Below are 51,777 nucleotides of genomic sequence, written 5' to 3'. Positions count from 1 at the left end.
ACATGAGATCTACAGCCACCTATCGAGATAAACTGTTGCCTACAGGTGAGATAGGATCGAAGCCATGCTATTGCCATATCAGTTATACCAGTCAAGGTCTCCAACCTATGCAGCAGAGTGTCATGACAGACTGTGTCGAATGCTGCAGTAAGATCGAGGATAATGAGGATGTTGACTAGAGTTGACTGCCAGAAGTAAGTTGTTCAAGACCCTCGTCAGTGCTGTTTCCGTACTATGGTTCGCCCTAAAGCCTGACTAAAATAGCTTGAAAAAGTTTTTGGAGGTAAGGTGTTCTTAGAGTTGAGAAGAGACTATTGGTTAAGGACTGGAGTTATAGCGGCCAGTTTTAGGCTAGGAGGCACAACACCAAAGCTGAGATAGTTGAAATGGTTTTATGGTTTATGACAGAGGTCACTAACAGGCGGACCGCGGTCCGGGTCCGGACCCAGAAGCTGTCCCATACGGACCCGGACCTACAGCCAAAACAGAAAGTTATGATTTGAAACCTGACGGAGCGCTTCTATTTTAACCGGCGCCGCTTTTGTAGTCTTTACGGTAGCGGTTTAGCGGATGAGAAAAACGCACAGACCAATCACGTGACACCACTCAGCCAATCAAGTCTGTGCATTCCAGCCGGTAAACACTGCGACTCTACAGTGCAGACAGATAAGAGAGTTAGAGGCGAGTTACATGTGAAAAGATGGTGGAAAGAAAAAGAAAGATAGCGAACGTAGAAAAAACGAAGGGAGAGATACAGACGACTGTGCAGCAGAAAGTTGAGAAAAAGACGAGTGAGACAGGAGACAAATGTCGCTCTCCAAAAAAGAAACGTGTACAGCAAAAATACAGCATTTAATCCGTGATGGAGAGACTCATTTCTGTTCTTACTTCCCACTGAAGCACAATTTATTTTTATTTTCTCTTAATTTGATAAGAGAAAAGTTTGATAAGGTGGGGCGGTCCGGGTCCTCTCTGTGTGGAGTTTGCATGTTCTCCCCGTGTCGCCATGGGTTTCCTTCGGTGCTCCGGTTTCCTCCCACAGTCCAAAGGCGTGCAAGTGAGGTGAATTGGAGACACTGAATTGTCCATGATTGTTTTCGATATAAACTTGTGACCTGATAAGTCTTGTGTAGTGAGTAACTAACGTTTCTGTCATATATGTAACCAAAGTGTAAAACATGACGTTAAAATCCTAATAAATAAACAGACATGTGATTTGACAGTCAGTTATTGATTACATGCAGATGTTGATACAGCTACTTATATATATTATAACATATATATTATATATAGCAGTGACAGCTCAGTGGTTAAGGTACTGGACTAGTAAACAGAAGGTTGCCGGTTCAAGCCCCGCCACCACCAAGTTGCCACTGTTGGGTCCCTGAGCAAGGCCCTTAACCCTCAATTACTCATTGTGTTCAGCTCATTGTGTAAGTCGCTTTGGATAAAAGCATCTGCTAAATGCTATATATATATATATATATATATATATATATATATATAAGATAATCCTTTATTAGTCCCACAGTGGGGAAATTTCACAGCAGCGAAGGGATAGTAAAGCACTCAGTACAAAAAATAGACAATAAAAAGTACAATGTATAACAATAATAATAAAAAAGTCAGAAAAACTGAAAAAACTCTAAAAAAATATTTACAAATAATTTTATTATATATATAGTATATTTTATATATACTGTATATATATATATATATATATACAGTACAGGCCAAAAGTTTGGACACACCAGTCAAAAGTTTGGACACACCTTCTCTTCAATGTTTTTTCTTGATTATTTTTATTTTCTACATTGTAGATTAATACTGAAGACATCCAAACTATGAAGAATTATGTAGTGAACCAAAAAGTGTTAAACAAACCAGAATATGTTTTATATTTTACCAACTCTACCTCTGCACAACCCAACTGATGGTCTCAAACACATTAAAAAAGCAACAAATTCCAAAAATTCACTCTAGACAAGGCGCAAACATTCATTGAAAACCATTCCAGGTGGAAACCTAATAAAGCTGGTTGAGAAAATTTCAAAGAGTGTGCAAATCTGTCATTAAAGCAAAATATGGCTACTTTGAAGAATCTAAAATATAAAACATATTCTGGTTTGTTTAACACTTTTTTGTTTACTACATAATTCCATATGTGTTCCTTCATAGTTTGGACATCTTTAGTATTAATCTACAATGTAGAAAATTTAAAAAAAATTAAGAAAAACCACAGGAATGAGAAGGTGTGTCCAAACTTTTGGCCTGTACTGTATATATATATATATACTGTATATATATATATATATATATATATATATATATATTAGAGATGCATGAGTACCGATACTAGTATCGGGTATTAGCCCGATACCGCGCTCATTAACTCGTACTCGTACTCGCAAACGAGGCTCCGGTACTAAACATCCGATACCGTGTACCTAGTAAACGTTGCTGCGTTAACGCAGGGATTTTCAACCTGTGGGGCGGCAGTGCCTGACCGGGGGGGCGTGACATTACGAGATTTTTTTTTACTTCTAAAACTAAAGCAATTCATTTTTTACCCACGGGAGACATTGAATTATTCTCACTGACCAGGCTCACACGCACGTTTAATGTTATTTAGTTCTGTTTGACAAAAAAAAAACCTTCAAAATAGAGCTAACAGTGAAGATAAACCGGTTACAAAAGCAGCGACCGCTGTTATAGGACGTGTTTTTGTTCAATACTCTGTTCACAGTGTCGATACAAGTGATTCAGGAGTCGACTCATTTTAAGCGCAGCCTCAGTCATCTCTCCGTGTTACTGTTATAATGAATGTTGCGGTTGTAAATAAACACCAAATACTACAGAACATTCTGTGTGACTCGCTTACCTTATAAAGCTCAGGCTTAATTATACTGGTTATTACCACAGAGCGGGAGCCGACTCAGAGTCGTTTACGATTTACCGAGGTGAACCACGAATGTATGTGCTGATAGAATCGGCTCAGATGGGATCCGACTGTATTATCTTTTTAAAGTAAATATTTCAATCAGCAGAATCGCATCGCATGTATGATGTGCACAACGTTAATTATGTGCGTTTATTAATGAACGTTAACGTTAGCTTGTCAGAAGCTTTCTCAATTATGTCTGTGCGGTGTTTTTTTTTTTTTTTACAATTAGTGATGGCAACCCAAGCAACTGTTCCACTGCACTATTTTACACTAAAAACTACACTATTCCATAATGCTCCAGATTGCATCATTCTAAATAGGTATCGGTATCGGCGAGTACAAAAATACATGTACTTGTACTCGTACTCGGTTGGGAAAAAATGGTATCGATGCATCCCTAATATATATATATATATATATATATATATATATAATATATATATATATATATATATATATATACAGATATATACAGTATATATATATATTATATATATATATTCCGGACCTTTGCTTCAAGAAATTTTCTCTAACTGGACCTCTTTAAATTTTAGTTGAATACCCCTGGTTTATGAGATTGTTTTGAGATGGTTTTATGGTTTATGTTAAGTCAGAGTATCTATTAATGTATCTATGAATTATATGGATTATGTTTACCTGCTAGATATACTTTATTATTTTAGTCCATAATCTTATTCCAACATGCTAGATATACTCAGAAAATAGGGAAAAATAAACATGCATCTGAATCCAAGGTCATAAGTTTATCAAAAATACTTGTACCATGATCAACCCCCTCACAAATACAACTCTCTCTCTCTCTCTCTCTCTCTCTCTCTCTCTCTCTCTCTCTCTCTCTCACACACACACACACACACACACGTATTTTATACATTAAATGCCTCTTTTCAGTGTCTTTCCTGTTTTTACTTTAACTTGATGGTTCTATAGGTTCTGTAGGTTTGCTTAAGTATAGTTTATCTTAATAATCTTGTTCCAATACACTTGATAGTCAGTCTGTATTTATTTATTACTGTATTGTGCAGTATCCTTTAACAGCAGCAGCTGCAGCTACACCAGCGACTGCAGTAGTTATCCCAACACCAGTTGCAGCTTTCAGGTATGTGCTGCTTCGTTCTGCTTTTTCTCTCGCTTGCTTGGCGTCCAGTTGACTTTCCCTTTGAAGTCGTTCTTGTTCCTTTCTAATAATTTCCTCAGCTTCCTGCAGAAGATTGTTTGTGTAGTGTTGTCCACCATTACCAATAACCAGTTTATCTATCAGTTCAAACAACTCTCTAACTTGTGTTGGATCCTCATCATCGTTGTTGAATACGTGGTATCGTCCTTTGATGACCTGAATAATTTTCTTTAATTCAGAATTTTCACGCACACATTCATGAATGTTCTTCTTGCTTTTATTTAACCGATCTCCATGTGTAAATAGCACCATGGTATATTGTGAGGAAGCTTCACCAAATATCTGTTGAATGATCTTCACAGTATCCACCTCTTCTTGTGTAAATCTCCCAAGTTGCAGAACCACAAAAAACACATGAGGTCCTGGTGCACACAGAAATATGCATGACTTGATCTTTTCCACTATTTCACTATTACTTTCATTGGTGTTAAAAAAGCCTGGAGTATCAATAACAGCAACTCTTTTGCCATTAACAATCCCTCTGGCTTTATCACAGTCTGTGGTCACAGAGGCACATGAGATCTCAGAGTTAAATTCTTCTTTTCCCAGGATGGTGTTTCCTGTGGCACTTTTTCCAACTCCAGTCTGCCCCAACAGGACGATCCTCAATTCACTTGTACTCTCCTCATTCTGAACTGTCAAAGGAAAAGCAGTTAAACAAATTGCATTAAAGTAGCCTGTTTAAAGTTTCTCAGTTACAGTTTTCTTAAAAAAATAGTTTGCTTAATTACAAGAGTTTTACATCTATTATGACATGGATAAATGTGTACTGCTTAGCTGTCTCAATTGGATCAACTGTTAAATTGTCACTGACAAACCCAAAATTGCATAGTTGAAAAACTGGACGAAAAAATTCCACTTGCTGCTCCACTTCTGTCTACCATATTAGAACTTTTTTGTTATTTGGTCAGAATATACAGTAGATCAGCAGGCACCAAGGAGGTGCAGTGGGATATTCCGCTAGCACACCAGTGCTGTGATTCAGATCTGTCTATCTGTTCACTTGAATAGACATCTTATAATTCAATCTGCTTGGTATTAATTGCTGCATCAAATGTTTTACAAAAAAATTATTTGCTAAAATCTATTGTTATTGAAAATTATAATTTAGTTCCTGTGTGGTGGTAAACACATGCCCCACTGCATTGCTGCATTCATACTAAGTTACTTTAATAAATGTTAACAATTATTTAATATTTATATATAACCTCTAAATGTTTTGTTCAAAACATATATTTAAAGTGTTATATTTTAAAATTATTTAATGATTAAATGCTGAAGCTTGGCATTACTCACATTTCTCAGGTTCCAGTGCACTCATGTTTAGTGTGGAGAAGTTGTCTGGTGATCAGATCTCTGTGCTAAAGCCGGTGAAGTGTTCAGTACATGAAGCTGTAACTTGTGTTTTTACAGTCACTAGGACACACACAGCTTTTTTTATTAGCCGTGAACATTCCTGCCCCATTGTTCCATACTGAGCACATTCAACTTGTAAGAAGGGAGGCGGTGTATAATTTGCATTGTTACTTCTTGAGTTATTTAACCTCATTTTAGGAAGAATATTTTTTTCAGTTGTTAATACTCTGCCAATCACAGGCTGAGGTTAGCATTTGTTAGCTACAAATAAGGAGTGCCACATGTATGTTACTTGTCCTGTTAATCAACATTACATTTCTCATCTGTTTCTTGTGAGATGTTTTATCAGAGAACAAAAGCTTCTTTTAATCTGGAATTTTTTCTTCCCCTGGTGGTGGGATTTGAACCTTTCCATTACAAGTCAAGGACATTAGCCACTGTGCTACCATTGCCCTACCACTACCATTACTTTGCTTGGTTAACACTGCTGTAGGGTGGCTCTGTGGATAGCACTGTTGCCTAACAGTAAGAAGGTTCTAGGTTCAATTCTGAGGTGGAGTGATGCTAAATATTGAACCAACTGGAGCTTGTTTATTATCTACCACTGTATCCAGTGAGATGGTCATCCAGTTGGTCATTATACTTTGTAGAGCAACATTTTCGACCTTAACTGAGGTGGAGCAACAAAACTCCTACATCATGGCTACTTGTAGGGTACAAACTTCCTGAATACCATAAAGTTGCATGGTTCATCTTTAGAAGAAGAAGAAGATATACTTTATTTGTCATATATACATATACAGGTGTACAGTACAATGAAATTCTTTCTTCGCATATCCCAGCTGGTGTTGGAAGCTGGGGTCAGAGCGCAGCGTTAGCCATCATATGGCGCCCCTGGAGCAGACAGGGTTAAGGGCCTTGCTCAAGGACCCAACAGTGGCTGCATAGCAGAGCCTGGATTTGAACTGCCAATCTTCTGGTTGAAAGCCCAAAGTTTTACCCACTAGGCTACCACTGTCCCATTAATGATATTTTTATAATTAATAATGATAATAATAAATATTCCCATATGTGAAGAGTCTGATCACATGTTAATCATTCTTCACAATAATTATTAACAATATATGCATAGTAGGAAACACAGATATATTTAAACATGTAACATTATTTATTTATGTTAATCTCAATCAGTTTCAATATTTGAAAGTCAGAGTCATTACATCTCTGATATTTTTGTAAAAATTGTTCCTGAAAGTTTTGTATGAGTGAGCAGATTTGTAGCATTTTGATCAGTCACACCATTTTTTTTCCACAAATTATGACTTCTATAGCATTTTCAGGAAATCATTAAGTCACATCTTCAAATAATGTCCTGTTTGTACTTATCACTAACTTTGTAAGGTTTTAGAACAAATCATAAACTCGTCCCATGTTTGTACAAATCATCAGCTAATAATTTTTTTTTAAAGCTACGATTTAAATAGACGTTTCTGTGACACGTGCTGAAGCCACTCTCCACATTGTGCAGCTCTCTACCATCGCCAGTCGCTCCGCGAAAGAAACATACACTTTTCCTCTCAATCCTTGTGAAAATATTAAGGTTTTTTTTGCTTTTCTGACATGTTTTCATTATTATTTTTTGGGGTAAAACCCAAATCTCGCTCCACATGCATAGCTGCGCATGCGTACCTCGCTTGTCTCAGCGATATGCACATGATATAAAACTCTGCACCCAGACCAGATCAGCACTCATATGAACATACAACATTTTTATTCTTGAAATGTTATATGCACTATTGTTATTTTCAAATTTACATCAATGCAAGTGTTATCAGCAACGCAAATATAATTTTTAGACGGAGCTCTATGGTCACTAGTGCTGTTTAGAACATGTGGACGACTCACATGGTCCCTGCGGACGACCCCTGTCCTAGATGGTCTTGGTTTTGGCTGGATCCATAAACAAACTGAAAACAATTAAGCCCAAGAAGGCCACAAAGCTGGCATGAAACTAGGACTTCTCAAGAATGACGTAAAGAAGCATTTGCAAAATGTGTCGCAACAGGTGCCACACGCTCAACTAGATTCCTACCACGTATACAAATGTCATCAATGTAGATGAACATGTAATGCCACAGTGCCTCCTGAATTACTTCATTTATGAACTGGTATAAGTTGGCTGGGGCATTCATGAGCCCGAAGGACATCACCCTGTATTTGTATTGACCCGAAGAGAAGATGAATGCAGTCTACCATTCATCCCCTGTCGGTAATGGGGCAGTGATGAAGCGGGAACAAAGAAACTTCAAAATAATTTTGGACCCAGAACAGAATCAGAGCTGTTGTTAATGATCTCACACTAAAAGGTGTGACAAATAAAAATGATACACAATTAGATTAAATAATAAGATAATCTTGAGCTGATGCAATTCCTTTATTTGTACTAGTCAAGAGGCTTTAAGGCTCACAGGCCCAACAGTGGCTGATGGCAGAGCCGGAAATCGACCCACAACTATTCAGTTGGTAGAACACAGGGCAATGAGTAATTTGGGTGACAAGGAAAAAAAGGCTGTTTTTGATACAGCTCTATTAATTCATAATATTTAGCAATTAAAAAGATAGCATCACAATTATATTTAACGAAGAATTTTCTTTTTGAATAAGCATGCTTTTAATTTTATTTTGATATCATTATGACCACAAGAAATACACTTTTTAGTGTTTTGAGTATATAGAAATTAAAACTTACATTAATACATTTTCTATATAGTCACTGCAGTAAATGAATCCAAGAACAATTGATTAAAGAAGTGGAATTGTGACTATTTTCCATGAAGCCAGATTAGCTCTTTGTGATAACATTGGATACCCCTGAAATTAAGATAATATTACTCATTTTATTAGCACCAGATATATTAACTATCCCAGCACTGTAAAGCACAGTAGGTCGTGGCAGGATCCAGTTTTACAGGGAAACACTCATCGCCAGACACAAATACCCCTTCACACACACAACACACACACACAAACACACACACATACACACACACACACACACACACACATGTAAACATACACATTTTATTCATCAAATGTCTTTTTTCAGTGTCTTTCCTGTTTTAACTTTAACTTAAGATGGTTTTATAAGTTCTATAGGTTTGCCCAAGTCTTAAGTATAGTTCTTAATAATTATATTCCAATTTACTTGATGGTCAGTCTGTATTTATTTTTTACTGTATTGTGCAGTATCCTTTAACAGCAGCAGCTGCAGCTACACCAGCGACTGCAGTAGCTATCCCAACACCAGTTGCAGCTTTCATGTATGTGCTGCTTCGTTCTGCTTCCTCTCTTGCTTGCTTGGCGTCCAGTTGATTTTCCCTTTGAAGTCGTTCTTGTTCCTCTCTAATCATTTTCTCAGCTTCCTGCAGAAGATTGTTTGTGTAGTGTTGTCCACCATTACCAATAACCAGTTTATCTATCAGTTCAAACAACTCGATAACTTGTGTTGGATCCTCATTGTCGTTGTTGAATACGTGGTATCGTCCTCTGATGAGCTGAATAATTTTCATTAATTTAGGACTTTCTTGCACAAATTGATGAATGTTCTTCTTGCCTTTCTTTAACCTTTCTCCATGTGTAAATAGCACCATGGTGTGTTGTGAGGAATCTTCACCAAATATCTGTTGAATGATCTCCACAGTATCCACCTCTTCTTGTGTAAATCTGCCAAGTTGCAGAACCACTAAGAACACATGAGGTCCTGGTGCACACAGAAATATGCATGACTTGATCTCTTCCACTATTTTCTCTTTTGTTGAATTGGTGTCGAAAAGGCCTGGAGTATCAATAACAGCAACTCTTCGACCATTAACAATCCCTCTGTCTTTTTCACAGTAAGCGGTCACAGAGGCACATGACAGCTCAGAGTTAAATGCTTCTTTTCTCAGGATGGTGTTTCCTGTGGCACTTTTTCCAACTCCAGTCTTTCCCACCAGGACGATCCTCAGTTCACTTGTACACTCCTCACTCAAAGGAACTGTCAAAGAATAAGCAATTGATCAATTGCATGAAAGTCTGTTTATAGAACCTTGAATTGTTTTTATCCTTCCCAGTTTTATTTAGTAAATAAAGTTTGCTTCACATGGCAGTTTTACATCAGTTATGCCATAGTTGAATATGTACTGCTTAGCAATCAGTACAATTTAATTTATTTAGATAGTTAAATGTGTATTTATATACACTGCTCACACTGCTTTATCGTCACAGTATGACATTTAATTCGCACCACCAAGTGAATTAAATAGGGTTTCAATCTGTCCAGTTATAAAGCATAAGCAATTATGAGCAACTGTCAGTTTTACCTGCTTTGGTAAGACAAACCCCAAGACAACCCCCCAAAAAGGGAAATGGTTTCGCAGGTGGTGACCCCAGTTACTTTCTCCTTATCCTTCCTTGTAACTACTGATAGTATGAGCTGATACCTTCAGCCAATTTTAGTTGGACAGGGCCACCAGTGTCTGTTCCTTCGTGCGAGGAGAACAGAGCTCTACAAAATTACCCTTAGTGGGCTGCTGGTATGCTGGTTCTATCATCTAATGGGATATGTGCTCACAACCCAGAACTGTACAGCTTTAGATCACCAAGGAGTACTCATAAGGAGCATGCTCAGACGTTGTCAGGAGTGTATACAAGCAAAATGAGTTGCAATGATGAAATCCATACAAATTGGATCAGTGATTTCAGTTTTTACTATGATTTTTGGTAACAATTTATGTTAGTAAAGATTTTCAACTTGAATCTTTAAGGACAGTTGTAGCCTAATGGTTAGGGTACTAGATTAGTATTCGAAAGGTTGCTGGCTCAAGCTCCATCACAACCAGGTTTGCACTGTTAGGCCCTTAACCCTCAATTGCTTAGACTGTATACTGGCAAAGTACCGTAAGTCGCTTTGGATAAAAACGCACACTAAATGCCAAAAATGTAAATCTTTAGTTCATTAAGATCCGATGTGTGATTTAAATGTTCCCTTCGTTTCCTTGCTGTTATGTAGAAAACTGCAAGGGTGCCAATAATTGTGGCACGTGGTTTTGTTAAAACAATAATATCCGTAAACAGTATATAAGTGTACTTATATTATTGTTTAACAGTACTGCACTTAATACAAAATCTGACACTTAAAGAAGCTGAAGAGGCTAAAGCTGTGTGGACGTACACAATTAAATAATGCTACTGAATTTGTTGTCTCTTGTTTTGATAGGTATGAATAATCATGTAAATATAAAAATGTTTTTCACTGTAACAGACATCTTATAGTTTGCACTTTCTAGTTATTAATTGCTGCATCAAACCAAAAAATCATATCTTTGCTAAAATCCATTCATACTAAGTTACCTTGAATGAATGTAACCATTTAGTTTATTGTTTATATATAACCTATAAATGCTGTGTTTGAAACGTATATTTGAAGTGTTATATTTTAAGATTATTTAATGATTAAATGCTGAAGCTTGGCATAACTTACCTTTCTCAGGTTCCAGTGCGCTCATGTTTAGTGTGGAGAAGTTGTCTGGTGATCAGATCTCTGTGCTAAAGCCGATGAAGTGTTCGGGACATAAAGCTGTAACTTGTGTTTTTATAGTCACTAGGACACACCCTTTTTTTTTATCAGCGATGAACGTTCCTGCCCCATTGTTCCATACTGAGCACATTCAACTTGTGAGAATGGAGGTGGTTTATAATTTTAATTATTGAACTTTACTTGATAGGGTTGGGTTCTTGAGTTATTAAACCTTATTTTTAGGACAAATATTTTTTTTCAGTTGTTAATACTCTGCCAATCATAGAGTGAGGTTAGCATTTGTTAGCTACAAATAAGGTGTGACACATGTAATGTATGAATGTTACTTGTCCTGTTAATCAACATTACATTTCTCATCCGTTTCTTGCAAGACGTTTTAACAGAGAACAAAAGCTTGTTTTAATCTGGATTTATTCTTCTTTTTAAAGGTGTCTTGTTAGGCTACTGTGTTTGACCTAATGTGTTTTAAATCCATTTTTGGTTCCTGTGTTTCTGATCACTAGTTCACTAAGCACATAAAACTACAGCTGAGTTTCCAATGGATGAGAGGAGGGCAATGATTTAAAACAAAGCCAAGTATCCACACACTGTCCTATATAGTTTGGGAGTTACGTGAAAATAGTAAAATAATATTGAAGTGCTTAATTGTTTACATAAGCATTTATCCAAAAAAAAAAACCTTACAATTGTGACAGAATAAAATTTGAGCAATTGAGGTTTAAGGGTCCAACAATGGCAATAGTGGTGGGATTTGAACCTTTCCATTACAAGTCGAGGACCTTAGCCAATGTGCTACCATTGGCCTAATCACTTTGCATGGTTAACACTGTTTTAGGGTGGCTCTGTGGATAGCACTATTGCCTCACAGTAAGAAGGTCTTGGGTTCAATTTCGAGGTGGAGCGATGCTGAATATTGAACCAACTGGAGCTTGTTTATTATCTACCACTGTATCCAGTGAGATGGTCATCCAGTTGGTCATTATACTTTGTAGAGCAACATTTTCGTCTTTTATTAATTTAACTTAAACTGATGCTATTTTATCTAAACTTGTGTGGAATATAAATTCTAGGTGTTCAGAGTTGGTACATCCGGCAGGCTGTCAATGAACACAGCTGTATTTAATAGTATGTAAAGATATTATTTCATGAATTAATTTATACATTCATTATCTGTTTTACCACCACTTAATCCAACTCAGTGTAGCAGTGGGTACAATTCACTGGACAAAATGTAGGAAGCACCCTAGCCAGTTCCCCAGTCCATCACAGGGCAAACAGACACACCAAGGGCAATTTTACTATTTCCAGTTAAACTGACAGCATGTCTTGGACTAATGGGAGAAAACCCATGCAGACACAAGGAGAACATGCAAACTCCACACAGAAAGGGATGGACGCTCTACGGTGCAAGTTATGCAGCAGCTTGGACAGCTACCCAATTTCCTGCAGGTTAGGGCAGTTAGTGGTGCCACAATGGTACTAATGTTCTTTAAGAAGTTGGTGAAGCCCAGGAAGCACTAAGCCAGCCAAACTGAGATGAAGCAAGGGCACTCCTAGATGGAAACAACTAATCCTAGTAAGGCCACAGAGCTGGCAAAGAACTGGGACTAGATTCTTACCACATATACGAAGGCCATCAATGTAGATGAACATGTAATGCCACAGTGCTTCATGAATTACTTCATTGATGAACTGGTGTAAGTTAATGGGGGCATTTATGAGCCCAAAGGACATCATCCTGTATTCACAGTGACCCAACGAGGTAATGAGTGCAGTCTACCACTCATCCCCATGCCGCACTCTGGCTGGCAGGATAAGCAAGCTGCAGCAGGTTCAGAATCCACTGGAGCACCTGCTCATGCTCCACCAAAATGTTTACCTATGGGAACAGCACTGTTCAATTCTAAATACATGTTCATTTCTGTAAACTGCATTATATCAAGGTTAAGCTTTTGAACATTACCAATCAGGACTTATTTTATTCTACCTGATAAGTTATGAAAGCAAATTGCCGAAAGTGGTTAATGAAGATTTGGGTTCTTCACTCTGGAGAAAACAGTACAGCATCTTAAATCATCGACATGTTGTCTCGACATACTGCCATCTGAATTTTTTAAAACTATTTTTAACTCTGTAAAAACTGATTTGCAACAAATAGTTAATGGCTCACTAGAATCAGGCGTTTTCCCAAAGTCACTGAAAACAGCTGCCATTAAGCCACTCCTAAAAAAGAGAACTCTGGATGCGTCTGTGTTAAACAACTACAGGCCGGTCTCAAATCTTCCTTTCATAGCTAAGATCATTGAGAAAGTGGTTTACAATCAAGTCAGCAGTTTTTTGAATTCCAGTGGTTATTTTGACAAATTTCAGTCAGGTTTTCGAGCTCACCACAGCACTGAAACGGCTCTCATAAAAGTGTTAAATGATCTACGGCTGAATACTGACTGGGGTAAAATATCAGTTCTGGTTTTACTGGATCTTAGTGCTGCCTTTGACACTGTAGATCATAGAATATTGCTGGACAGGTTGGAAAACTGTGTTGGACTTTCCGAAACAGTCCTTAATTGGTTCAGGTCTTACTTAGAAGACCGGAGTTACTTCGTCACTATTGGCAGCTGTGAATCTGACAGGGTGGCTATGACATGTGGAATCCCCCAGGGATCAGTTCTCGGACCTCTTCTGTTCAATCTTTATATGCTGCCATTAGGCCAAATGCTACAGGCTAACAACATTGATTACCATAGTTACGCAGATGACACACAGATATATCTGGCTCTCTCACCAGATGATTACAGCCAAATAGATTCACTGTGTCAGTGTCTGGAGGACATCAATAACAAGATGAGCCAGAATTTTTTACAGTTAAATAAAGACAAAACAGAGATTGTCGTGTTTGGCAGCAAAGAGAAGAGGATTAGTGTCAGTGAACACCTCAGTTCCCGGGCTCTAAAAACCAAAGACCAAGTCCGAAATCTTGGCGTTCTAATAGACTCAGATCTCACATTCACCAGCCATATTAAAACCATCACCAAAACAGCCTTCTACCATCTTAGAAATATAGCCAAAATCAAGGGTCTAATGTGCCAACAAGACCTAGAGAAGCTGATCCATGCTTTTATCTCCAGTAGGGTGGACTATTGTAATGGTCTCTTAACTGGACTTCCCAAAAAGACCATTAAACAGTTACAGCTCATTCAGAACGCTGCTGCTAGAGTTTTAACTAAGACGAAGAGAACTGAGCACATCACTCCAGTTCTAAAATCTCTACACTGGCTTCCAGTTAGTTACAGAATAGAATTTAAAGTGCTTCTACTCGGCCCAGAATACATCTCAGAAATGTTTAGAGATTATAAACCCAGTAGATCTCTTAGATCCATGGACTCAGGTCAGCTAGTTGAGCCCAGAGTCCAAACTAAACATGGTGAAGCAGCATTTAGCTGTTGGGCTGCATATAACTGGAACAGACTGCCAGGAGATATTAGATGGTCCGCAAATGTAGAAATGTTTAAATCCAGGTTAAAAACTTTTCTTTTTTCTTGTGCCTATGATTGAGCTCGAGATTTTTGCTATTACCCTCATTTTACCATATTTCTTTTAGTTTTTCATGCTCTTAATAATTCTTTTTATAGAGTAGTGTACATTCTAAATTGTAGTGTATATTTTACTATATTTTCTTTTAGTTTTCATGTTTTAATTGCTTATCTCTCTTGTTTTAATTTTGTATTTCCCAAATTGTAGGGTATATTTTACAATATTTTCTTTTAATGTTTCATGTTCTTAATTTTTTATTTCTCTTGTTTGAATTTCATGCTCTCTCACGCCTTGCCTTGCCTTCTTCGGTCAATTTAGAGATTTGAATTCTGGATTTGAATTTTAAAAAATCTGATGTACTAACTAAATTGAAGTAAAGTCATGTTTATTAATAAAGTGCCTTCAAAGACATTGAGTGTCATCCAATGCACTGTACAATAAAATTGAGAGAATGATAAAACAAATCAATGACATAAAATATTAATAAAAGACATATGGCACATTCAATATATCAGGGTAAATAAAACAGTTACCACTGAAAAAAGCCATGCTAAAACCCAAACACCTGTGGAAAATAGATAGGTCTTGAACTAGAACTAATCTATCCAGGCTCTGACAAAGCAGTTTGTTTTGGTTGGATCCATAAACAAGCTGAAAACAATTAAGCCCAAGAAGGCCATAAAGCTGGCATGAAACTAGGACTTCTCAAGATTGACATAAAGAAGCATTTGCAAAATGTGTCGCAACAGGTGCCACATGCTCAACTAGATTCCTACCACATATGCGAATGTCATCAGTGTAGATGAACATGTAATGCCACAGTGCCTCCTGAATTACTTCATTTATGAACTGGTGTAAGTTGGCTGGGGCATTCATGAGCCCGAAGGACGTCACCCTGTATTTGTATTGACCCGAAGAGGTGATGAATGCAGTCTACCACTCATCCCCTGTCTGTAATGGGGCAGTGATGAGGCGGAACAAAGAAACTCCAAATTAATTTTGGACCCAAAAGAGAATCAGAGCTGTTGTTAATGCTCTCACACCAAAAGGTGTGACAAATAAAAATTCTACACAATTAGATGAAATAAGATAATCTTGAGCTGATTAAATTCCTTTATTTGTACTAGTCAAGAGGCTTTAAGGCTCACAGGCCCAACAGTGGCTGATGGCAGAGCCAGAAATCAACCTACAGCCTTTCAGTTGGTAGAACACAGGGCGATAAGCAATTTGGGTGACAAGGAAAAAAAGGCTGCTTTTGACACAGCTCTGTTGATTTAAAATATTTAGCAATTAAAAAGATCACAATTATATTTAAAAAAGAATTTTCTTTTTGTATAAGCATGCTTTTAATTTTATTTTGAGTTCATTATGACCACAAGAAATAAAAAATTTTTTGTGTGTTTTGAGAGACTGAGAAAAATATAGAAATTAAAAAATACATTTATACATTTTCTATATAGTCACTTTGCTGTAAATGAAACCAAGAACAATTGATTAAAGAAGTGAAATTGTGACTATTTTTTATGAAGCCAGATTAGCTCTTTGTGATAACATTGGATACCCCTGAACCTAAGATAATATTACTTATTTTATAAGCACCAGGTATATCGCCAGACACAAATACCCCTTCACAAATACAACACACACACACACACACACACATGTAAACATACATATTTTATTCATCAAATGTCTTTTTTCAGTGTCTTTCCTGTTTTTACTTTAACTTAAGATGGTTTTATAGGTTTTATAGGTTCGCTCAAGTCTTAAGTATAGTTTATCTTAATAAACTTATTCCAATCCACTTGATAGTCAGTTTGTATTTATTTTTTACTGTATTGTGCAGTATCCTTTAACAGCAGCAGCTGCAGCTACACCAGCGACTGCAGTAGCTATCCCAACACCAGTAGCAGCTTTCAGGTATGTGCTGCTTTGTTCTGCTTCTTCTCTTGCTTGCTTGGCATCCAGGTGACTTTCCCTTTGAAGTCGTTCTTGTTCCTTTCTAATAATTTCCTCAGCTTCCTGCAGAAGATTGTTTGTGTAGTGCTGTCCACCATTTCCATTAAACAGTTGCTCCATCATTTCAAGCAACCTGCTAACTTGCTTTGGATCCTTAACGTTGTTGTTGAATACGTGATATCGTCCTTTGGTGCGCTGAATAATTTCCATCAATTTTGAATTTCCACGCACAAATTGATGAATGGTCTTCTTCTTTAAACTATCTCCATGTGTAAATAGCACCATGGTGTATTGTGAGGAATGTTCACCAAATATCTGTTGAATGATCTTCACAGTATCCACCTCTTCTTGTGTAAATCTGCCAAGTTGCAGGACCACTAAGAACACATGAGGTCCTGGTGCACACAGAAATATGCATGACTTGATCTTTTTTGCTATTTCATCATTTGTTAAGTTGGTGTCAAAAAGGCCTGGAGTATCAATTATAGCAACTCTTCTGCCATTGACAAACCCTCTGGCTTTATTACAGTCTGTGGTCACAGAAGAGCATGACAGCTCAGAGTCAAATGCATCTCTTCCCAGGATGGTGTTTCCTGCGGCACTTTTTCCAACTCCAGTCTTTCCCACCAGGACAATCCTGAGTTCACTTGTACTCTCCTCACTCAAAGGAACTGTCAAAGGAAAGCAATTGAACAATTGCATGAAAGTCTGTTTAAAGAACCTAGAGTTGTTGGTATCCTTCCCTGTTTTATTTGGAAAATAGCAGGAGTTTTACATCAGTTATGCCACAATCTTTACAAATTAACTTGTAATGCAAAATTTATTGTGTTTAGATATTTAAATGTGTATTTATATGTACTGCTAACACTATGACATTTAATTCATACCACCAAGTGAATTAAATGTCAGGGATTCAATCTGTCTAGTTATGAAGCATAAGCAATTGTGAGCAATTGTCAGTTTTACCTGCTTTGGTCCAAATGCACCAAGACATTTCCCAAAAAAGGGAAATTGTTTTTCAGGTGGTGACCACACCACTCTCTCTCTCCTTATCCTTTCTTGTAACCACTGATGTTATGAGATGGTACCCACAAAGTCTAACAGGGCCCGACAGGGCCGTAGAAGTGCCGTAGAAGTGCATCAACCCAGCAGCAGGACCAGTGTCTCCTCCCTTGTGTAAGGAGGAACAAGAAAAATGGTCCTCTGGTATGCATGTTTCTGACCAAACTCTCAGAAACAGCCTCCATGAGGGTGGCATGAGGGCCGACATCCTCTAATGGGATCTGTGCCCACAACCCAGCATTGAGCAGCTTGAGATCCCCAAGGACTCCTTATACAGGCACAGGGGGGCCAGACACAACTTTAATTTTAAATTCGTCAATATCAGATGTGTGATTTAAGTGTTCCCTTTATTTCCTTGCTGTTACGTAGAAAACTGCAATGTGCCAATAATTGTGGCACATGTGGATTTGTTAAAAATACTTAATAATAATAAATAATATTAATAATAATAATAATAATAATAATAATATAATAATAAAATATTTATATATTTATAAATATACTTATATTATTGTTTGTTTTACAGTACTTCACTTCTTTTATTAATGCATTTTCTCCATATTTTCCTCCCAATTTAGTGCACTCAATTTGTCTTCTGCTGCTGAGGGGTACCCGCTTGCATCCAAGGAGAGCACGTCGCCGTACACGTCTCTTCCGACACGTGTACAGCCCTCCTCTTCTCGCCCCTGCATTCTGAATGTACACAGTGAAACAATGCTCCTGATTTTCTGACTTTGTTTTGCATAGTTATGTATGAATGTATGTTCACTGTAACAGACATCTTATAGCTTGCATTTTTTAGTTATTAATTGCTGCATCCAACCAAAAAAAATCCATTCATACTAAGTTTCCCTAAATGAACATAACCATTTAGTTTATTGTTAATATATAACTTATAAATGCTGTGTTTAAAACATATATTTGAAGTGTTATATTTTAAAAGTATTTAATGATTAAATGCTGAAGCTTGGCATAACTTACCTTTCTCAGGTTCCAGTGCACTCATGTTTAGTGTGGAGAAGTTGTCTGGTGATCAGATCTCTGTGCTAAAGCCGGTGAAGTGTTCAGTACATGAAGCTGTAACTTGTGTTTTTACAGTCACTAGGACACACACCCTTTTTTTATCAGCGATGAACGTTCCTGCCCCATTGTTCCATACTGAGCACATTCAACTTGTAAGAAGGGAGGTGGTTTATAATTTGCATTATTGAACTTTACTTGGTAGGGTTGAGTTCTTGAGTTATTAAACCTCATTTTTAGGAATGAAGAATAATCTTTTCAGTTGTTAATACTCTGCCAATCACAGGGTGAGGTTAGCATTTGTTAGCTACAAATAAGGTGTGCCACATGTAATGTATGAATGTTACTTGTCCTGTTAATCAACATGACATTTCTCATCCGTTTCTTGTGAGATGTTTTAATCTGGATTTTTTTCATCCGCTTAGTTTTTTTAAGGTGTCTTTTTATTAGTCTTGTTACGCGTCTGTGTCTGACCTGATGTTTTTTAAATTCATTTTTAAGTTTCTGCTGACTAGTTCAACAGTAATACCCACCGAGCCACCATGGCTATGTAGACATTTTCTGAGTGGTTCAGGCTTTAGAACTGAAGACTGTGAATCAAGAAAGAAAACGAACTAGTCTGACTAACACAAAAGAACAAAACATCCATATAAGAATGTCATCAATGCAGATGAACACGTAATGCCACAGTGCTTCCTGAATGACTTCATTTATTAACCAGTGGAAGTTGGCAGGGGCATTCATAAGCACGAAAGGCATCACCCTGTATTCACAGTGACCTGACAATGCGATGAATGCAGTTTACCACTAATTCCTCCGCCACACTCTGATGAGCTTTTACAACCTTCCAGTTGGTAACCCACAGCTCTACCCACTTGGCTACCAATAATGGTTTGCCACTGACACCCCACGATGAATTGATACGATTTTTTAACTTCTTGACTTACCTCACTGACCTGGCTTTTATTTTTTAGATTATCATCATTGAACACATGGTACTGTCCACTACACCACTACTCAGTCTCTGTAAGTTCTTGTCCTCTTTCACAAACTCGTTCACATACAAGTCCATGAATCCGTTCAGCTCATCTGTGACTTTTCTCTCCAGCTCGTTGAAGCATCCCAGCTGGATGATAATGAGGAAGATGTGGGGTCCTGGAGGGTCAGTGCTTTGTCCATCTCCTGCTTCATCTCAGTATCTGATAACACAGTGTTGAACAGCCCTGGAGTGTCAACCACCATCACACTTCTTAAACAAATCAGACCTTGCCTGTGTTCAGTCTTTTTTCCCCCAATTTTTCCCTCCCTTATCTAGTCGTGTCCAGTTACCCTGAATGCGTCCTCTATACTGATTCGACCCTTCACCACTGATTGAGGACGCCTCTCAACTGACATACGCCCCCTCCGGCACGTACAGTCAGTACAGACTGCAGTTTTCACCTGCACGAGTTGAGTTCATACACCGACGGGCACTGTGTATGGAGGGCCACACCCCTATCAGCATTATTCCTCATCCCTGTGCAGGCGCCATCAGTCAGCCAGCAGGGGCCGCAGTTGCACCAGTTATGAGGACCTATGATGTGACTTTCTTACCCTCTAACCCTAAACAACAGCCAATCGTTGTTCAAACTGTCGCCCAGTTGGACGGCAGAGCTGAGATTCGATACGATGTATTTGAAACATCAACACTGGAGCTGATTTCAGCTGATGGGATGATTCTTTTCTGCTGCAATATTCCTGATGTTCTGGAGGCCAACTAGTCTTGCCCCATGTTCAGCAAAAATATGTGGCAATTACTAATGGGAATTGAGCATTTAGCAAAGTGTTATGTGCTTTACCTTCACCACCATTAAATGGTCCGCTTCATTTTTCCTAGATATTAGTTCCTACTAAAGATGGACATTTGTGGTGTCAAACAGACAGCAGCAATCGCAAAACATAAACACAGTTTTCTTGTCATGTTGACTGCACTGACAGAGATGGACTACACAAGGATGAAATTTATATCAATTTATTCCCTCCTGGATTAGTTAAACCATGGCTACCAAATCACAAATAACCACAGGCGATGATGGTGCGTTCGGTGAAAAATTTATGTTTTTAATTTTATTTTGAGTTCATTATGACCACAAGAAATATACTTTTTAGTGTTTTGAGAATCCAAATAAAATATAGAAAATAAAACATACGTTTATAAATTTTTTATGTAGTCTTGGGAAGATGATACGTAATTACAAAGTAAATCACATAATAAAACATCGGTAGTGGTGATATTTAAGGCTATATCACATCACCAAATGTTTACAATAAATCAGTATTACTGCTGCATAGAATAAATGTCCAACTTTATCAACAAAGAGTCAAATCACAAGTTTTTACATGAATCAAATACAAATACTACACACACACATGTTTATTTCACAAATACTACACACACATGTAAACATACATATTTATAAACTGCTTCTTGTCAGTGTCTTTACTGTTTTTTTACTTCAACTTGTTTGAGAAAAACTAAGATGGTATATGCTTTAAACTAAGTTGGTATATGCTTTAAGTCAAGCATGTTTACCTGCTAAATATACTTCAGTATTTTAGTCCATAATCTTAAAATAAAAATGAACCCGAATCCAAGGTCATAAGTGAATTACCATGGACTAACCATGGCCAACCCCTTCACAAATACACACACACACACACACACACACAGACACACACAAACAAACACATGTAAAGGTACATATTTTATATATCAAACACCTCTTTTCAGTGTCTTTCCTATATTTACATAAAGATGGTTTGATGGTTTATCTTAAGTTAAAACATATTTAACCTCTACAACATAGAACCTCTACTAATATTTATTAAATGTACATGCTAGATATACTCCATTATTTAAGTTAATAATCATATTCCAATCCACTTGATAGTCAGTCTGTATTTATTTATTACAGTATTGTGCAGAAGCTTTTAAGAGCAGCAGCTGCAGCTACACCAGTGACTGCAGTAGCTATCCCAATGCCAGCTTTCCAGTATGTGTTACTTCGTTCTGCTTTTTCTCTCGCTTGCTTGGCGTTCAGGTGACTTTCCCTTTGAAGTCGTTCTTGTTCCTTTCTAATAATTTCCTCAGCTTCCTGCAGAAGACTGTTTGTGTAGTGTTGTCCACCATTTCCACTAACCAGTTCATCTATCCGTTCAAACAACTCGCTAACTTGTGTTGGATCCTTACCGCTGCTGAATACGTGGTATCGTCCTTTAGTGAGCCGAGTAATTTTCATTAAGTCATCATTTTCGCACACAAATTGATGAATGGTCTTCTTGCTTTCCTGTAACCTATCTCCATGTGTAAAAAGCACCATGGTATATTGTGAGGAATCTTCACCAAATATCTGTTGAATGATCTCGACAGTTTTTACCTCTTCTTGTGTGAATCTGCCAATTTGCAAGACCACTAAGAACACATGAGGTCCTGGTGCACACAGAAATATACATGACTTGATCCTTTGCACTATTTCGTCATTTCCTAAATTGGTGTCGAAAAGGCCTGGAGTATCAATTACAGCAACTCTTCTGCCATTAACAATCCCTCTGGCTTTATCACAGTATGCGGTCACAGAGGAGCTCGACAGCTCAGATATAAATTCTTCTTTTCTCAGGATGGTGTTTCCTACAGCACTTTTTCCAACTCCAGTCTTTCCCACCAGGACGATCCTCAGTTCGTGAACTATCAAAGAAAAAGTGATAAAAGCAGTCTGTTTCCCAGTTCCCCCTTTAAAAAAAATATAATTTGCTATAACATGGCAGGAGTTGACAATGATGACATGGTTAACTGTGTACTGCCTAGCAGTCTTTACAATTTAACTGAAATTTGGGTAAATAGGAGGAGATGGGCCAGTTGGCTCTAAAATAGCATCAACCCAGGAGCAGGAACAGTGTCTGCTCCTTTGTGTGAGGAGGAACAGGAAAAGCTATGCCAATTCCCTATGAAATTACATACAGCTTGGTATGCATGCTTGGTTTCTGACCAAACTCTCAAAAATTCCATGAGAGTGGCATGAGAGCCTGACATCCTCACAGCCCAACACTATGCCACATGACTGGCATTCTTCAGAGATCACCACTATTGGCAGGTCCACCATTGGCACCCCGTTAAGTGAGCTGCCTTGATGTCCACTTCCTACCTGGGCCTCTCTATAAGTAGAAAGGATTCTGACTGGCATCAACTTTAGAAGGAGGGATTATTAGGATGCTCTAGTTAGACAGTGACAAGGTTTCTTTGTGAGAGCACACATAATATAATGTAAAATGCTGTCTATGTAGAGCGATCGCTAGGTTTTCAGATAGACCCACAGATTCTGTAATGAGGAATAATCTTAAATTTCTTGCTCTGTATTCCTCAACCTTATAAAATGTTAAAGTAGAAGACTGCAAGGGTGGAGAATCCAGTGATTGTGGAGGGAACTTGAAACTGATTTTATATAAGGAATTTGTGAAATAATGCTACTGATTTTTCTGCCATATTTTATTGTTAAGTATGAATATTTATGTACATAAAACTTAAATTGTTTTCACTTTAATAAACATCTTATGTTTTTCACCTGCTAGTTATTAATTGCTGCATCAAACACACAAATTTTTTTTTGCTAAAATCTATTATTATTTAAGTTCTGTCTAGTGGTAAATACATTCCCCACAGCATCGCTGCATTCATACTAAATTACATTGAATTAATTTTTGAATTAATATTTGAAGAGTTATATTTTAAGAATATTTAATAATTAAATTGCTGAAGCTTTTAGTATTACTCACCTTTCTCAGGTTCCAGTGCGCTCATGTTTAGTGTGGAGAAGTTGTCTGGTGATCAGATCTCTGTGCTAAAGCCGATGAAGTGTTCGGGACATAAAGCTGTAACTTGTGTTTTTACAGTCACTAGGACACACCCTTTTTTTTATCAGCGATGAACGTTCCTGCCCCATTGTTCCATACTGAGCACATTCAACTTGTGAGAAGGGAGGTGGTTTATAATTTGCATTATTGAACTTTACTTGGTAGGGTTGGGTTCTTGAGTTATTAAACCTCATTTTTAGGAATGAAGAATAATCTTTTCAGTTGTTAATACTCTGCCAATCACAGGGTGAGGTTAGCATTTGTTAGCTACAAATAAGGTGTGCATCATATAATGTATAAATGTTACATGTCCTGTTAATCAACATGACATTTCTCATCCGTTTCTTGTGAGATGTTTTATCAGAGAACAAAAGGTTGTTTTAATCTGGATTTTTTCATCCGCTTCGTTTTTAAGGCAACGGCTAACAAACAAAGACAAATGCTAACAAACAAAAGATAATGGAAAGGCTAACGGCTGAAAAAGGCTAAATAAGCTAAAGCTAACAGAAAAAGACAAAAGGCAAAGTCCAAAAGACAAACCAGTCAGAGGCAATCCAAAGCAAACAAAGAGAGTCACGAGCAATAGTCTCCAATGTCTGTTTTTAAGGTGACTTTTCTTGTTACACTTCTGTGTTTGACTTTTGTTTGCCTTGTGTTTCTGAGAACTAGTTCACCAAACAGATAAAACTACAGCTGAGTTTTCAATGGAAAACAAAGTCGATTATCCGCACACTATCTTATAAAGTTTGAAAGTTACATAAGCATATTAAAATAATATTTTAAGTGCTTAATCATTTATCTTAACATTTAGGGCTTATAGTAGGCACTTTTATCAAAGTCACAAATTATGACTTTAATAAAATTCGAGCAATTGAGAGTTAAGGGCCCAACAGTGACATCTTGGTGGTGGTGGGGTTTGAAGCTCTTAACCACTGTGCTACCATTGGTTAACACTACTGTAACTTAGTTTGGGTACGTAGCTCTGAATAAGTTAAATGGTTTCACACTTGATGAGACAAAATAACAAAATAATTTTCCTTAATGATTTTTCCAATGTGACGAATACTACAATAAAAGTGTATTCATTTAAAACATACACCTATTACCGAGCACAGATTAGGGATGTTTGTGTTAAACATTTAGTTGTCTGGCAATTTCTCATAACAAAGAACCGGTTTGTTCTCTCACAACAACTTGATTTAGCATCAGAAACTCACATTCTGTGCATGACCTTTAGCCAAGCAATATACATTAACCTGAGGTAAACTTGTTTAATGTGCATTAATCTGAGGTAAACTAATGCAATGACCACCTTAGAAATGTGAATGTTGCTCGTCTTAATATGTAGGTATTTGAAAAGAAAATTCTTTCATTTAGACTGAAAATTTCCCAAGGAGCTTTTTTTTTTTTTTTGCTGTTTTCTATTTTTTATAGCGTAACGTATAGAGTGGGGTAATTTAATACTTGTAGTGTTTTACGATATCAATAAAGAGGCATAAATCAACTGTGTAAAACATTTAATATGTGCCAATGTCATACAAAGTTTTTAATGTGTCTTTAAAATCTTAATATACACCTCTGCATATTGTAACGGTTTATGGGCTAAGACAGACAAGACGGGTGGACACACGAAGAGATGTAATAAACTACAACCCCAATTCCAATGAAGTTGGGACGTTGTGTAAAACATGAATAAAAACAGAATACGTTGATTTGCAAATCCTTTTCAACCCATATTCAATTGAATACACTACAAAGACAAGATATTTAATGTTCAAACGGATAAACTTTATTGTTTTTTGCAAATATTCACTCATTTTGGATTTGATGCCTGCAACACGTTCCAAAGAAGTTGGGACAGGGGCATGTTTACCACTGTGTTACATCACCTTTCCTTTTAACAACACTCAATAAGCGTTTGGGAACTGAGGACACTAATTGTTGAAGCTTTGTAGGTGGAATTCTTTCCCATTCCTGCTTGATGTACAACTTCAGTTGCTCAACAGTCCGGGGTCTCCGTTGTCGTATTCATAATGCGCCACACATTTGCAATGGAAGACAGGTCTGGACTGCAGGCACGCCAGTCTAGTACCCGCACTCTTTTACTACGAAGCCACGCTGTTGTAACACGTGCAGAAGGTGGCTTGGCATTGTCTTGCTGAAATAAGCAGGGACGTCCCTGAAAAAGACGTTGCTTGGATGGCAGCATATGTTGCTCCAAAACCTGTATGTACCTTTCAGCATTAATGGTGCCTTCACAGATGTTTAAGTTACCCATGCCATGGTCACTAACACCCCCCCGTACCATCAGAGATGCTGGCTTTTGAACTTTGTGCTGATAACAATCTGGACAGTCCTTTTCCTCTTTGGCCCGGAGGACACGACGTCCATGATTTCCAAAAACAATTTGAAATGTGGACTCGTCAGACCACAGGACACTTTTCCACTTTGCGTCAGTCCATCTCAGATGAGCTCAGGCCCAGAGAAGCTGGTGGCGTTTCTGGGTGTTGTTGATATATGGCTTTCGCTTTGCATGGTAGAGTTTTAACTTGCACTTGTAGATGGAGCGACGTGCTGTGTTCACTGACGATGGTTTTCTGAAGTGTTCCTGAGCCCATGTGGTAATATCCGTTACAGAATGATGTCGGTTTTTAATGCAGTGCCGCCTGAGGGATCGAAGGTCACGGGCATTCAATGTTGGTTTTCGGCCTTGCCGCTTACTTGCAAAGATTTCTCCAGATTCTCTGAATCTTTTGATGATATTATGGACTGTAGATGATGAAATCCCTAAATTCCTTGCAATTGCACGTTGAGAAACGTTGTTCTTAAACTGTTGGACTATTTGCTCACGCAGTTGTTCACAAAGTGGTGAACCTCACCCCATCCTTGCTTGTGAACGACTGAGCCTTTTGGGGATGCTCCCTTTATACCCAGTCATGACACTCACCTGGTTCCAATTAACCTGTTCACCTGTGGAATGTTCCAAACAGGTGTTTTTTTAAGCATTCCTCAACTTTCCCAGTCTTTTGTTGCCCCTGTCCCAACTTTTTTGGAACGTGTTGCAGGCATCAAATTCAAAATGAGTGAATATTTGCAAAAAAAACAATAAAGTTTATCCGTTTGAACATTAAATATCTTGTCTTTGTAGTGTATTCAAGTATATTTAATGATAAAGACAAAACATAACACAAAACAAGACAAACAAATACAAGAGCTAAGCTAAATGCTAATGCTAATAAATACTAAACACACAAATAAGGAATAAATGTTAAACTAAATGCTTAATCTAAACATACATTAACCAAGCTAAACTATAAACATGAACTAAGCTAAACTAAACAAGAACTAGACAGGACTAAACAGGACTAAGGGCAACGGCTATGGCGTCACATCAATGTCAAAACTAGAGGGCGTAACTTTTAACATTTCGCGTGTGTAAATATCCCTCTCGCGAGTGCAAATGTGAAACTCGCGAGCACAAAAAGAGGAATTGCGTGCACACTGATCATAAAATCGCTCTCAAACTGTCTTTTTCACTCTCGAATGTTGTTTTTCTGCTCGATTTCATTGTTGTGCACGCGTGCGAAAGCAAATTACGCTCGGCTGCTCTTTCTGCGCGAGAGAAGATTTTGCGCTCGCGTTTTCAAAGGGGCGGTTTTGACAGTTTGGGGGCGGAGTCAGGGCCGTCTCTATCAGCGAATGCTATTGGCTCTATGCATGCAAGCTCTGTGACGTGTTTCCGTTTAGCCTTAGTCGGACAGTCTAGCTTCTGGTTTGTGAGAACCCCCAGCAAAGTTCTAAACACAACATGTCGTATAGCGGTGAATATGTAGAGTTTGCGTTTTCAAACACAAGATCGAGGTGGATCGGAACATTCTCAGGGTTCCTGTTGAACGTTGCATTCGACGGGTAAAAGAGCATAAGTTGTTCGACACGGTGATCGCTATGTCCATTTCTGTTTACTGTGTTTTGCCTGCATGTGAACTATCGGATTGGACCACTTGACAAGGCATGAAGCTAAACACTCGCCTTTATCTGCAATTTTCTTTTTAAATAACGTGTACATTTAAATATTGTACATATATATTATAGTTTATACTCTATTTCTGTGTTAAACAAAAGCATAAAAAACAACAAAAGCCTCTTTATTATGTAAACATTTTATATCTACACTCTGATTATTTTATCAGTTCTACAATTACAGACTGTAGTTCATCTGTTTCTCTCTATACTGTGTTAGCCTCATTTCTGTTCTTAATAATCAGGACCCCCACAGAGCAGGTATTATTTAGGTGGTGGATGATTCTCAGCACTGCAGTGACACTGACATGGTGGTGGTGTGTTAGTGTGTGTTGTGCTGGTATGAGTGGATCAGATACAGCAGCGCTGCTGGAGTTTTTTAATATCATGTCCACTTACTGTCCACTTTATTAGACACTTCTACCTAGTTGGTCCACCTTCGCTCATCTATTGCTGCTGTTTGAGTTGGTCATCTTCTAGACCTTCATCAGTGGTCACAGGACGCTGCCCACCTGGCGCTGTATTTATCGTCTTATTTACTCATACCAGCACAACACACACTAACACACCACCACCATGTCAGTGTCACTGCAGTGCTGAGAATGATCCACCACCTAAATAATACCTGCTCTGTGGTGGTCCTGATTATTAAGAACAGGGTGAAATGGGGGCTAACAATGCATGCAAAGAAACAGATTACAGGCAGTAATTGTAGAACTACAAAGTGCTTCTATATGGTAAGTGGAGCTGATAAAATGGACAGTGAGTGTAGAAACAAGGAGGTGGTTTTAATGTTATGGCTGATCAGTGATAGATGGATGGATGGATCGATATCAGAAGAAACAATAAATGAGCTGGTGTTTCAATACTTGTCCATATTGAGTGTGTAAAACAGTTTATCTCCACCTTTGCCGTTTCTCATGTTTTGTGAATCTGGCAGTTGTTTAGCATTCATTTCATGATGAATAGACCACTTGAATGGTGTTAAAGACTTGAAATAAAATCTTTTTACATTTAACTTTAAATGAAAGTCATTTTTTTTCTCTTTTGTAACATGATACAAGGTTTTGAATTGAACAGCATATATATTTGATACCCTATTGCTGCCAGCTTGACACTGATAAATTCTGTAATGATTATGTCTTGATAACCTGCCGTAAGAAACATAAAAAAAAAAAAAAATCTAAGTTTATCCTCACATTTACTACAAAAATGTTTTTTGGAGAAAGACATGTTAATACTGTAACATCAAATTAATTAAATGACATGAAAATTTAAAGGTCTGACATAACATTTGATAATAAATAAAAGATAACTCATTAATATATTGGCAAACAAAACTTTTTACACTTAATGAAAAGATTGTGGGTAAATTGGTAATATATTCAGTCAGATATGTTAAGTTTGTTTTATGTTTTAATAGGAATTTAAAGTCATGTTTTACACTTTGGTTACATTCATGACAGAAACGGTAGTTACTCATTACACAAGATCCATCAGTTCAATTCATCAATATCAATTAATTATCAATTAATTAATTAATATAAATTATATTAATATAATAAATAATTAATATCAAACAGTCATGGACAATTTAGTGTCTCCAATTCACCTCACTTACACACTTCTGGACTGTGGGAGGAAACACGGAGGAGCACCCCGAGGAAACCCACATGGATACAGGGAGAACATGAAAATTCCACACAGAAAGAACCCAGACCACTGCACCTGGGAATTGAACACACACATACATTATATATACATATACCTGACACTGTGCAAGGAGAAGATGCATCAAAATGAAATTGTAATGGTATGCTTCAAAGCTAACTAAAACATAAATCTCAATACTGGTCTGTCAAGCTAGATGTAGTGTTTGTCTAGTCTAGCAAAACAACCACTAACCAGTTTACAACTAGCCTACTTGCATGGTTATAAGGAAATGCTTGCAAACGTACTTACCTTCGTATTTGTCAATGTAGCTGGTGTTGTACATTTAAAATCGTTCACCGTCAGACGAGGTTAATCTTGAAGAAAACAAGTGTAAAAGAGAGAGCCACGATATCTGCTTGTTGACAACCGGCGTCTGAATACCGGAAGTTGATCTGTCCCGTACACGAGAACCCGTAAGTAAGGCGTGCATAGAGACGGCCCTGACCCCGCCCCCAAACTGTCAAAACCGCCCCTTTCAAAACTCGAGCGCAAAATCTTCTCTCGCGCAGAAAGAGCAGCCGAGCGCAATTTGCTTTCGCGCGCGCGCACAACAATGAAATCGAGCAGAAAAACAACATTCGAGAGTGAAAGACAGTTTGAGAGCGATTTTATGATCAGTGTGCACGCAATTCCTCTTTTTGTGCTCGCGAGTTTCACATTTGCACTCGCGAGAGGGATATTTACACACGCGAAATGTTCAAAGTTGCACCCTCTAGTTTTGACATTGATGTGACGCCATAAACGGCTAACAAACAAAAGATAATGGAAAGGCTAACAGGGCTGAACAAGGCTAAATAAGCTAAAGCTAACAGAAAAAGACAAAAGGAAAAGTCCAAAAGACAAAGGCAAAGTTCAAAAGCCAAACCAACAGAGTCAGAGCCAATCCAAAGCAAACAAACAGAGTCACGAGCAATAGTCTCCAATGTCTGTTTTGCAGGTAGAGCTGGCTCTGAAGAAGGAAGCCGTCAACACTATGGTTGCTTCCATCTGAGGAAGATCTGAGAAAACCTCATAGAGCCAAACTCCGGGAACTCCTGAACAAAAGACATTTCGCTGTGTCCAAATTAGGGGAGACTATTGTGTAACAGTTTATGGGCTAAGACGGACACGGCGGGTGGACACACACGCAGAGATGTAATAAACTAAGTATATTTAGTGATGAAGACAAAACATAACACAAAACAAGACAAACAAACACAAGACCTAAGCTAAGCTAAATGCTATTGCTAATGCTAATAAATACTAAACACACAAATAAGAAATAAATGTTAAACTAAATGCTTAATCTAAACATACATTAACCAAGCTAAACTATAAACATGAACTAAGCTAAACTAAACAAGAACTAGACAGGACTAAACAGGACTAAGGGCAACGGCTATCAAACAAAGACAAATGCTTACAAACAAAAGATAATGGAAAGGCTAACAGGGCTGAACAAGGCTAAATAAGCTAAAGCTAACAGAAAAAGACAAAAGGCAAAGTCCAAAAGACAAAGGCAAAGTTCAAAATCCAAACAAACAGAGTCACGAGCAATAGTCTCCAATGTTTGTTTTCCAGCTCTTAAATAGGGGGCAGCTGGAGCTAATTAGCCAAAGGGACCAATGAAAAAGGGGCCGTTGGCTCAGAGCTGGGAATGAGAGAAGGGCGTGGCACAAAAACAGTACACATGCTCTGTGAGCTCAGGAGTTCTAGGAGCACACAGAGGCTGGATATGTGACACATATATTTTGACTTGTTTAAACACTTATGAGTGAATTTAAGATGTAAATCTCTTTAGAGAAAGTAAGTTTTGTGTAGGATTTAGAACTGCAATGCATATAATAATCATTGTAATTGATTATCTGATAAAACAGTCCAAAAAAGGCATGTTTAAGAGTTCTGTTTAAGGAGGCATAAATAAACTGTAAAACATTTAATATGTGCCAATGTTAAGCAAAGTTTTTATTTAATTATAATTTTAGGAGTTTTTAATGTTTTAAATGATAAAGTTTTAATATATTCAGTGAATCAAAGAAAAAACAAAAATTCAGACCAATTCATGTTTTACACTGTATTGTTGTAGGTTTTATTAGATTTCAAACAGGTTTAATTGACATTTTTAGACACCAATCTACACATAATCATTTATAATGAAGTATAAATGCTGTTGTACATTATTAAATTCTATACATATCACCATACATGAGGGAAATCAAATATTACTGATTGCAGCTGTACACTTTTGAATTGTTTGGGAACTGAGGACACTGGAACTGAGAACTGCTGCAGTGCTGTGAGTGGAATTTTTGCTCATAGGACTTAGTCTTATGGCTCGTCGTTGCCTGATTGTCCTCTTCATGATGTGAGAAAGTAAACTTAAACAAGAAGCCTACCTTAACCAAGAGTAGAAGTGTATACAAATGAAAGACTACAGCACTGATAGCTAAGATGTCAACACAATCAATTTATACTAAGCTTAGTCCTGCCAACCAATTGACACCTTGGGATCAGAGACTAGTTGTAACAATAGACACCTGAAACCACTAATCAGCAAACCACACAAGTTACTACAGCAGGAGGTCTAACTTAAGTCTAGCTTTAGTTTCTTACAAGTTAAGTTCTAGCACAAGTCAAAACAAAGTTACAAGTTACAAAGATTCTTGCACAGGTTAAAACAGAAAGTATACTTAAACAAGAAGCCTACCTTAACCAAGAGTAGAACCAAGAGTAGAAGTGTATACAAATGGAAGACGTACTCGGTGTCTGTGAAACCATGCTGTTGTAGGGAATTACAAAGCTAGCAATGGAACCAGAACGACAATGGAAGTCGTCACCTTGGTTGCACCATATATGTCTTTAAAATTTCAATATACACTTCTGCATATGTCTTGACTTGTTTAAACACTTATGAGTGAATTTAAAATCTCTTTACAGAAAGTAGGTTTTGTGTAGGATTTAAAACTGCAATGTACTGTAGTTAATAATTATTTATGTAATTAATTATCTGATAAAACACAGTCCAAAAAATTTGTTAACATACAGTAATCTCAGTTAAAGAACATCCAGATACTAGCAAAGTATACATATTTGTTTGCATGTTTGTTTACATTGTCAAACGTCTTTGCAAACCGTCTAATTTCTTTGTGATAAAATTCTCAAGAAGGTTCCACAAAATCTGTGCGATCGTGTTGAGATACTGGTTATTTTTCTCCGCTTGCTCTCTTGCCTCTCGCTGTTGTCTTTCTAACAGCTCCTTGGTCGCTTCACACAGAGCTTCCTGTTTTAGAACCTCCAACTGCAGGCGTCTCTGCTCTTCATTTTGCTTTAGGATTCGCTCCATCTCCTCTTCAATCGCTTGCTCTGCCTCCAGCAGCATGTCATTGGTATAAAATCGTCCTCCGTTATCAAACACCAGCTTATCGATCTTTTCTAAAAGCCGGTTCACCTGTGTGGGCTCCTTCACCTCGTTGTCAAAAACGTGGTGTCGCTGATTGCTCTTCCTGAAGACTCGCTCGAGGTCTGAGTTCTGACTAACAAAATCTTGGATGTTTTTGTTGACCAGCTTGTCTCCATGGGTGAACAGGATCATGGTGTGTCTGCTGGCGTCTTCCCCGAACATCCGTAAAAAGATTTCCACGGTCGTGTTGTCTTCCTGAGTGAATCTTCCCGGCTGAACCACGATCAGGAAGACGTGTGGACCAGGAGCAGAACGCGGGATGCACATCTTGATTCTGGTTATCATCTCCTCTACTGTAAAACTTGGGTCAAACAGGCCTGGTGTGTCGATCACTGTAACTTTTCTCCCATTGACTTGTCTAAAATCCTTAAAGCAGAATGATGTCACTGAAGATGCTGCTAGATCACATTTGAAGACTTCTGCACCCAGAATGGTGTTTCCAGCAGAGCTCTTCCCGACCCCAGTCTTTCCCAAAAGAACTATTCTGAGCTCTTCATGGGAAGCAAGTTGGTCGTGCACTGTGTAAAAACACACACACAAAAAAACATATTACTGTTAAATGTTAAGTGTAAATGCAATCTCATTAAGAAATCCTAATACATTTCATTAGGGGTTCACCAAGGGTTCATTTATAACAATGTATTTGTTGTGATTTTATCAGCTCCACTTACCATATGGAAGCACTTTGTAGGTCTACAATTACTGACAGTAGTCAGTCCTTTCCTGCTGTTCTTCAATGGTCAGGACCCCCACAGAGCAGGTATTATTTAGGTGGTGGATCATTCTCAGCACTGCAGTGACACTGACATGGTGGTGGTGTGTTAGTGTGTGTTGTGCTGGTATGAGTGGATCAGACACAGCAGCACTGCTGGAGTTTGTAAACACCTCACTGTCACTGCTGGACTGAGAATAGTCCATCAACCTAAAACATCCAGCCAACATTGCCCCATGGGCAGCGTCCTGTGACCATTGATGAAGGTCTAGAAGATGACCGACTCTAACAGCAGCAATAGATGAGCGATCATCTCTGACTTTACATTTACAAGGTGGACCAACTAGGTAGGAGTGTCTAATAGAGTGGACAGTGAGTGGACACGGTATTTAACAACTCCAGCAGCGCTGCTGTGTCTGATCCACTCATACCAGCATAACACACACTAACACACCACCACCATGTCAGTGTCACTGCAGTGCTGAGAATGATCCACCACTTAAATAATACCTGCTCTGTGGGGGTCCTGACCATTGAAGAACAGCATGAAAGGGAGGTAACAAAGCATGCAGAGAAACAGATGGACTAGAGTCAGTAATTGTAGAACTACAAAGTGCTTCTATATGGTAAGTGGAGCTGATAAAATGGACAGTGAGTGTAGAAACAAGGAGGTGGTTTTAATGTTATGGCTGATCGTTGTATGTGATGGCTTAGAATGACCCTGCACTCTGACCCAGCTTTCAAAACAAGCTAGGCTATTCTAAAATAAGACTGCTGCATTAAAGTAAACATACAACAATTTCGATTATACATTTGATGAAATAGAAAGTTTAATCATGTAAATCAACTTTGGTCTCTTAATTTCTTGTTAGTGTAGGGACAAATCCTAACAATGCGCAATATGCTGAGAGTTGTTTTGTCTGCATGACCTATATCATTTAATTACCACCAAATAAACACTTTTGCCATAAATTGAAAGCTGCTGGTACATGAAGCTGTCCACAAGCAAGATTTCCTTTCCCATAGCTTTATTGTGTAGCTTGACTAAAGTTTTGATGAAGATAAAACAAAGAGATTGTTTTTCACTGCATAGCAACCGTCACGCATATTCCAGTAGCTGTTCATAACAGACCTGTTTTTCTAGCAGATCTTCATTACATTAGATTATCTGAACACATTTCCTTCCAGCATTACACCGATCAGGCATAACATTATGTCCTAATATTGTGTTGGTCTCCCTTTTGCTGCCAAAAAAGCCCTGACCCGTCGAGGCAATGCTGCCCCATACACAACAAACTGTGATGCTCTGTTTATTCTGACACCTTTCTATCAGAACCAGCATTAACTTCTTCAACAGTTTGAGCTACAGCAGCTCGTCTGTTGGACCGGACCACACGGGCCAGCCTTTGCTCCCCACGTGCATCAATGAGCCTTGGCCGCCCATGACCCTGTCACCGGTTTACCACTGTTCCTTCCTTGGACCACTTTTGATAGATACTGACCACTGCAGACCAGGACACACTCCACAAGAGCTGCAGTTTTGGAGATGCTCTAACCCAGTCGTCCCTCGTCAAACTCACTCAGATCCTTACACTGGTAATTTTTCCTGTTTCTAACATCAACTTTGAGAATAAAATGTTCACTTGCTGCATAATATATCCCCCCACTAACAGGTGCCCTTGATGAAGAGATTATTCACTTATTGCACCAGTCAGTGCTCATAATGTTATGCCTGGTGGGTATATATTCCTTTATGCAACTTTATGCACCATTTAAGTATTCTGAATTTAAAATGTGTTGTAATTGAAAAAGAAGTACAGATAAACATTTTGAGGTTTTATTTTTATTTCACTGTATAAATGTATGTTGAACAATGTTTATAAAATAATGTCTACACAAATTCTAATAACATTTAATATGTATGCCACCAAAAGAGAAAACCAACGCAGGAAAAAAAAAAAAAACTAGCCAGAAAAAACTACATACACATGTTTAGCATAGTTTATATACAGTGTACATTTCTACAACTTAATTACATACTGATTTAATAAATTGTTTTTGGATTATTTATCTTTAGTTGTTACTGAATATATATTCTGGTCAGATTTATTTTCAGTTTGAAGTAAATTCTGAAGCCAAAACTGGTCACAAGTGAATAATACACCTTGGACAGGTATTAAGTCCATTATCATGTTTTAAATTATTTTTTCTAGCCTAATATTGTGAATCTTTAACAACAAAACAACAGACTTTGTTTTATTATTATTTAAATGTAGCAACTTTTCTTTTTAAGTATGTTTTATAATAGTATACATATTGTAAAACATGAGCACGTGGCTTGGTGGGTAGCACTGTCGCCTCACAGCAAGAAGGTCCTGGGTTCAATTCCCAGGTGGGGCGGTCCGGGTCTGCGTGAGTTTCCTCCGGGAGTTCCGGTTTCCTCCCACAGTCCAAAAACATGCAGTTAAATTAATTAGAGACACTGAATTGCCCTATAGGTGAATGTGTGTGTGCATGTGTGTCTACCCTGCGATGAACTGGCGCCCCATCCAGGGTGTTACTGTGTGCCTTGCACCCATTGAAAAGCTGAGATAGGCTCCAGCACCCCGCCCCCTGCCCTGCGACCCTGTTTGGATAAGCGGTTAAGAAAGTGAGTGAGTGAATGAGTCAAATATTGTAAAATTAGTGATAATTTTGTTCTTTTATTTTCGTAATTTCCGCAGGATCCACAGCCCTGCCCCGACCACTACAGCTAAGGGAATCATCCCTCTCCACTTGTCCATTAGAATTTCCCAAACTGCTGTACTTTTTTCCAGAAGCTCCTCAGGTTGGTCAGGAACTGACTCTAAAACCTTCTCAGTCACTTCACTAGTGACGACGTTCTCCACTGGTTTATCTAGCGAAGGGGCCCTGTTGTTTGCCATTATAACTGCTATTGCTAGGGGTATTACAATAGGCACAACAATGTAGATGATTGTTGTCCATGAATACTGCCATTTGTTTACACCTTTAACGTAAAACAGCTGCCTTTTCCTTTTCTTGACCTGGACGTCTATTTTGTCCAGAAGCTCGCTGACCTGGCTTTTATTTTCTGAATCAATATTATTGAACACATGATACTGTCCACTACACCTGCCAATCAGTCTCTGTAAGTTCTTGTCCTCTTTCACAAACTGGTCTATTGTTTTGTTTTTAAGTTTGTCTCCATAAGTAAAGAGGACCATCGAAAACACGTTCACATTCGAGTCCAAGAATCCGTTCAGCTCATCCGTGACTTTTCTCTCCAGCTCGGTGAAGCGTCCCAGCTGGATGACGATGAGGAAGATGTGGGGTCCTGGCTGGCAGAGCGTCAGTGCTTTGTCCATCTCCTGCTTCATCTCTGTATCTGATAACACGGTGTTGAAGAGCCCTGGAGTGTCAACCACCATCACACTTCTTCCACAAATCTGACCTTCCCTGTGTTCAGTCTTGACTGTAAGAGCACTGGAGCTGATGTCAGACTGAAACACTTCACCGCCCAGGATGGTGTTTCCTGCTGCGCTCTTCCCGACGCCCTGAAGGCCGACCAGCACCAGTCTAAGCGGCTGCTTTCCACCTGGAAAAAAGTGTTCTCAATAGCTCACTTGTTCCGGTTCTTTCCTTTTGAAACAAATGATTTAGGTAATAGTCACTTGTATTCTTTTTTCATTAATGTATTTATTAACAGCTTTATTCTGGAACACCCAACTGCATTCTCGTGCAGTTGAGTCTCCTGGCTGATGTTCTATAACCTTCCTCTTTCATTTTTCATCCCCATTTCCAAAATGCACCAGTTCCACTGGCAGCAGAAGAGTTTCAGAACATACTGTACCACCACCACCACTCTCATCAAGAGAAGGTACAGTGTTGTTGGGTTTAAATTATTTACATTTTTCCTCCATCCATAACATTAAAACCACCTCCTTGTTTCTACACACATTGTTTATTTAATCAGCTCCACTTACCATATAGAAGCACTTTGTAGTTCTACAGGACCACCACAGAGCAGGTATTATTTAGGTGGTGGATCATTCTCAGCACTGCAGTGACACTGACATGGTGGTGGTGTGTTAGTGTGTGTTGTGCTGGTATGAGTGGATCAGACACAGCAGCGCTGCTGCAGTTTTTAAACACCTCACTGTCACTGCTGGACTGAGAATAGTCAACCAACCAAAAATATCCAGCCAACAGCGCCCTGTCGGCAGCGTCCTGTGACCACTGATGAAGATCTAGAAGATGACCGACTCAAACAGCAGCAATAGATGAGCGATCGTCTATGACTTTACAACTACAAGGTGGACAAACTAGGTAGGAGTGTCTAATAGAGTGGACAGTGAGTGGACACGGTATTTAAAAACTCCAGCAGCGCTGCTGTGTCTGATCCACTCATACCAGCACAACACACACTAACACACCACCACCATGTCAGTGTCATTGCAGTGCTGAGAATGATCCACCATTTAAATAATACCTGCTCTGTGGGGGTCCTGACCATTGAAGAACAGAATGAAAGCAAGTTAAAAAGGCATGTAGAGAAACAGATGGACTACAGTCAGTAATTGTAGAACTATGAAGTGCTTCTATATGGTAAGTGGGGCTGATAAAATGGACAGTGAGTGTAGAAACAAGGAGGTTGTTTTAATTTTACCGTACAAACATTTTGGGTTACGAACGATCTTTTTCAACTTAATGTACAAACAAATTTCGGATTACGAACAGAAATTTGCGAAACACGTGACTTCATGAACAAGTTGACTCCGACCATCTCTCTCTCAATATACTGTATATATATATATATATATATATACAGTGAGTGAACATTCAGACAGCGTACAGTGTTTTTTCTGTGTTTTCTTTATATTTAGTAAAATTCAATATTAAAATGTCCCCAAAGAATGTGCAGAGGAAGCGCAGTGCTGAGAAAAAATAAATAAATCACTATTTGTTGTTGTATAATTACTCCTGCCAGTAGGTGTCACTGTGTATCAGACAGAGGGGACAGTGAGTGAGAGAGAAGAAGGAATTCGGCTCAGTAAAGTATTCTTTCTTTTATGCAATTACATGTACAAAATACAACACTACTGAAATAAAGAAGGAAATAATAGAGAAATATGAGAGTTATTGTTGTTTCTGGTAGATACATTTTATGTAAAAGAAGGAAATGTATTATGGTGTATGGTACAGCACACGTACTGTACTGAAATGTGATGTGTGTTTATGTACAGTACAGTACTACTGTGTATTGTTGTTTATTACAGAAGACATTAGAGAGGTTAGGGGTAAGGGAGGTTTGGGAGGTCTGGCATGGATTAATTCTATTTACATTATTTCTTATGGGAAAAATAGGTTTAACTAACGAACATTTTGACTTAAGAACAGCCCTTCAGAACCAATTACATTTGCAAGTCAAGGGTCTAATGTGTCCACTCACTGTCCACTCTATTAGACACTCCTACCAAGTTGGTCCACCTTGTAGATGTAAAGTCAGAGACGATCACTCATCTACTGCTGCTGTTGGAGTTGGTCATCTTCATCAGTGGTCACAGGACGCTGCCCACGGGGCGCTGTTGGCTGGATATTTTGGTTGGTGGACTATTCTCAGTCCAGCAGTGACAGTGAGGTGTTTAAAAACTCCAGCAGCGCTGCTGTGTCTGATCCACTCATACCAGCACAACACACACTAACACACAACCACCATGTCAGTGTCACTGCAGTGCTGAGAATGATCCACCACCTAAATAATACCTGCTCTGTGGTGGTCCTGTGGTGGTCCTGACCATTGAAGAACAGCATGAAAGCGGGCTAACAAAGCATGCAGAGAAACATATGGACTACAGTCTGTAATTGTAGAACTACAAAGTGCTTCTATATGGTAAGTGGAGCTGATAAAATGGACAGTGAGTGTAGAAACAAGGAGGTGGTCATAATGTTATGGTTGATCGGTGTATACAGTATTATTTGTATTACACCTGTTAGAAATGGGTGTGGCTAAAACACCTGAACTCAAAAATCCTTTGTGCATGTTTAGTTCTAACAAAGCTGGTTTAACAGTATGATTCTCTGACTAAATCACAACATAATAAACATGATTTACATCAGACATGATTTACAACAAAGCCCTGACTCTAGATTATACTCGTTATGAAGCTTTTATGTTGGTCCAAATTTAGACAATCAGGGCATACAAATAGATGTGGAGTAAATAAGCAGGTTCATTGCTTTTTTGAATCCTGTAAATTATGTTCAGAATGTTCTACAATAATATAATTTAATCATATAAGTCCTAAAGTGCTTGGAATGTGATGTAAAAGCATTTATTAATAGTAAAATATTTTATTGAGCTCTAATTTACATTCTGCTTTTCAGAATTAATCAAGAAATCCAGTTTAATAACTTATCACACTGACAAAATCAGAGCACTCTTTAATCTTAAATGTATTGTATTCCAGTGAAGACTTGTTTTATAGAGTAAGCCACTTCAAGTATCCACACCCTGCTCCCCGTTCAGATTCAGATAACTTACAAACCATAAAATATTATTAATATTAAACGAAAGAGCACTTTTTAGAAAACAAATTCCAAAATAATTGTAAGGGTTTAAATAAATGAGCTTTTTAATAAACAACATGAGATTCTGTATCAGTGAGTCTTAAATACGACAGCGCATTAGGGCCACTTTAAAGAAAAATATTTTTTTAAGTTTCGATTTTGAGAATAAAGTATAAAATACAAAATATTATGAGAATAAAGTTGAAATAATTACGAGATTAAAGATTGCACTGACATGTTTAGTCATCATTCATCCATTCATGTGGATAGAAGTGTACAATACAAACAGCCACCCAAAATTAATCATGGGTTATTGGATAACCACAATGACACTCATTCTAAGCTGCCATTGGCGCATGCATGCCGATCCAGGTACTGAGACCCGAGCTTCTCTGAACTGACAAGCCTATGACGGCTGCACACTCTCTGGCCATAATATTTCCACTTTATTCTCATAATATTTCCACTTTATTCTCATAATCATTTCGACTTTAATCTCGAAATAATTTAGAATTTATTCTCATAATATTTCGACTTTATTCTCAAAATCAAAACTTAGAAATATTTTTACAGTGGCCCTAATACGCTGTCGTCTTTAAATGATTTGAAAGACAAAATGATTTATTATAAGAAACACGTCTTCGCTTATCAGCTGTATAAAAGTAATTTCAGTAATAATACATTTCTATTCTATTATTTAAATAGACTTACTGTTTTCCATTTCTGTTCTACTTATGTTGCAGCTCAGAAGTTGTCTGTGTCTCTGCTGAGGATTGTTTTACTTTGATACGTGATTCTGTAACACCTTCTTATCTAAAAATCACCTCATGATACACACCCTCATTTTTTCCCAAGCACATTCTGTTGGTCTGTGTGTGTGTGTGTGTGTGTGTGTGTGTACCTTTTGTCTTGACAGGTGTGTCCAGGTTTGTGATTCATTTTTGTTTTCATTAACAGATTCGTTTAACTTTTGTCTTTAAATTTCCTCTGGAATCTTGAGCCGTTGTAGGACTAGGAGGCCATGTATTTAATCCTCATTCGTCTGTAGTTCATCCTGTACTAACGTCTGCTACTGAAAAGACAAATATTATCACATGTTTTGGTCATTTTAATGGCATGGTGGTTTTCATATATTACATATTTTATATAATAGAATTAATTATATAATAATTCATGGTTAATAAAGGGCTTGATCCAAGTACTTTTACTTTATTTATAATAAAGGCTTTTCTGGCATATATATGAGCAGTCAGATACGAAGTAAAGATTACATACCAACCTTTACATTTCAGGTGAAACAGTGCTGTTCATCACCTTTTTGCCAGCATATCGACTCGGCTTTAGCACAGGTCAGTAGTGTTTGGAGTGCGCCATCTAGTGGATTTTTGCTCCATGTACACCCTGATACAGCTAGTTGTGTATATTATATGCTTGAACAGGCAACCTTCTGATTACTACTCCAGTACCTGATTACTAGTCCACTACAGTCCCTGACAGAAGTTCTGTCGCTTATCCATGTTGTGGAAACAAAAGCTTATAACCTGACTTTAAATTCATCCATTGGTTTTAGAAATGACTCATATGAAAGCTGAAACCCTCCCAAATGAGGTTTAATTTACGAAAATAAATTTGCTTCACTGCAGAAATATTGATAATTTAATGAACACAGAAAGGTCAGATTTTGGCAAGACAAAAGTTTTGTCGCCTTGTCATATAATGCACCCAATCCTAGTTTACAGCCTCAACTAATTGATCGGTTAATTAGTGGGTGTGTATAAAAAGAACCCCAGCACCCCAGACCTTCACTTGAACTGCAACTTCACCTCTGACAACATGCCAAAAATCCACCCTGCGACCAAAGCCTTGATTATCAAGAGGCTGAAGACCAGATCCACTGCAGAGGTGGCTGGCACCTTTAATGTGTCTCAGCGTCAAGTACAAAGAATTAAAAAAAGATTTGAAGAGACTGGAGATGTTTTTGACAAGCCCAGGTCCGGCAGACCCCGCAAGACAACTGCTAAGGAGGAACGTTTGTTGGTTAGAAAATCCAAAGCCAGCCCCTCTTCCACTGCAGCAGAGCTCCACCAGGCCTGGTCACCTCAAGTCCCTGTGTCAACTAGAACAGTTTGTAGGATTCTGTCTTGAAATGGCCTCCATGGTCGAATCAGTGCCCAGAAGCCAGCACTAAACAAAAGGCAATTAAAAAACCGTGTGGCATTTGCCAAGGCCCACAGCCTGCTAAACCGATGGACGCTGGAAAAGTGGCAGAAGGTGGATTTCTCAGATGAATCTTCAGTTGAATTACACCACAGCCGCCGCAAATACTGCAGGAGACCTACTGGAGCCCGTATGGATCCAAGATTCACCCAGAAAACTGTTAAGTTTGGTGGTGGAAAGATCATGGTCTGGGGTTTACATTCAGTATGGCGGTGTGCGAAACATTTGCAAGGTGGAAGGCAATATCAATAGCCTAAAATATCAAGAAGTATTAGCTACCTCTTACATTCCCAATCATAAAAGGGGTCAAATTTTGCAGCAGGATGGTGCTCCATCTCATACATCCATCTCTACATCAAAGTTCCTCAAGGTGAAGAAGATCAAGGTGCTCCAGGACTGGCCAGCCCAGTCACCAGACATGAACATCATTGAGCATGTTTGGGGTAGGATGAAAGAGGAAGCTTGGAAGACAAAACCAAAGAATCTTGATGAACTCTGGGAGGCATGTAAGACTGCATTCTTTGCTATTCCTGATGACTTCATCAATAAATTGTATGAATCATTGTGGAACCGCATGGATGCAGTCCTTAAAGCTCATGGAAGTCACACAAAATATTAAATATGGCTCTAATAGCACCACAACTTCATTCACCAATGTTATGAAACATATCTTTGTATTTGAAGTAAATTATTTGTTTGATTTTCACATTACTTTCTGTGGGCGACAAAACTTTTGTCTTGCCAAAATCTGACCTTTCTGTGTTCATTAAATGATCAATATTTCTGCAGTGAAGCAAATTTATTTTCGTAAATTAAACCTCATTTGGGAGGGTTTCAGCTTTCATATGAGTCATTTCTAAAACCAATGGATGAATTTAAAGTCAGGTTATAAGCTTTTGTTTCCACAACATGGATAGGCGACAGAACTTCTGTCAGGGACTGTACCTAAATACTAGTCCAGTACCTGATTACTAGTCCAGCACCTGATTACTAGTCCAGTACCTTAACCACTAAGCTACAACAGCCTAGTAACCACTAGGCTACAACCACTAGACCACATCAGCCCACTACTGCTGAGATCTGAGGTTTAGACATTAGCAGTGCTATCAGCTGGTTAGGCATCTACAAAGACATGATTGGCTATATCTGACGCAGGGATGACCGAACAGCCCAGCCATTGAGAGGTGCAACTGGCAGAGCGTCTCAGTATTTGTCCCCAGCCCGGATAAAAATAAGAGGGGTTGCATCAGGAAGGGCATTCTGTGTAGGAATTGTGCCAAATCAGGTGTGTGGACCAGAATGATCTGCTGTAACGACCCATAAAAATAGCCAATGAATAAACTTACAGCAACCGGGATGCACCTGACCACATATGGAGTGCCACATGATCTGATCACTTTCAGTTTTTTACTTTTTAAATATTTTTGAAATACTTAATTTATTATGGGTAATTAAATGGATAGTTGTAGCCTGGTGTGTTAAGATACTGGACTAGTAATCAGAAGGTTGCTGGTTCAAACCCCACCACTGCCAGGTTGCCACTCTTGGGCCTTTGAGCAAGGCCTTAACCCTCATTTGCCTAGACCAGCGGTCCCCAACCTTTTTTGCACCACGGAACAGTTTTATATAAGATATAATTTCACAGACTGGCGGGGGCGGAGGGACTTAAAATAGAATAACTGTACTGCTCACACATGAGCTTTTTTCGCTGCAATGAGACGCTGCTTCCACCTGGGGGAGATATGACACAATAAACACCCGTGTGTTGGAAATGGAAGCAGTGTTTGCATTGCTGATTATTTATTCCTTCTGTGCGGCCTGGCAATAAATGACCAACAGACTGGTACCAGTCTTTGGCCCAGTGGTTGGGAAGCACTGTCCTAGACTGTTTACTGTACGTCACTTTGGATAAAAGCCTTTGCTAAATGCTGAAAATGTAAATGTACACAGACATTATTGGCTATATCTGAGGCGGGAATGATCGAACAGCCCAGCCATTTAGGAGGTGCAACTGTCAGTGTGTCTAAGTGCTGGTCCCAAGTCCAGATTAAAATTAAAAGGGTTGCGGACAATCACTTGATTTCTGATCGCTCCCTAATGTATGAAGTGTCCCTATTTAATAATATACAGCAACTACATCGTTTTTAATCTAAGCGTACTATAACGTCTGCAACTGCAGCAGCGTTCATGAATTAGCAACTATATCACCATCAGAGCCTAAAGATCTAGATCAGGCAACTCAACACTTAAGAGTCTGTATTCACTCACAACCTTAGACAGTGTAGCCCCAGTTTAAACTAAAGTGATTAGGGAGAAAAAGCTGCTCCATGGTACAATGACCAAACGTGTGCAAATTAGAACACAGGTGGCGGCACACTACACTGGAAGTGTATACAATAGCATGGAAAGATGCTCTAACCCAATACCCAATGTTCATTGTAAAAAGCGCTATATAAATAGGTAGGCAGTTGTAGCCTAGTGGTTAAGGTACTGGACTAGTAATCAGAAGGTTGCTGGTTCAAACCTCACCACTGCTAGGTTGCCACTTTTGGGCCCTTGAGCAAGGCTCTTAACTATCAATTGCTTAGACTGTATACTGTCACAGAAGTCACTTTGGATAAAAAAAAAAGCGTCTGCTAAATGTCAAAAATGTAAAATGTAAATAAATTTGACTTGACTTGAATCAGGTGTGCGGACCAGAATGATCTGCTGTGACGACCCTTAAATATAAACTGTCGGCAAACAGGATGCACCTGACCACATATGGAGTGCCACAACACAGGATCTAATTACTTTTAGTCTGATATAAATGTAGACTGATGGGTAAAAATGTCAATTTTATTTGTTCACAATCAAATCCACAACACATACACATTCATGTCTCCTAAAAGGTTCTGTAAACATTAAATATTCACAGTATATTTATAATAAGTAAATAAAATCAGCACATGGCTTCAAGTGAACATCTTTCTTTTGTAATTATTATTATTTTTATGCATTCTCCCTTGTAGCGCGTCCAATTGCCCGATTGCGTCATGCTTCCTCTCCACCAATGCCGATCCCTGCTCTGATTGAGTAGAACGAAGCTAACCCATGCCCCCTCCCACATGTGGGCAACATGCTGCATGCATCTTATCACCTACACTTTGACGAGTGCACACCCTGGCAGCACTCTTTCCTCGTCTCTGTGCAGGTGCCATCAATCAGCCAGCAGAGGTCGTAATTGTATTAGTTATGAGAGAGAGACCCTATCCGGCTTAATCCCACCCATATATGAACAAAAGGCCAATCAGTGCTCATGTGGTTGTTCAGCCCAGCCGGCAGGCAGAGCTGAGATTTGATACGATGTATTCAAGATCCCAGCTTTGGTTCTAGCACATGTTTTTACTGCTGCGCCATCTGAGTTGCATGAACATCTTTCTAATTATTAAGTTGAAGTACTATTATGTTGTGCTCCCAATTACTGTATATAAGGTACATTATATGCCTTCAACCTTGAAGCCACATTACGTGGCAATATCATGTTGATTCTCGTGGTTTTGGAGGAGTGTTTTTACCTGATTCAACGTCACACGTAAAAAGTACAGAATAAAAGTACACATCTTGTGTTATTAACCAGAAAGCTTTAGCCGAGCCCCGGTAAAACTGTGTGATTATTTTAACCCGTAAACATGAGCAACTATTTTAACAATTAATTTAAGTAATGGCATAAGATAGTCGAACACATTGAAACTAGACTCAGCTTTTAGTCTCGCCTGTCTCTCATATTCCTCCTCCAGTTCCTTTTTGGCTTTCTCAAATGCTTCTTTTTCTAACGTTTTCTTCAACTCTTCGATCTCTTTCAGTCTTCGTTCTTCATTTTCTTTCAGGATTCTCCGTTTCTCCTCCTCGATCGCTCTCTCGGCCTCCTGAAGCATCTCTGAGGTGTAATGTTCTCCTCCATTTACAGCGACCATCTTATCGATCTGATCTAGAAGCTGGACGACTTGCTCTGGATTGGGCTCTTTGTTATTGAACACGTGGTATCGGCCTCCACATTTCTCAATGAAGTTAGAAAGTTTGGTGTTGTCGTGCGTAAACTCATGAATATTTTTACCCTTCAGTTTATCTCCGTGAGTGAACAGAGCCATGGTGTAGGTGGAAGACTCATTACCGAAAATGTCCTGAAAGAGCTGAACAGTTTTTTCTTCTTCCTCTGTAAATCTACCCAACTGAATTACAACCAGAAAGACATGAGGACCGGGAGCAGAGAATGAAACGCACGACTTAATACGATTCACCACTTCATCTGCAGTTAACTGAGTATCAAACAGACCTGGAGAGTCAATAACAGACACTCTTCGACCGTTTACAATTCCAGAGGCTTTTTCACACTCAGAGGTCACAGATGAGAAGGAAAAATCTGATTTGAAAGCCTGTTTACTCAGGATGGTGTTTCCTGTAGCACTCTTCCCCACACCAGTCTTTCCCACCAGCAGAATCCGAAGCTCCTCGCTAAACTCTTGCCCTGCAGAATATAAAAAAAGTTCATATTATTTTATTTGTACTCGTATACATTCAGCTCTAGAATAACTGTCACTGTAGGTACTGTTGTATTTACTAGAGACAGTAGTAAGAAATAACAGGGTGGACAGCAACTTGAGGGACATGTTAAAAACCCTCATAATAAGCAATAAAATCAAACTCATAAAGAAAATAAATCCAGGGTTTAGAGGGACTAGAGGGACTTAAGCAAAACCTTTTATACAGTATTGAAAGACTGAGATATTTTCATGATTAAAGCTCATATATCATCACTAAAATAGAATGTACAGCACTGGGGATCATGGGAAAACTATCTAAGAGATAAAAACAGTATGGGTGTGTTCTCTCTCTACATAGACGCATTTTACGTCATCCTGTGCGCGCTCCCGTTTTCTTAACCGTTTTCGGTACATGAAGGGAGAGGTTATATTGACATGCTAGTGCGCTGTGCCACCCCATCCCATTGGTTTGAATGGCAAGATGCTAAATGCGAAAACTGATGGAATCGCTGTTTAAGTAGTGCGTTCGAATAACCTGCCTTATAAGTCATTGACTTATTAGAATCCTCTCTACTGAGGCAGCTGCCTATGTAGGCAGTAAGACAGCAAGGCAGCTCTCTAGGTTTTCGAACACACCCATTGTATACAGTAATTTTATTTTGGGGGGTAGAAAACATTGTGTTTAGTATTTGAAAGTGTTAATTATTTCAGTAAGATGTTTAGAAATTGTATTGTTTAAAATGTACTTAAATAAATATAATGATCAGTACTGGGGACACAAAAGGCACCGACTTGTAGGAATGACCCGTGTGTGTTGTATTTTAGACTGGGTTTGATGGTTATTTCACACAGATGGATGTTCGTGTCGTGAAACTTTAGTGATGTTTTATTGCTCGAGCCGAGCGCTGAGCAAATCAGCTATTTGCGCCAAGAGTCGTGGTGAGAGTGAAGCGCAAAACGCTTCTCACGTGAATCCGCTAGAGAAAACAACAATGGCGAAACAGAGTCACCATCTACGTCTTTTTTCACCAATAGCTGATCGATGCTTTTTGCGTAAAAATGAACATCTGTAGCAACAGCACAAATCCCCACTGATAATCTACACGCTCCACCATCATGTTACTACTTTTTACGTTCATTGTGTAACGCCCACCGTTAATGACACATGCCTGGCTCCCAAAACCTGGTGGAAACGCGGGTCGGTTCTTTAAAAACACCAAGGTTCAAAGAAACCAGAACAGAGTTCTTTTGGTGGAAAAGTTCTATATGTGAACTTTAGAAGGGATCTTTACATGACGTTCATGATGTACTAAGAAATTTTAAGTAGAAATTTGACAGCTAAGAGTAAATTCACCAAATCTTCTAATTTTCTGTGTGAAATTAAGCTAATTAACCACAAAGACATTTATGCATTTATAATATATAAGTGTTTACCTGCATTGTATGGATAATTACATGTTCCCTGCTCCTTGAAAACCTATTGGAAAGGAAATTGATTGATACAAGGAAAAAATTTTTGTCAGTAATTGCATAGGTAGAATTACAAAGTAGAATTACATTTCTATATGCCAGCTTAGACTAGCATACAGTTAATCAGCTGATTTTGAGAATCACCAACAAGCTTCCAGAATTCTTAATCTTTAACCACAGTGTTTGGCAGACACAGATGGGAACGCAACTTTGGGTTTTTAGAAAATCTCTACAATTAATTGTATGCAATAAGAAACTGCACGGAACAGTGGTCTCTTTGTCAAGGTCAGAAAGAAAAGCCAAACGGTTTCCTTATGCAGATATGACATTTGTCATGTATACATTTATAGGTGTACACTACAAAGAAATTCAATAAAGTCTTATCTCTTATCAATTCATACACCAGCGTGTTAGAAGCTTGGAGCCCTTGGAACTTAAAGGGTCCAACAGCAGCATTGTTGGCATAGCAGACAACAAACACGGGTTATCACATGCTGGTGGACTGAGTAGCTAAAAGCTAGCATTGTGATAACTCAGTCCTCACCTTGTTCATTTTGCTGGGGGCACGATGCCCCTGTGGGGCAAAAGCTTGGACACCATTTTCTCTTTTCTGACATTTTCTCTTCTTGCTTTTCTTACAATACTGTGAAATTAATCACAGAAAGGTTCTGTCTTAGGTAAAGCATCATGCAGATTGGATTGTTTTCTTCAGATCTCGAAGGTTTGAGGGCTTCACCTGGTGTGCCTTTAATGGGAACGCACTCCCATTATTTAATTTTTTTTAACTCTTTGTAAGTGGGGCGGCACAGTGGCTCGGTGGGTAGCACTGTCACCTCACAGCAAAAGATCCTGCGTTGAGTTTGCATGTTCTCCCTGTGTCTGTGTGGGTTTCCTCGAGCAGTACAAAAACATAAATTTGAGGTGAATTGGAGATACAAAATTGTCCATGACTGTGTTTGAATCTTGTGTAAGCAGTAACTACCTGTCATGAATGTAACCAAATCCTAATAAGTAAATCTTCATGAGTCATTTCTGTGCTACTTTGTGACGTCTGTTTTATTATTATTTATCAGCTGTGAAATCTGAGCTTACCTGCCACCAAATGCCAGCTACTGCCAGTAGTAGAACAGGACAGAGGTGCAGTTTAAAAGAAAAGACCCAGACGAAGTAGAGTTTTATTTGTTTTCTCACCTGATACGGAACTGCACAAGGTCAGAGATATTAAAATTTTATTCATAAACAAGTTATGTTCATTCTTAATTTTTATTCTTATATTTCTTTCATTTATTCATCTGTAGTAACTACACACACAGTTAAAGTGGCCAGTTTACTGGTATGATATTGCTCATTTCTACATTACAGCATTGTATTAACTGATTACATGTATACAGCTAGGTTCATTATTATATAATATTTATATTAATAGCTATACAAAAGTGTTTGTAAAAGTAAAATTCTGACCTGCCATTGTGCTGTGGTGTTGTTCCCAGTGCCACGTTTAGTTCTGAGTGTATCTTACAGCCAAGTCCCCCTCCAAATGATTGGTTTTACTTTCACTTCCTCTGAACCAGCAGCTTTTGCAAACATCTGTGTGCTCACACGGCAAACTGAAGTTCATCAAGTTTTTTAAACAATGTGTAACACGACACACTATCAACGCCCAATAACGTGTGCTAATTCATTTTAAACTCAACAGACTGGCGTGGCTGCAATCTGATATCTGTAAATGCTATGTGTGGTTGTAAAAGGGAATGGCATTATGTGAATTTCAGTAATGATTAAACCATCCATAGAAAAAGAACCTTTATTGTCATTATACTTGCGTACAACAAAATTTAGTTTGACACTCTTCGAACGATAAAAAGAAGAAGCAAAAGTATTTACATAAGCATATGGATATTTACACAGAATAACCAGTACAATTTAAAGTGTGGATTTCAAGATAAATAATAAAATAAATTATGGGTGAATATGAATATATAAAGTGACTGTGCTCTGTGGAGATACCAGTTCAGTTTAAAAAATGATGATTGTATATTTGAGTGAGAGAATTTTTGTATGAAGATGTGCAAATATGTAGGGCTGGGTATCGCCACTAATTTCCTGGATCGATTCGATTCCGATTCACAAGGTCCCGATTCGATTCGATCTTCGATCTTCGATTTTCGATTCGATTTTCGATTCAATTTCGATTCAACACATTTAGGTATATTTGAGTTACATTAACAGGTTTTGTTTAAATATGTACAGATGTTCAGAGAACGAATGTGATAATTGTTCAAAGAACACTCATTATGAAAAATATTTGTGTATTTTGTTTACATAAATAATTAATCCAAAACAGAAAACAGTAAGATTCATTTTTTATTATTGTTTTATATGTCTGACACGCTACAACATTGTAAATGTAATGTAAACACACACCTGGCTGTTGAACAGCTTATGCCAAGTTTACACTACACGACACTCTGATTAACACCTGGTCGCTGTAATGTTCACACTACACGACTGATCGGCGATGGGGGGGTTTACACTACACCATCTATCACCAGGGGGAATCACAGGCGAGCTTCTCTGCTCTCCAAAACTACGTTTTGTCACGAAAACACACGTGAGAAGTGATGAAAGGTTTAATGATACCACGTCCAAACATGCACATCAACAAGTAGCGAGAGATGAAAGTTTGTGCGCTGATGAAATAAATGAATCTGAGTGGATTTGGCAACACGAGCAGCATGGCTTGTTCTATAGTGAGTTGGAGGTTAATAAATATTTTGTTTTGTAGAGAACGATCAGGTCAGAAATACTGTAAAACTCGCGTGTGCTGATGTATTCTGATAGAAACTATATTGCGCTCCACCACCTGTTTACAACCTCCCCCCTGTGTTTCCCCTCGCTGTTTCTCACATTGATCGAGAGCCGAGTTTTGATCGCAGAGCGAACACCGAGTTCCTCCCGAATCCAGCACCGACCCGTCGCCGAGCGAAAATCAGTGCAAAAAGTTGTGTAGTGGTCATAACTTGAGCTTCTGCCATGCTAAACTGATGTGCAGGTCAGATCTCGTTGCATGAAAAAACACTGGCTGGTCACGCGAAATTAAAGGGGGTAACGGATTTCCGTGTGCACCGTAAAAAGGGGCGTATTTAAAAGATCGATCTCGCGTTTATATGAATCGATATCGGATCGTTCAAATAAAGATCGATTCGAATCGAAAAATCGATTTTATAAACCCACCCCTACAAATATGCAATGTTGAAGTTCACAGTCTATGAGGTGTTGAGAGGGGTGATGGAGGCCACAGCTCTTGGGAAGAAGCTGTTCCTCAGTCTGTTTGTGTGTGCACTAATAGCCCTGTACCACCTCCCAGATGGTAACAGGGAAAACGGATAGTTCCCAGGGTTTGTTGCATCCTTACTGATGCTGTCGGCCTTGTTCTGTAAACGGCTGTTATAAACACTGTCCAAGTTGGGAAGTTTGGTTCCGATGATGCGTTCCGCCGCTCTGACAACTCGATGTAGGTCCTTCCTCTCTGAGGCTGTGCAGCTGGAGTACCACACAGTCATGCAGTTGGAGAGGACGCT

At 38.5% G+C, this 51,777-nt stretch overlaps 2 protein-coding genes across 2 annotated transcripts; both read right to left on the bottom strand.

Annotated features, from left to right (window-relative positions):
* Window positions 1–3,974: 3,974 nt before the first annotated feature.
* LOC134315311 (GTPase IMAP family member 8-like) lies at window positions 3,975–11,044 on the bottom strand. The gene is made up of 3 exons (XM_062996400.1): window positions 11,020–11,044; window positions 8,916–9,534; window positions 3,975–4,755 (listed from the first exon to the last, which is right to left on the bottom strand). The coding sequence occupies exons 1-3, from the start codon at window positions 11,042–11,044 to the stop codon at window positions 3,975–3,977; spliced, it is 1,425 nt and encodes a 474-aa protein (XP_062852470.1).
* Window positions 11,045–16,437: 5,393 nt separating this feature from the next.
* On the bottom strand, window positions 16,438–37,202 carry LOC134315310 (uncharacterized). The gene is made up of 7 exons (XM_062996399.1): window positions 37,190–37,202; window positions 36,226–37,014; window positions 32,380–33,225; window positions 23,458–23,502; window positions 21,644–22,372; window positions 17,795–17,896; window positions 16,438–17,237 (listed from the first exon to the last, which is right to left on the bottom strand). The coding sequence occupies exons 1-7, from the start codon at window positions 37,200–37,202 to the stop codon at window positions 16,438–16,440; spliced, it is 3,324 nt and encodes a 1,107-aa protein (XP_062852469.1).
* Between the last annotated feature and the right edge of the window lie 14,575 nt (window positions 37,203–51,777).

The sequence above is a fragment of the Trichomycterus rosablanca genome, chromosome 5 (genome assembly GCF_030014385.1).
Source record: "Trichomycterus rosablanca isolate fTriRos1 chromosome 5, fTriRos1.hap1, whole genome shotgun sequence".
Lineage (NCBI taxonomy): Eukaryota > Metazoa > Chordata > Actinopteri > Siluriformes > Trichomycteridae > Trichomycterus > Trichomycterus rosablanca.
Note: the sequence above shows the minus strand (reverse complement) of the source record. Positions and strands in the feature narration are given on the sequence as shown.

What these genes read in the sequence shown, in the direction of transcription:
- LOC134315311 (XM_062996400.1), bottom strand. Translation starts at nt 11,044, where the DNA reads ATGAGCGCACTGGAACCTGAGAAAG. An exon ending in CGCACTGGAACCTGAGAAAG is followed by an intron (nt 9,535 to 11,019) that starts GTAAGTTATGCC and finishes ATTCTTTGACAG; the next exon opens with TTCCTTTGAGTGAGGAGTGT. An exon ending in AACAATCTTCTGCAGGAAGC is followed by an intron (nt 4,756 to 8,915) that starts TGAGAAAATGAT and finishes GGAGAGTACAAG; the next exon opens with TGAATTGAGGATCGTCCTGT.
- LOC134315310 (XM_062996399.1), bottom strand. An exon ending in TGAGGAGCTTCTGGAAAAAA is followed by an intron (nt 33,226 to 36,225) that starts GTACAGCAGTTT and finishes GTTTTTACACAG; the next exon opens with TGCACGACCAACTTGCTTCC. An exon ending in TATCACAAAGAAATTAGACG is followed by an intron (nt 23,503 to 32,379) that starts GTTTGCAAAGAC and finishes TCTGATCACCAG; the next exon opens with ACAACTTCTCCACACTAAAC.